Source organism: Oncorhynchus nerka, linkage group LG15 (genome assembly GCF_034236695.1).
Source record: "Oncorhynchus nerka isolate Pitt River linkage group LG15, Oner_Uvic_2.0, whole genome shotgun sequence".
Taxonomy (NCBI): Eukaryota; Metazoa; Chordata; class Actinopteri; order Salmoniformes; family Salmonidae; genus Oncorhynchus; species Oncorhynchus nerka.
In genome coordinates this window covers 57,115,754-57,187,842 of record NC_088410.1, presented here as the reverse complement: position 1 = coordinate 57,187,842, position 72,089 = coordinate 57,115,754, and the positions used below count along the sequence as shown (strand labels likewise).

Genomic DNA, 72,089 nt, shown 5'->3' with positions numbered 1-72,089 from the left:
AATTAATCTTCTCCTTTCCCCCTTCTGACGACCAGGTGGCGAATCGCATCTCTGCATGTCTGGCAGACATATCAGTGTGGATGACGGATCATCACCTCAAGCTGAACCTCGGCAAGACGGAGCTGCTCTTCCTCCCGGGGAAGGACTGCCCGTTCCATGATCTCGCCATCACGGTTGACAACTCCATTGTGTCCTCGTCCCAGAGCGCTAAGAACCTTGGCGTGATCCTGGACAACACCCTGTCGTTCTCAAATAACATCAAGGCGGTGGCCCGTTCCTGTAGGTTCATGCTCTACAACATCCGCAGAGTACGACCCTGCCTCACACAGGAAGCGGCGCAGGTCCTAATCCAGGCACTTGTCATCTCCCGTCTGGATTACTGCAACTCGCTGTTGGCTGGGCTCCCTGCCTGTGCCATTAAACCCCTACAACTCATCCAGAACGCCGCAGCCCGTCTGGTGTTCAACCTTCCCAAGTTCTCTCACGTCACCCCGCTCCTCCGCTCTCTCCACTGGCTTCCAGTTGATGCTCGCATCCGCTACAAGACCATGGTGCTTGCCTACGGAGCTGTGAGGGGAACGGCACCTCAGTACCTCAGGCTCTGATCAGGCCCTACACCCAAACAAGGGCACTGCGTTCATCCACCTCTGGCCTGCTCGCCTCCCTACCACTGAGGAAGTACAGTTCCCGCTCAGCCCAGTCAAAACTGTTCGCTGCTCTGGCCCCCCAATGGTGGAACAAACTCCCTCACGACGCCAGGACAGCGGAGTCAATCACCACCTTCCGGAGACACCTGAAACCCCACCTCTTTAAGGAATACCTAGGATAGGATAAAGTAATCCTTCTCACCCCCCTTAAAAGACCTAGATGCACTATTGTAAAGTGGCTGTTCCACTGGATGTCATAAGGTGAAAGCACCAATTTGTAAGTCGCTCTGGATAAGAGCGTCTGCTAAATGACTTAAATGTAAATGTAAATGTTGTTGCTGCCGGCTTGGGTGCCATGTTTCCAGGTGGGAAAACTCCCTGATGAAATATATAACACAGGCACAGAAAGTAAGTTCATTTGACTAAATACACAAAACATATTTTCATCAGGTCTGAAGCACTATAATTCAATTGTGTAGTTGAAGAAATAAAATATAAATATTGAAGCTGTACATTACTTTCTTCCATCAACTTTTAAATCCATTAGTTTTACATTGGGATTAAATTAAAATTGGTTATTGCTACATTGATGATACTGCATTCTCAGCAGCCATAATGAATCATCTTTGTGGACTCCATATCGTGGGTCGTTATCAGGATGTGAACTCTGCGTTAGCAGTTTTGGGTATTTGGGTATAATTGGACAAATGTGCCTACCTCAAGCAACACATTACAGATTTTAACACACCAGATTGCTGCTAAAGTTACCCACCCACCCGTATATAAAATGTTGTGACAATGACAATCGATACAAACATTTGTAAGTACATAAAAAAGTACAAGCTGGTGCTAGCTAGTAGCTAGGGGAAGTGTGTATTTGGTGTGTATTAAGTGTATTAAGTGTGTATTTGGCCGCAATAAGAATTTCAGTGTGTGTTTGATGGCAGTGAGAAAATGTGCTTCTTAAAAGAAAACGAGATAATTCCAATTATTATAGGTTTGTGCTTAACATGTAACCTTCCTTTAAAAACATGATTTAATCATATTAATTATTTACTTGGTTTAACTGCATTCTGCAAGGAAAAATGTGTCAGGATCACAACTTTTTGGGAAGGGGGGGATTTTGCCCCTGCACTAGTGATGGGTCATTCGTGAAGAGTCAGAGCTGGATCTTGTAGGTGAACGTTGGGAGCCGGGTCCCATATCAGAAGAATATTTAAAACATTAAGATGTTAATAATTAAAAGATTTTAATTAATAGAATTAACAAATTCAAATAACAAAAAAAATTAAAAATAATATAGGCCTAAATGCTCAAGTGCACACATTCGTTCTGACTGTCTACTCAGACTAACAGCCTCAACTGTTGTTCCTGTCAATCAGACACGCAATGTCAACCATTGAACCAATGTGCTTGAGGGAGGCCCGAGCCAACTCATTCACTGTCACACACTTAGCAACCGAGGAGAGGAGGGACAGCTGTGAAAACAACAGCTGGAAAATGAATGTGGATGCATTTTAATAATGTAGACAACGTTAGAGCACAGTGTAGAATTTGCCAAACAAAATTTCATATAATGCCGGTTCTACGCACAACCTACACCGGCATATGCGAACTGTGCACCCAACTGTGAAGCTAGCTGTAGCGGAGCTTTGAGAAATTAGCGGGCCTGCTAGTGATAGTGGTGGAGCCAGCACCTCCACACGTGGAGATGTATCCACTCAGTCAAGTAGGCCTACTCCGCGACCCACAGCAACGCAGACTGCTATGGACCAGTTTATGCCAAACGTCTATGTCTGTAGCAAAACAAGGCCAAATTGATATTGCATTGGCTAAAACGATTGCCACCGATTTCCAGCCATTTTCGATCGTGGAGGACAGAGGTTTTATACATTATTGCAATAGTCTAAATCCAATGTACACAATTCCAAGCAGGAAAACCCTTTCAAAATCACTTATTCCACAACTGTACGAGAGAAGAAACCGCATCAGCCCCTCGAAAGTGAGGCAGCTTGCATTTCTGAATGCAAATCACTCATTAAAGGAAAATATGGTCATCATTGCTGTGTGCTGCTGGTTATAACATGGCAATAAAGAGGAGAGAGAAAATACCAGTTTAATGTTTTAAGTGAGATGCTGCAGTTTTGTACATTGTTATTTATTTTTCTTTGATATGGTGCAATATTCTATTATTATGTTGTTCAGATTGTATTCGTTTTGAATTGTTACATTTATATGCACTTTGTTTATATACATGAACAAAGTTAGTCTTTAAATGCACATGTGTAATAGCATCCTTCTTTTTTTACAATTATTTCAATTTGTGGGATGCTGCTGTTTTGCAAATTGTTATTTATTTTTATTTGATATGGTGCAATATTCCATTATGCTGTTCAGATTGTATTCGTTTTTCATGGTTAGATGTATGTGCACTTTGTTTATATACATTAAAAAGTTTTACTTTAAATGCAAATGTTTAATACCATTATTTTTCATAACAAACCACTGCATTTTTAAATACATTGTGGTTAAGGTAGAGTATGATTTCATTTAATCATTTAATTAGAATTGTTTTAACACCAATCACAGTCAAACTATCGCAAATTGTTTGAGTAGAGAAAATACAAACAGCCGTTTGGGAGCCAAAAGAGCCGGCTCTTTTTTATGAGCTGAGCCGAACGAGCCGGCGTACTGAAAAGAGCCGGAATGACCTGCCCTACTTCGCACACATTTCTTGATGAAAATACCTGCATTCTCAGCCAATCAAATCTGGACTTTAGTTTCCTAAAGCTCGATTGTCCAATGAGAGTTTGGGGCGGGACAACCCGGGGCCTCAAATATTATCCAATTAAATCCTATATTTTAAAACTGGGTTTGTGGTATCCATAGTTCGGTTGATTTAGAAGAGCGAGAGCCCATGTGGGTTCAATGTTGATTTCCGTGGACGAAATGTGTGCCATCTAGTGTAAAGGTTGTAACAGTGCGTCATAGTTAGTCAATCTATATATTCTTATCATGTCGTCTTTCTTTATAAAGAAAAAAGGACCGCAAAAGCTTTTCAAAAAGAACGAGAATTCAGCAGGTTCGAAACGAAAGGTACGGAGCTAACGTTAACTAGCCACACGTAGCCTAGCACTTAGTTTGCGACCTACGTATTACAATGCTATCTAACACGTAGCTTTCGTTTAACCGTTGATGTTTGTTTGTGTTGGTGCATTAGAATGATACAGACACAGGAAACAAACTCAAGAAAAAAACGAAATTAAAAGCAAAATGAAGGGTATGCTAACTTACTCGAGGTGTAGTTGGCTGGCTGGCTATCTAAGTTTGCTAACAAACTGAATTCCTTTTATGCGTGGACAAACCATGAGTTGAATCAATTTCTTTATGTAGCCTTTCACTGCACAGAAAACGGAGGGCCAATGTCGAAGAAGAGTTTGATGAGACCCCACAGGAGAAAAAACTACGATTAGCTAAACTTTACCTCGACCAATTGAGGGATGAGGGTAAGGGAAGAGTTACTGAAAACCTATTATCAATTTCAACAAAGCTCTCCTAAAATGGGTAACGTCAACGTTTTAATGACATTTCATGAATCTGATGCTTGACTGGTTTGTGTTCGTCATGTCTTATCAACAGAAGAAAAGAAGGCAGAGGAAGAGTCCTTTGAGATGGACCTGATTGCTGGAAGACTTCAAGAAGAAGTGGTAAGTGTAACTAACTACATCATTGTGTTGCTTGTATATAGCCCTAGTAAACGTCACATGAGTTTGGTTGCTGCTATTTATCTCATAGATTTCCCCCCCAGCTTGAGCAGAAAGGACAGCTCCAACGGATGGTTGCAAAAGATGTGAGTACCTTTGCTTTGGCGTCTCCCGTAAAAGCGCCCTGTGCATGCCCATCATTCACTCTTTTACTACTTAGAATGAAACTGTATATATTGCATTCTAAGTGGTATACTATAATGGATATTGGAATAAGTGTGCTATGAGTTTTCTATGGCCTAAGTTGTAAATTGTCAGTCCTCTTCATGTGTCCCTATGTTGTCTTGGTCTCCAGCTCCTGCCACCAGATGTGTCAGAGATTCGTCTGTTGAGGGGCCACAAGCTGCCAGTCACCTGTCTGGTCATCTCTCCTGATGACCAACACGTATTTTCCGCTTCCAAAGACTGCTCCATCATCAAATGTGTGTCTGGAGAATATATTTTACTCTCTTCGCCAAAATAATCTGAAATATATTTGTTGTACTGAAATGTTCAAAATCAGTTGCATGTGACCTAGAATGCAACACAGTCAAAGTGAACTTACTCATGCATTCTCCCGTTGTCTTCTCTAACTGCAGGGGATGTTGAGAGTGGTAAGAGACTTCATACGATAGCTGGTGGGAGGAAAGGAACAGAGGATCTCCATGTGGGACATACGGCCCATGTCCTATGTATGTCTATATCATCGGATGGCAAATACCTGGCTACTGGAGACATGAATAGGTTGATCATGATCTGGGAGGCAGCAACATGTAAACACCTGTACAAGTTTACAGGACATAGAGGCCCAGTATCGGTAAAATATACTCCCTTTCACACCTTCCGATATATACATGTTTTCCATCTGCTTTTATTCTTGCTTTCTCATCCTTTAATATTTACCTTCACAAACGGTGCCATCTCCACAGGGCCTATCCTTCAGGAGGGGCACCCATGACTTGTACAGTGCTTCTCATGACCGCTCCATCAAGGTGTGGAACGTGGACGAAAACGCCTATGTGGAAACACTGTAAGTAGCTGAATAGTAATGTCTATGTTTTGGCATGTGGTTTGTGTGTTTTATTGACCATGTGTCTCCCTAGGTTTGGTCACCAGGATGTGATCACAGGGCTGGACAGTGGGAGTAGGGAGCGCTGTGTGACTGCAGGGGGGAGGGACCGCACTGAGGGTGTGGAAGATCGCTGAGGAGTCCCAGCTAGTGTTCCATGGCCATGAGTGAGTCCCCCTGGTCTCCTTCTCTGTGTTAGTCAGTCTCACAACACTGTAGGCCTAGTTTTTGTTGGTGTCTATTATCCTTGTGTGTTAACATACTGGTAATGCTCCCACAAATCCCTGTCTTTGGTCAGTTAGCGTCAACACTTTATTTTTAGAATGTGAAATGTCAGAATAACCGCTTTTTTTCAGCTTTTATTTCTTTCATCACATTCCCAGTGGGTCAGAAGTTTACACACTCAATTCGTATTTGGTAGCATTGCCTTTAAATTATTTAACTTGGGTCAAACATTTCTGGTTGCCTTCCACAACCTTCCTACAATAAATTGGGTGAATTTTGGCCCATTCCTCCTGACAGAGCTGGTGTAACTTAGTCAGGTTTGTAGGCCTCCTTGCTCGCACACGCTTTTTCAGTTCTGCCCACACTTTTCTATAGGATTGAGGTCAGGGCTTTGTGATGGCCACTCCAATAACTTGACTTTATTGTCCTTGGGCCATTTTGCCACAACTTTGGAAGTCATTGTCCATTTGGAAGACTCATTTGCGACCAAGCTTTAACTTCCTGACTGATGTATTGATGTTGCTTCAATATATCCACATACTTTTCCTCCCTCATGATGCCATCTCTTTTGTGAAGTGCACCAGTCCCTCCTGCAGCAAAGCACCCCCACAACATGATGCTGTCACCCCCGTGCTTCACGGTTGGGATGGTGTTCTTCGGCTTGCAAGCCTCCCCCTTTTTCCTCCAAACATAACGATGGTCGTTATGGCCAAATGGTTCTATTTTTGTTTCATCAGACCAGGGGACATTTCTCCAAAAAGTACAATCTTTGACCCCATGTGCAGTTGCAAACCGTAGTCTGCCTTTTTTATGGTGGTTTTGGCACAGTGGCTTCTTCCTTGCTGAGTAGCCTTTCGGGTATGTCGAAATAGGAGTTGTTTTACTGTGGATATAGATACTTGTGGCCTTGTTTCCTCCAGCGTCTTCACAAGGTCCTTTGCTGTTGTTCTGGGATTGATTTGCACTTTCTGCAACAAAGTACGTTCATCTCTAGGAGACAGAACGCGTCTTCTTTCTGAGCGGTATGACTGCTGCGTGGTCCCATGGTGTTTATACTTGCTTACTATTGTTTGTACAGATGAATGTGGTACCTTCAGGCATTTGGAAATTGCTCCCAAGGATGAACCAGACTTGCGGGGGTCTACCATTTTTTTTTCTGAGGTCTTGGCTGATTTATTTTGATTTTCCCATGATGTCAAGCAAAGAGACACTGAGTTTGAAGGTAGGCCTTGAAATACATCCACAGGTACACCTCCAATTGACTCAAATGATGTAAATTAGCTTATCAGAAGATTCTAAAGCCATGACATCATTTTCTGGAATTTTACAAGCTGTTTATAGGCACAGTCAACTTAGTGTATGTAAACTTCTGACCCACTGGAATTGTGATACAGTGAAATAATCTGTCTGTAAACAATTGTTGGAAAAATTATGTCATGCACAAAATAGATGTCCTAACCGACTTGCCAAAGCAATAGTCCATCAACAAGAAATTTGTGGAATGATTGAAAAACACATTGATTAACCTAAGTGTATGTAAACTTCCAACTGCACGGCAGAACTATTGACACGTTGCCTCGGCTGTGAGAGTCCTATTCACCAACCTTACTATACACTGTCTCTTCTATACGCACACCCTGTGAGTTAACAATCAACCCCAAACTTCTACCTCCTTGCTATAATGCATACTGTAAATCTACGTAGTGTGCGTAGGAATATCAGCATGCTCGCATTCATAGCAGACTTGGACATAATTTCGGAATTGACCGCTAGTATTTACTTGTCCAATTGATGATTCTGTAATTGAACAACGGTAGTCTCGTCACTGCAGGTTCCCACAACTCTAAGGTGCAGCTGTGGAAATGCGGTCAGGGGTTCCGTCATCTGGAGCCTCTCTTCAGCGTCCCTGTGGTAAGCAAGTCCCAGCTACACTGCGCCATACCTAATACACCTTGTGTTGTGTAGCATAACAATATGTGGGTAGCACCATTGGCTATAATTCAAACATTAAGCATTGGGCCTATTTATATATGTGTATGAGGAATTGCCTAGTAAGAGTGTTCTGCACTAAAACATCAGTCTTCTCAATACAGCATATTCGTTTTCTTTTCGTGTAGAATGGTTTTGTCAACAGTCTAAAGTTCTCCAGTTCTGGGAAGTTCCTGGTTGCAGGAGTAGGACAGGAGCACAGGTAGGTACTCACTCATGCCTGTCATACAGAGATATTGCCCAGAGCATACTTACTAGCATTATAGACTGACTTGTTGATTGATCATGTAATCAGTGTCTACCCTTTCTTTAAACACACCTGTTTTCAGTATTCTGTATGGAAGTAGTTGCCATGAGGACCGTTGTCCACGTGGTGGCACTGTTATTTCACCCTCAAATCCTTAAGACTGCCTCAGTGGCAGTGATGGCATTACCTACTTTCCTTATTACAAGATTAAATGGCATCTTATGTACCGCATAATTTTACTCATAACTTCATTCATGCATTAGCTCTGTTTTGTCAACCGTCTTTGTTTTTGTTAAAACGGTGGTTGTTTTCAGGCTTGGTCGATGGTGGAGACTGAAAGAAGCGAAGAACGGACTCTACATTATTCCTCTGAAACGACGACAAGAAGAGGTGAATGGGGAGTAGCTGATCTGTGTATGCCTTAGAATATTATATGTATGACATTTGATTTTGTAAATTAAATTCTTTCCAGAAATACTATTTGTATTACTGCTTATCAATTAACTACAGTAAATGGTTTGTTAGAGAACAACTTTCATTCGATTTTAAATCTCATTGAAGTCTTGTGTCGTGTCTGCATCTAATATGGGTCTGTGCTGTTGGTGCCTGTATTCTCTCAGCTACACAGCTTGTGGACTGTAGATCGAAAAATCCCCTGTGATTTGGTTATTTGAAAATGAAATTATTTAACAACTTTTGTGTCACCAGAGGTTGAGTTAATGCAGGATTCTGTGTTCTTCATGCAAAAAAAGATATGCTAGAACACATCTGGCTGCATTTTTGTAATTGCAGATCTAAAATGCTTCAACTTTAGTCAGGGTTTATTACAACTCATGAATGTAAAAGGAGTAGTTTTGTGCTTCAGTTGCACTTCTCCACTTGTATGAAATTTGCTCTCATTGGATCACCAGCGGGTCATTTCCTCGGGTGTTGTTTTTCAAATGCAAGATTATCTACAAGCAAAACATTTATTAATGTAGCTGGCTACATGCTATCATAAACATTAGAAATTGATGGACATTCATGATCATTGGCTTTTCATTGTAAGCCAGTTTACTTGGCTTTCTGTCATCTGACAAACAATTTTCTACCAACTGTTGCAATAATGTATTATGTGTTGAAAACTAGTGGCATGCTCCTTCTCTATTGAATCAAAACACTCTTTACTTTAAATATAAAATGCAGATGAAATGGTTTAAAATGCATATTTCCAATCTTAAGTGAGAAGGTTGAACTCTGGAATATAGGTGGTGCACGGACCATAGCTTTAGTGGCCTAGCCGATAGCCCCCTCTCCTACCATAGGGTGTAAAAAAACATGTCACATGCGACGAATACAACAGGTGTAGCCCTTACTGTAGACTGCTTGCTTACAAGCCCCTAACCAACAATGCAGTTCAAGAAATTGTTAAGAAAATATTGACTAAAAGTGTAAAATAAAGTAACACAATAAAATAGAGGCTATATTCCGGGGGTACTGAGTCAGTGTGCGGGGAGAAAGGTTAGTTGATGTATTTTGTACATGTAGATGGGGGGGGGGGGGGGGGAAGTGACTTATGCATAGCTCAGCAGCATAAAAACAAAAGGTGGGGGTCAATGTAAATAGTCCAGGTGGCCATTTTGATTAATTGTTCAGCAGTGTTGGGGGTAGAAGCTGTTAAGGAGCCTTTTGGACCTGAATCAAATCAAAGTTTATTTGTCACGTGCGCTGAATACAACCTTACAGTGAAATGCTTACATCCAGGCTCAACTAATAGTGTCAAAAAGGTGTGTGTGGGTAAGTAAAGAAATAAAACAGTAAAAATACATTTGAAAATAAGAGTAGCAAGGCTTTATACAGACACCAGTTAGTTAGGCTTTTTGAGGTATGTACATCTAGGTATGGTTAAAGTGACTACATATATATGATTAACCGAGTAGCAGTAGTGTAAAAAGAGGGGCTGGCGGGTGGTGGGACGCAATGCAGATAGCCCGGTTAGCCAATGTGCAGGAGCACTGGTTGGTCGGGCCATTTGAGGTAGTATGTACATGAATGTATAGTTAAAGTGCCTATGCATATAAGATAAACCGAGACTAGCAGCAGTGTAAAAGAGGGGTTGGGGGGGGCACACAATGCAAATAGTCCGGGTAACCATTTGGTTACCTGTTCAGGAGTCGTATGGCTTGGGGGGTAAAACCTGTTGAGAAGCCTTTTTGTCCTAGACTTGGCGCTCTGGTACCGCTTGCCATGCGGTAGTAGAGAGAACAGTCTATGGCTGGGGTCTTCGACAATTTTTAGGGCCTTCCTCTGACATCGCCTGCTGTAGAGGTCCTGGATGGCAGGCAGCTTTGCCCAGTGACGTACTGGGCCGTACCATGCAGTGATGCAACCGGTCAGGATGCTCTCGATGTTGCAGCTGTAGAACCTTTTGAGGATCTCAGGACCCATGCCAAATCTTTTTAGTTTCCTGAGGGGGAATAGGCTTTGTCGTGCCCTCTTCACGACCGTCTTGGTGTGTTTGGAACATTCTAGTTTGTTGTTGATGTGGACTCCAAGGAATTTGATGCTCTCAACCTGCTCCACTACAGCCCCGCCGATGAGAATAGGGACGTACTCGGGGCTCCTTTTCCTGTAGTCCACAATCCATCTCCTTAGTCTAAGTTACGTTGAGTGATAGGTTGTTATTCTGGCACCACCCGGCCAGGTCTCTGACCTCCTCCCTATAGGTTGTCTCGTCGTTGTCGGTGATCAGACCTACCACTGTTGTGTCGTCTGCAAACTTAATGATGGTGTTGGAGTCGTGCCTGGCCATGCAGTCGTGGGTGAACAGGGAGTACAGGAGGGGACTGAGCGCTCACCCCTGAGGAGCTCCAGTGTTGAGGATCAGTGTGGCAGATGTAGAAATATTCTATTTCTATTCAAAAGTGGGGGAATAGGGCTTGAAATGACCTGAAATGTTTTATAAATATAGTAACAATGAAATTATAAAGACTTACTATAAGATATCACTGTATAGTAAAATATGAACATATTTAGTGACAGCCCAAATTTGGCCCCATTTTTATATGGCTGACGACCGAGCATTTTCTGCCAAGCATCCTCTGAGCGATGCAGAGACAACATTTAAATGTCTGCAGACTTGTTACAACTTCAGCCTTACACACAATGTGTTTTCCTCCCTCTGTGACCAAGAGGAATGGTTGTTTCAATTCTACAAAATGATTGTGTTTTTCTTCATGTTTAGAGCTCTAAATGAGATGAAACCACAATTGCTGAAATTGCTAGACTGTTCCCGTTTTAATAGATCTCCCAGGCTCTAGCGCCATTGCTCAGAGGGATCCCAGAAAAGGATGAGCTGTAAAATGTGACACGTCACCTCCCTACGTGAATGTAGGGTGTGAAACCTGACACTTCAAGTCAACTCTGCTGACAGTGGTAGTGCAGTGCAGACATATGGTGTTTTCTGACACTATAAGGCACTGGACACTGACTTTGTACACAAATGTCAGTTGGAACCGGTCCAGAACCTCTCAAAGTCCCCTAAATAGGGGGGGACTTCAATCACTATTTTCAATATAGAGCTAATTAGCAGCGCTATGTTAATTGATTTTGTGGCCTCAAACCAGTGAGTTTATTGACATACATTTTTCCAGATTGCATTGCTAATTTTCTTTGTGATGCAAATACACTATATGACCAAAGGTATGTGGACACCTGCTTGTCAAACATCTCATTCCAAAATCATGGGCATTAATATTGTGCATCCTCTGTGCATCCTTTAGCCATTGGAATATACACACTCGGTGCTGGGTAATAATCAGTGTTTTGCTCAGTATTGATGGTCGATCCAGAATGCTGATACACCTGCAACATTTAAGGAGATTATATTTCTGAGGTATTAAGATGAGGTAGTGGCTCTTTACAGTTCATTGCTGGTGTCTGGAGTTTTGTGAACAAAATAAACACTGACAATTTGTTTTAATAATAAAAAATAACACTTTATTTACATAAATTACAAGAAAGCACAAACTGGTTCACCAAAGTCTACGTTAAAACATTGTCCATGCTGATAGTAGCCTAGTTTTTAATCATCACTTTCACTATGGTTAATCTCATGTCATTCAAAAGTATACTGAACAAAAATATAAACGCAACAATGTCAAAGATTTGACTGAGTTACAGTTCATATGAGGAAATCAGTCAATTGAAATGAATTCATTAGGCCCTAATCTATGGATTTCACATGACAGGGAATACAGATATGCATCTGTTGGTTACAGATACCTTAAAATATGGGCCTCAGGATCTCGTCACTGTATTTTTGTCCATTCAAATGGCCATTGATAAAATGCAATTTTGTTCATTGTTTTAGTTTATGCCAGCACATATAACCCCACTGCCACCATGGGGCACTCTGTTCACAACGACATCAGCGGTTGGACATACTGCCAAATTCTCTAAAATGTTGTTGGAAGTGGTTTATGGTAGAGAAATTAACATTACATTCTCTGACAACAGCTCTGATGCACATTCCTGCAGTCATTATGCCAGTTACATGCTCCCTCAACTTTAAACATCAGTGGCATTGTGTTGTGTGACAAAACTGCACATTTTAGTTGTATTTTATTGTCCCCAGCATAAGGTGCACCTGTGTAATGATCATGCTGTTGAATCAGCTTCTTGATATGCCACACCTGTCAGGTGGATGGATTAGTTTAGCAAAGGAGAAACTCTCACCAACGGGGATGTTAACAAATTTGTGCACCAAATTTAAAATAAATAAGCTTTTTGTGCTTATGGATAATTTCTGGGATCTTTTATTTCAGCTCATTAAACATGGGACCAACACTTTACATGTTGCATTTATATATATTTTTCAGTGTAGTGTAAGAAGCAGGGGGAAAAAATAATTCAATAAGTGTTTTGTGTTAATAATACTAACTAGTAGTTGGTTGAGAAGTAACACGTTTGGATATTGTATTCACATAACTGTATGACACCATGAACCACCTTATTCACAATACGGATTCTCTGTACTGACAGTAAGGCGTACAGCTAGGGTTGCAAAGCTACCGGTAATTGACCAAAGCTACTGGAATCTTCTGGAATTTTGGTAATTAACATAATCTATTTCAATCTATAGCTATGTGTCCATCCAATTGCGACAGATCTTAATGCAAATATTCTAAAATCTCTATAAAAACAATATGCGCATAAAATATGGTCATATTTCCATCAAATTGACTTGTGACTTTTGTGGTTGAATTTCTATTCCCATGTTAAATGGGTTTCCATCTTATTTTCAACTCTTCTGATTTTTTTGTCAGCATATATTTTGCGTTATATAGCGAATGTGTCCACTCTGGTCTTGGCACATGCTCTAGCCAACAGCTGGCAGGTACAATGCAGGGATAGCCTACATGATGAGATTATTATGTACAAGAGCGAGATTATTTTCATTTGTCAAACAGCAGCCAAGCATTGATTATCGTGTCACCAGAATAAGTCCCTCGATATTTATTGGAAAGTAGCATCAAGCTCATGACTGTCCACTTTCACCACCCTGTGACGTTCATAATTTAATTCATCTGTAGCCTAATAAACTGCATGCTTTCCTGAGTTGTAGTAGGAGGACCAAACAACATACCATCGTGTGACTCCCAAGTTTACAATATTTGCGCATAAAGGAGTTTCCATTACAATTCCTCGCATAATTAATTTTACGCACACAAAAAGATTCCACCTTGTCTAGTGTGTTTTGTTGACATTTGAAAAGTTAACAAATGAACCTTTTCCATCAGGACTGTTGTGCAATTCTTTTTCCTACATGTACTTTACACACACACACACACATTTGGGATGGAAAACTGATCTTTGTTAATTTATACTTGAATAACTTTTAAAAATATAAATTAATATATAGTATTCATTTTTTATATCTGTGTGCATATTGTCCATGAGTTTCTAGTGGATAGACCATAAAGTTCAGGAAAATATAGCCTAATTAATGAAAAAAGCATCTAATCAACAATTGTTTTCATTAACTCTTCAAACTATTGACTTATTTCACAACTGCCACCACTTTGATTCCAACACATTTACAACATAGACATTGAAATAGTAAAATAAATGTGTAAAACATAAATAAAGGTTATTTCATGCTGAAACCATCATATTTAACACCAATGGTGTTCACATAGTTGATGGTTTATATTTAGGATAATGTTTTACTGCTTGTCTTTGTATTTTTTATTTTAAAATCAACTTATTGAATTATTTCATAATTACAGACACCTGTGATAATCTGAGGTACTAAAAAGGCCACTCGATTCCAAAAGAAACCTGAAAATGACCAAAATTCTGGTAGTTTACTGGTAAACTTAGAAAGTTTTCAGTAATATACCCTCCCTTTGCAACCCTTCATACAGCAGTGCATTCAACGACAAGTCTATCCTGAAACCAAATAAAATCAATGCAATGTTGTTAAATCTATACCAAAAGGATTTACACTCATACATTACGTAATACTGGTATGTATAGTCATAATTTAGCTTTCACAGTCCTCTGTCTGACTAGAGAGAGCCTCTACTTGTCTCTACTGTAAATGGGACTTGAGATATGGCATGAGCGTTATGTCATCAGCAGCTTTGTTGGATGAGAGGGGGTGATTTCAGATGGCACTGTAGCTTGTGTTTGGAGAACGGAGGAATGACACAAGCAGCTCAACCTTCTTCACAAAGAGGATGTAGTGGAGTCCACCACCTCGCGACCGTTACACACCGTTGTTACCGCTGTTGGCACACAGGCAGAGAGAGGCTGACGCAACAATAATAATACAAAATAGAGAGTAAAGATGTGAAATACAATTTTTTTTAAATAAAATAAAAATAACTTGCTTGTTTTTCACATTGATTAAAGCTAAAATATTTAACTTAGGGATCTGGTTTTAGTACATTTTAGTAGTCTTCTGCATACGCCTATATAGTTGCCAAACGCAACAGACACCTCTACCACTGTGATCATAAATATCAGTAGACCTATGTATGTTTCAGATGATGGCTCACTATTTTTGGAACCCATAACCAAATCTTGTGTGCTTTGGTCAGCAGCATTTATGTCATGAGATGTATGTCATGTTCACCAACAATGACTGAAACGTTCATATTTGCCAGTGATGGCTACCTTTCGACGAGCTGGGGACGGAGGCTGATGTTGTGGTGACCGTGGCCCCGAAGCGGTTGGCAGGCACCCTTAGTGTGGTCACATTCTTCTGGGGCTGGAATAGGATGATGTGGACCTTAGGAGCGAAGAGACAGCCTAGCACCACAGAGCCACTCAGACTGACAGAGATACACATGGTGGTGGTCTGAACCTGTATAGGGAGATAGAGGAGACAGGTTGAATCATCAGTATTCACTGAATATACTGATAGGGCTGGGGTCTTTTAGTCGTTTCCTGACAGAGATGGAGCTCTATTCCAAGACCAGTGACTGTAGTGGTCTTTTGCTATCTGCCATTTCTGCCAACCAGTTGAGCTGTTCTCAGCATCTCTGGTTGACCAAACTGATGGAAATCTCATTCAACTGTGCCCACTAATGACTGGCACTGCTGTCTGTCCTGGCAGAGGCTGGGCCAAGATTCAAAAAACACTTCTTATGCAAAAACTTAAGAAGCTTCTTAAAAAAAGAAGTTCATGTGATAGTTTCTAAGTGAAATTCTTCAACAATATCTTAAGATGTAATGAATTTCTTACGAACTTCTCCAATATCTTCTTAAAATATTTGTTGCTAGGCAACTGTTTTTGCTAGCTATCCAGCTAGCAATGGCAATAATGTATGTTCTTGGGTTTAAAATAATCAATACTGAAATTTTCAGATTAAGTTTCTGAGTGAATTAAACGTTCAATTGCTTTCATGAGCTTGTTCTCGCACTGCCCTGAGTTTAAGACAAGGGTTTAGCTATCTTGGAATTAAGATGACTTTATTTTCAAGAATCTAATTTCTTCTTCACTTTTTGCTTTTAGGAGAAACATAAGAAATAGCGCAAGCATATTTCCAAGAACCTTTTTAAGGAATAGCAACTTTGCTTAACTTTCGTCTTAAGCCTATGGTTAAGGAAAACATGGCAGTTAAGAAGAAATGTCTTCTTTAAAAGGTTCTGTGAATCTGGGTCCTGGGTTGTCATCATGAGCCCATCGTGAATCTGCTCTGACTCCTAACCTGTGATTACTCAGTCTTCCCAACCAATAGGCTGCCTCGTACCACTGCTGTTTCCGCATGCAAAGATCACCAGTTCGCACAACAGTATGGTCTGACTCTGAGCATCAAAGCACATCTATGTAGTAAATTAACAGCATGCACAATCCAGAATAGTATGATGGAAGGCTTTCAGATTTGTTTCTGTTGAATTTGAACTCCATTTCACCCTGATGAAATAACACTATGACAGTGTGACACAGCTTTTGTCCAAGTCACAGTTGAGTGTGAATTTCCAAGAGCTGTCTATGGCCCTTCGCTGACCTCAACAAGCATCAGGTTTGATAATATATATATATGCATGTATGTAAAGATACAGTAGGCATTTAGCTACCTAGGAGCTATTCAATGCATATTTTAACACAAGATCATTTAACGAACCATGGCACTGGACTAGATCAATAGCCTTGAGCTTGTAAGAGAGAGAGAGAGAAGATGACTTAGAAATCAGGAGAGAAAGAGAGAGAGAAAAAAGTCTGCCATTTCACGGTTGATGGAAGTACCGTCTGGAATATTGAATGTCCATGTCCATATGAGACCCCAGGTTCATTGAAATTCAATGAACAACACAGCTTGTCTTTCATGTGAGAACATCTCCAATGTTGAAATGCAGGATGCTGAAGCCCAACTGCTGTCATTATTAATGGCACACAGAGAGCAAAGCGTTCTGTTGCATAGCCAAAACCTCTTCCTAGCTTCATTATTCTGTCTACCACAGCTCCAATATGAACACTCATCATCTATATTCAATATGTACACTCATCCTAATACTGTTCATACAGTCTCTCACTCCTTTCTAGCCTGCTTTCTCACCCCTTCTCTCAAACTTTTCTCTTCCAACTCAGGTGTTTTTTGCTAGTACATAGAACACCATATAGATGATGAGGAGATAGCCTGGGGAGACTCATGATTCTGATGCAAGACCAATATGAGACTCCCTCCCCCTCTCCTTTCTCCTCCCAGAGCCCAGTGGCACACCAACACCAACCGGACAGGCATTAGACTAGACTAGATTCAGCCTTGGGTCCCAGTTATCATACAACCTGGACTGAACTTTTGTGTCAGTTGTATACATATTGTCTCTCTTTATCTTGCTTACATGCCAACAAAGACTGCATAGGTCTGAAACAGGGCGATGAAAGCACCTTTAAGCTATATTTTTATATAGATATAATATATACAGTAAGTCATCTATCCTGTTAGGCTGTATTATGGTGTCATATTGGGCTCGTCATTTGGGTGTTGAGAAGGGGCACACTGGGTCACTGGGTCTGGGTGTTCATTAGTTGATTAGTCGATCAGTTAAGCAGATGGCTATCTGTAGATGACTAAGACAATCTTAGCATCAGGCCCTCAGAAGCCCAACTATTCCCTTGTTTGAACTGATCTCAGCTGAGAACTGGAAAACGAAGCCGTGGCAATATTGTAGAGGAATGCTGGGAACAACCCACTGGGCATGGACATCAGTTTAACATATACTTTTGATTTACATTTGGTTGAGTTCCGCCATGTCATTGGATTTAGGTTAAAAATACGAAGGTCCCTTACGTTGATGACGTTTTTTCAAATCCAATCAGTTTTTCACCTTGATTCAACGTTATCATATAGAATGTTTGGGTTGAAATGACGTTGAAACATTGATTCAACCAGTTTTTGCCCAGTGGGAAGAGTCTTCCTATCTAAATTCCCTGGGGGAAATCTCCTGCACAATTTCATTGTCGATGTTAGAAGGGAGAAAAAAAAGCATTATTTTCAAATCAGAATGTAATGTATATAAATGGCAATACTGGAGTTTTAGATTAGATAAGGAACGCCATTTGGAGAATACGAGGAATACGAGGAATGATCAAAATGATGATGATGATGATCAAAAGGAATTCATGTACAGTATGTCACCTTGATCCATTGGTACATTAAAGACACATTCAAAGACTTATATATTTCTTTAATAATGAAAATATACCCACCTTGTCATTAATATCGTAATGACCCTAGTGTTGATAGGTACAATTACCTCGTTCTACTCCGTCATTTCATTACAATATATTGGAGTTGGGGTTGTAAAATTCCACTAACTTTCTCCAAATTCCCAGATTGTCCAGAAGTCCTGGTTAGAATATTCCCAGAATCAGAAGGGGAATAAGCAGGAAATCTGGAACCCTCCAACCAGGATTTCTGGAAAATCTAGACATTTTGGTAAAGTTACCAGCATTTTACAACCCTAATTGGAGTATATTTTTATCACTCACCCTGTAGTCGCTGGCTGTGACGTAGAAGATGGGTTGGAAGGCCAGCCAGATGATACAGGTGGTGTACATGGTGAACCCAATGAACTTGGCCTCGTTAAAGTTCTCTGGACACTTCCTGGTCTTAAAGGCGTAGACTGTGCAGAGGACGATTAGGACGCAGTTGTAGGCCAGAGCGGCCAGCATGCTGGAGTCCTTGCTGTTGCACTTCAGGGTGACTATATCCCTCCTTTCGGGGCTCACCTCCATATAATTAAATAGAACAGAACCATATTAGGAAATAGAGTAGTGTATACAGTATATTAATATAGAATATTATTATATATTTCTATGCTCATGTGATGGGCAATAATATCACTGTGCTTCATTAACAGTATAGCTTTCTTCCCTGACCCTCACTGGGCTGGAACCAGGGATCATCTGCTCTGCAAACATATATGACCCCCCCACTTGACAAAAGCTAATGAGTTGATAGCTTGTGTGGAAACATTTCAGGCTAGGGAGTGATGTTAGGAATCCAACTCTGTTACACCCACCTCCTTCCTGACGCCAGGCATCTCCACCAGGAGCCAGACCACAGCCACCAGGAGCTGACAGGAGATAAGTCCGCCGCAGATGGCCACCTGGGAGGCTGGGCTGATGAACCGTGGCCGTGTGGCCCCGTCCTTCACCCCGCTGAAGATCCTCGCGATGCGGTTGGTCTTAGTGAGCAGTGCCGAGTAGCACACAGCGAAGGAGGTTCCCAGGCCTAGTCGACGTAGGGTACACACGGCCATCGAGGGCTTGGCGATGTAGATGAAGGTCATGCTGTAGCACATTAGGACTCCGAGTAGGAGGATATAGGACAGCTCCCGGCCGCTGGCTTTGACCACAGGGGTGTCATTGTTCTTGAAGAACAGGCCCACCACGGAAAGGGTACACAACATGCCCAGGCAGGAGATGGTGACGGGCCCAATAGCCCAGGCATCCTAAATCAAATGAAGGTTTATTTAAAGTGTTATTTCACACTTAAATGTCTCAAAACTCAGACACATATTTTAAAAAGAGGAGAAAAATAAGGTAAAACAGTGACAATACCTCCCAGTGGATGTACTCCTCTGGGAGGTCGAAGCAGCCTGTCAGGTTGGCCTGGGGCCACTGTCCGAAGCTGCAGTCTGCACAGGTGAACTCATCCAGCAGGTACTGGTAGGGCTGGCAGGGGAAATAGATCGTTTGTAGATGTTCTGTAGATGTTTAACTAACTATCAACAATATTTCAACTTACTATCCACTTACCCTAGCCCTAAACTTAACCTTCATCCTAACCCCACCCAAAAAAGGTAGTGCATATTCAACCGGCAGAAATGAATGGCGCCGGGCGAAACACACCCTCAAAGAGAGCTGCTGACTATCGGAGGATAAACGATACAATGAAAAAATAACTGAATCTCTCCTTGCTTGTGGATGTATTACCTGGCAGGGGATGCAGATCCAGCAGCACACATCTCCAGGCTGCATGCTCTTCACCTCGTTCTTCCTGCAAGGATCACTGCACTGGGAGGTGGGGGGCACTCCGGCTGGGCCCCTCCATGGCACCTGGCTGGTATTCAGGATCAGGCCCTGGGCCCAGTAACCCACCTGAAGAGGAAAGGAGAGATACTTTATTCTTCTTCCTTTTTCCCATCCCCAGACACACACACAGGGTCAGCCGTGGTTCAGCACTCCTGGATGAAGAGCTACATACCTTCCTATACACGTATTTATCATCCTGTTTGTGATAGTGGAAGATGTTGTAGCGGCCCAGACTGTCCCCGTAGGCGTCAAAACGCACAATGTTCTCCGTGTCGGCAGGTCTGAAGGGAGCTGAGGGGGAAACAGAAATACTGTATATCAATGATGACATTTCAGAAGAAAGAACAACTCTCCATTTTAGTTAGATATTGAGTTTTAATATGAGTCTCTAGTCATTTAGTTTTCTCACAAAAAATCACAATTGAGATGCTATGTCAATGTTTCCTTTATCTTATCCATTTGCTTTTTAATTCATTTATTTAATGCAACATATATTCATGAGGCTTCTTCTCAAAATAGTGCACACTGTTTGCCTACTCTAACTACGCATCTTACTGAGTCCCTATTTGTTACTGATCCCACTGCAAATCAAATCATCACCAAACCCTTTTCAACAGGGACACAACATAAACTGCGAAACCAATCTCACGGTCAATTCAGATCTGCATTTGTTTCAAATTGCCCCAATGTAGCAATATTGATGATTAAATAAAACATTTAATACTCAATTATAATTAGACATCATTCTAGGACTAGCTCAGGTAATAACAGGATTACTATGTGATTCTGAGCTGCTTCCGGTCTGTTCTTACATTCTGTGTTGTCACATTGAAAATAAGAAATGTAAGAATAGATTAAATGTATTATTTCTGATGACATGAATGGTACATTATATATACAAATGTATGTGGACACTCCTTCAAATGACTGGATTTGGCTATTTTAGCCACACCTGTTGCTGACAGGTGTATAAAATCAAGCACACACCCATGCAATCTCCATACATAAACATTGGTAGTAGAATGGCCTTACTGAAGAGCTCAGTTACTATCAACGTGGCAGCGTCATATGATGCCACCTTTCCAACAAGTCAGTTCATCAAATTCCAGCCCTGCTAGAGCTGCCCCAGTCAACTGTAAGCTCTGTTATAGTGAAGTGGAAATGTCTAGGAGCAACAATGGCTCAGCCGCTAAGTGGTAAGCCACACAAGCTCACAGAATGGGACCGCAGAGTGCAGAAGTGCGTAGCAACACTCACTACCGAGTTCCACATTACCACTGGAAGCAACGTCGGCACAAGAACTGTTCGTCGGGAGCTTCATGAAATGGGTTTCCATGGCCCGAGCAGCAGCACACAAGCCTAAGATCACCATGTGCAATGCCAAGCGTCGGCTGGAGTGGGGTAAAGCTAGCCGCCATTGGACTCTGGAGCAGTGGAAATTATTTCTCTGGAGTGATGAATCACACTTCAACATCTGGCAGTCCGACGGACGAATCTGGGTTTGGCGGATGCCAAATCTTAACACTACAGCATACAATGATATTCTAGACTATTCTGTGCTTCCAAATTTGTGGCAAGAGTTTGGGGAAGGCCCTTTCTGGTTTCAGCATGATAATGCCTCTGTGTACAAAGCAAGGTTCCTACAGAAATGGTTTGTCGAGATCGGTGTGGAAGAACTTGACTTCGCTGCACAGAGCCCTGACCTCAATCCCTTCTAACACCTTTGGGATGGATTGAATCGCCAACTGCGAGGCAGGCCTAATCGGCCAACATCAGTACCCTACCTCATTAATGCTCTTGTGGCTGAATGGAAGCAAGTCCCCGCAGCAATGTTTCAACATCTAGTGGAACGCCTTCCCAGAAAAGTGGAGGCTGTTATAGCAGCAAAGGGGGGACCAACTCCATATTAATGGCCATGATTTTGGAATGCGATGTTTGATGAGCAAGTGTCCACATACTTTTGGTCAGGTGGTGTACATATACAGTTTAACAATAAATTACAGTAAGAGCCAAACGTTTGGACACGCCTACTCATTCAAGGGTTTTTCTTTATTTTTATTATTTTCTACATTGTAGAATAATTGTGAATACATCAAACTATGAAATAACACATATGGAATCATGTAGTAACCAAAAAAGTGTTAAACAAATCAAAATATATTTTAGATTCTTCAAAGTAGTCACCCTTTGCCTTGATGACAGCTATGCACAGTCTTGGTATTCTCTCAACCAGATTAGCCTGGAATGCCTTTCCAACTGTCTTGAAAGAGTTTCCACATATGCTGAACTGCTTTTTCTCCACTCTGTGGTCCAACTTATCCCAAACCATCTCAATTAGGTTGAGGTCAGGGGATTGTGGAAGCCAGGTCATCTGATGCAGCAGTCCATCACTCTCCTTCTTGGTCAAATAGCTGTTATACAGCCTGGAATTGTGTTGGGTCATTGTACTGTTGAAAACAAATGATATTCCTACTAAGTACAAACCAGATGAGATGGCGTATCGCTGCAGAATGCTGTGGTAGCCATGCTGGTTAAGTGTGCCTTGAATTCTAAATAAATCACTGACATTGTCACCAGCAAAGCAACCCCACACCATCACACCTCCACCTCCTCTATGCTTCACGGTGGGAACCACACTTGTGGAGATCACCCGTTCACCTACTCTGCGTCTCAAAAAGACACACCGGTTGGAACTAAAAATCTCACATTTGGCATCATCAGATCAAAGGACAGACTGGCCCAAGCAAGTCTCTTATTGGTGTCCTTTAGTAGTGGTTTCTTTGCAGCAATTCGACCATGAAGGCCTGATTCGCAGGGTCTCCTCTGAACAGTTGATGTTGAGATGTGTCTATTACTTGAACTCTGTGAAGCATTTATTTGGGTCGCAATCTGAGGTGAACTTGTCCTCTGCAGCAGAGGTAACTCTGGGTCTTCCTTTCTTGTGGCGGTCCTCATGAGAGCCAATTTCATTATAGAGCTTGATGATTTTTGCAACTGCGCTTGAAGAAACTTGAAAAGTTCTTGAAATTTTCCGTATTGACTGACCTTCATGTCTTAAAGTAATGATGGACTGTCATTTCTCTTTGCTTATTTGAGATGTTCTTGCCATAACATGGACTTGATCTTTTATCAAATAGGGCTATCTTCTGTATACCAATCCTACCTTGTCACAACACAACTGATTGGCTGAAATGCATTTAGAAGGAAATAAATTCCACAAATGAACTTTTAACAAGGCACACCTGTTAATTGAAATGCATTCCAGGTGACTACCTCATGAAGCTGGTTGAGAGAATGCCAAGAGTGTGCCAAGTTGTCATCGAAGCAAACTTTGAAGAATCTCAAATATAAAATATATTTAGATTTGTTTAACACTTTGTTAGTTACTACATGTTTCCATATGTGTTATTTATTCATTTCGATGTCTTCACTATTATTCTACAATGTAGAAAATAGTAAAAATAGAGAAAAACTCTGGAATGAGTAGGTCTGTCCAAACCTTTGACTGGTACTGTATATCTAAACCTGTGCAGTGAATGAAGGGTGCATATAGGCTAACATTGTGATTACAGCCCGTAATCAAGTCACCTGACCTTATATGGCTGTTAAGACCATACACATTTTATTACATTACCCGCAGAATTGGATGCACTGCATATAGCCTCCGGTCCACCCATCATGGAACATTTACTTAAATGTTCTGGGAGTTATATTTCTATTGTTAAGACTGCTTCACTCACCATCGAACTTGGCCTTGAGGATGAAATCCCTATAGAATCTCTTCCCGGTGCCTGGCTTCATGGCATCACAGATCTTGGTTGCATTGAGTGGGCAAACTGCCTGCCTCATATTATGTAGAGCATGAGCCATAGCATACACTGCGTTCACTACAAACATGATCTTGGACTCCTGCTCAAACTTGCCGTCCCGCAGACTGTGTTCGCTACAACCAGGCTCTGTAAGACTACAGTCGAAGCGGTGCTCCCAGAATTCTCTAAACCAGGGGTTCCTTGTGTTAGTGTAGGGGTTCAGCTTGGTGAAGTAGTCGGCAAACTCCCGGATGGGATAGGAGGCCAGCTCGATGGTGAAGGCCCCGTCGGCTGCTGTCTCACTTCCCCTCACAACACTCTCCTGCAAATCATTCACATTTTCTCAGCAATTGGAATGAAAATACACCCTTTATCAAAATCGCAAAACATTACATTTCATGGTAAACAAAGGTAAGATGATGGAAATCATTCTTATAAAGGAATGTATTTCTTAATTGTGAAAGAGTCGATTTTGACTGTTAGGAAATTTTGAACGGAGGCCAAGGCCCTACCTGCGCCCCCCAGCCGTCGCTGGCCACCCAGATGAAGGTGACGTTCATGCGAGCGGCAGCCACAAGCAACTCCCTGGCATCCTCACTGCGTGTGAACAGAATGACCACCTTGGCATTGGACTTCTGCTGCAGCGAGCGGATCACCTGGTCGAAGCTGTAACGGTTCATCGAGCGGCTCACCTGTTGATTATGCACCAGCTTTGAATCATCATGTGCTCGAATAAGACATAGTCTATAACAACAAGGCAGCAAAAGATACAACACTATTCTCAATGGAATCAACCAATGTCAGGATTTAATCTGATCGTGGGATGTCTACAAATCAGCTTTTAAAGCCAATTTCCAATTGAGCTGCAGTGTTTACAGTGAATGGGAATTCTGCCTTTAGAAACCCCATTGTTGTCAACCCGTGATCAAATGTAATTTAATACCATGCAATATTATTGTAGCGAAATCGGTGGGTAACCCAGATTTGGATTCTAACCCGGGTCCAGAGACTCTTAAACCAACACCTTAACCATTACGTCAAGATTTCTGAACCCCTTGACAAGGTCCGTAGGTGTTGGGTAAATATTGCTACAGTATGAAACCTTTGTAATGATGAATTATTTTCACTGTGAAAGTGGAAACAACAACAAACAAACAAACAACAACTGGCTGACCTTGGCCGAGGTGGCGATGCAGATCTGGCGGGCGCGGGCCTCCTGCTGGAAGGCATCGATGCCTGTCTCACCGTAGTCGCCCTCGGATGCCACGGTGGACACGTAGGTCCAGTTGAAGTAACGCAGGATCTCGGCGATGGCCTTGGCCTGGTAGAAGTCTGGCGGCACGGTGCGGGCGAAGTAGTCATAGCGAGACTTGTCACTGAGCTTGGCGCTGGTGGAGGCGTAGCTGATCTGAGGGATCTGGAAGAGGCGCAGGAGGTTGGCCACCTGGGGTGGGAAGTAGGGAGGGAGAGTGATAAACCATGCCAGCTAGTCTCAGACATTTAACATACTGCAATCATCTCCCATCTAATCTAAAATTCTAATCTAATAATAATTGAATGATCTCGCCATTTCCACTACTGGAAGAGGTTGGCCACCTATATAGAGAGAGGGGGGGGGAGGGACGGCGAAACTATGTCAGCTAGTTCCAGACATTTACCACCTACACTTACTGTTGAAAAAGGCCCAAGAGAGCTTTATCCTCATCTAAAATTCAAATGAACTATAATCACCATATTTATCATGTAAATTATTCTCACAGTGTCAATGGCTGCAGCTTGTGTATGCTTGGACGTGACAATACACAGTTCCCGCCTTGGGTTAGGTGATCTCAACCGGCACATAATTTATATATGCAGTTGAATTCGGAAGTTTACATACACTTAGGTTGGAGTCATTAAAACTCATTAAAACCACTCCACAAATTTCTTGTTAACAAACTATAGTTTTGGCAAGTCGGTTTGGACATTTACTTTGTGCATGACACAACAAATTGTTCCAACAATTGTTTACAGACAGATTATTTCACTTATAATTCACTGTATCACAATTCCAGTGGGTCAGAGGTTTACATACACTAAGTTGACTGTGCCTTTAAACAGCTTGGAAAATTCCAGAAAATGTCATGGCTTTAGAATCTTCTGATAGGCTAATTGACGTAATTTGAATCAGTCAGGAAGTCATTTGAGTCAGTCAGTCAGGAAGTTAAAGCTTGGTCGCAAATGTTCTTCCAAATGGACAATGACCCCAAACATACTTCCAAAGTTGCGTCAAAATGGCTTAAGGACAACACAGTCAAGGTATTTTGCCATTACAAAGCCCTGACCTCAATCCTATAGAAAATTTGTGGGTAGAACTGCAAAAGCGTGTGTGAGAAAGGAGGCCTACAAACCTTCCTCTGTCAGGAGGAATGGGCCAAAATTCCCCCAACTTATTGTGGGAAGCTTGTGGAAGGCTACCCAAAACATTTGACCCAAGTTTAACTATTTAAAGGCAATGCTACCAAATACTAATTGTGTGTATGTAAACTTCTGAACCACTGGGAATGTGATGAAAGAAATAAAAGCTGAAATAAATCATTCTCTCTACTATTATTCTGACATTTCACATTCTTAAAATAAAGTGGTGACCTAAGATAGGGAATTTTTACTCCGATAAAATGTCAGGAAATGTGAAAAACTGAGTTTTTAAATGTATTTTGCTAAGGTGTATGTAAACTTCCAACTTCAACTGTATATATCCAAGTGTATACTACCGTTCAAAAGTTTGGGGTCACTTAGAAATGTCCTTGTTTTCCATGAAAACATACATGAAATGAGATGCAAAATCAATAGGAAATATAGTCAAGATGTTGACAAGTTTATAAATAATGATTTTTAATTGAAAAAATATTTGTGTCTTTCAAACTTTGCTTTCGTCAAAGAATTCTCCATTTGCAGAAATGACAGCCTTGCAGACATTTGGCATTCTAGTTGTGAATTTGTTGAGGTAATCTGAAGTGATTTCACCCCATGCTTCCTGAAGCACCTCCCACAAGTTGGATTGGCTTGATGGGCACTTCTTACGTACCATATGGTCAAGCTACTCCCACAACAGCTCAATAGGGTTGACCACTCCATTATAGACAGAATAACAGCTGACTGCTTCTTCCTTAAATAGGTCTTGCATAGTTTGGAGCTGTGCTTTGGGTCATTGTCCTGTTGTAGGAGAAAATTTGCTCCAAATTAAGTGCCGTCCACAGGGTATGGCATGGCGTTGCAAAATGGAATGATAGCCTTCCTTCTTCAAGATCCCTTTTACTCTGTACAAATCTCCCACTTTACCAACACCAAAGCACCCCTCGACCATCACATTTCGTCCACCATGCTTGACAGATGGCGTCAAGCACTCCTCCAGCATCTTTAAAATAATTCCTGTGACTCACGAATGTTCTTCTTTGTGATCCGAACACCTCAAACTTAGATTTTTTTTCTCCCAATCTTCCTCTGTCCAGTGTCTGTGTTCTTTTGCCCGTCTTAATATTTTATTTTTATTGGCTAGTCTGAGATATGTCTTTTTCTTCACAACTCTGCCTAGAAGACCAGCATCCCGGAGACGCCTCTTCATTGTTGACGTTGGGACTGGTGTTGGGTGGGTACTATTTAATGAAGCTGCCAGTTGAAGACTTGTGAGGTGTCTGTTTCTCAAACTAGACACTCTTATGTACTTGTCCTCTTGCTCAGTTATGCACCGGGGCCTCCCACTCCTCTTTCTATTCTGGTTAGGGCCAGTTTGCTCTGTTCTGTGAATGGAGTAGTACACAGCGTTGTACGAGATCTTCAGTTTCATGGCAATTTCTTGCATGGAATAGCCTTCATTTCTCAGAACAAGAATAGACTGACGAGTTTCAGAAGAAAGGCCTTTGTTTCTGGCCATTTTGAGCCTGTAATCGAACCAACAAATGCTGATGCTCCAGAAATTCAACTTGTCTAAAGAAGGCCACTTTTCTTGCTTCTTTAATCAGCACAACAGTTTTCAGCTAATGATCAATTAGCCTTTTAAAATGATAAACTTGGATTAGCTAACACAACGTGCAATTGGAACACAGGAGTGATGGTTGCTGATAATGGGCCTCTGTACGCCTATGTAGATATTCCATAAAATAATCTGCCGTTTCCAGCTATAATAGTCATTTACAACATTAACAATGTCACACTGTATTTCAGATAAATGTTATGTTATTTTAATGGACAAAAAATGAGCTTTTCTTTCAAAAACAAGGGCATTTCTAAGTGACCCCAAACTTCTGAACGGTAGGGTGTATATATATATATATATATATATATATTAAAGGTGCACTATGCACAAATCGCTCCTCCATTTCCTGGTTGCTAATATTCTAAGAGTTCGCCTAATCTTCAGTTTATGTGAAAAAGTAAACAAAAGTAAACAATATTGTATTGTCAGCTGTTTAAAACTGGTGTACAAAACTGAAAGTAAAAGACACATAATCAAACTTCAGAATGGGAAGCATAGAAACAGAGCACATAGAACAGCTATTTCGCTTCTTAGACTTGTTTTCAAAGCAAATGACAGATCTATAACTCTCATTTCTATGTAAATGTGATCAAGTCGCCCAAAAAGTTACAACAACAAAACCATCATTGAGATAAGAACATTAGATGCTTGTTTTGCCATTTGCCCAGCAGCTTAAAGCTGGGCCAGATACAGTCAAGCCCCCAGAAAGACAGACTGAGGTGTGTGTGTGTGCGTATGTGTGTGTTGGAATCTACAGTCAATATTCTGACACCATAAGCTCATTATGCCCCAAATAACTTGAACAAGATCTATTGATCTACAGTGTGGGCGCTAGGGAAAGTGTATTCTGCTGAGAACAACGGGGGACATTACTATGTGTGATGCACCACTCTGAAAGCAGATCATGTTGAATGAGCCTTTGAAATTGTAATCATTGTCACAAGAAGCATGTGTTTGTTTAGTGGTTAACGTATGTCTATGTTGCCCTTTTTTTATTGAGTGCCACATTGTCCACAAGAGAATTGTAGGAAAAATCCTCTTCCTTTCAGCAAGAAAAATGGTGTCGACAGAGAGGGCTGCCATGCTTCTAGCTCTTAGGAAACTTTGCAGTATTTTTTAAATTTTTTATGTGTTATTAGCCCAGATTTTTTTGTGTGTTGTTACATACAGCCGGGAAGAACTATTGGACATCCGAGAAGCAGTAACTCACCAGCATTACCGGCATTACGACCAGGAATAGGACTTTCCTTTTTTGTTCGTACCCCCCAGGGCAATTGAACTGATTCCAGACGCTAATCCAAAACACTGCCGGCGGAGGAGAGGTAGTGGTCTTCTAGTCCGACTAAGGAGGCGCACACACCACCCACAGCTTCCAAGTATATTACTCGCTAATTTTCAGTCTCTGGATAATAAAGTTGACGAGCTCAGGGCGAGGATTTCCTTCCAAAGAGACATCCGGGATTGTATCATACTCTGTTTCACGGAAACATGGCTCTCTCGGGATATACTGTGAGTCCATACAGCCAGTTGGATTCTCAGTTCATCGAGCAGACAGGAAAATTATCTCTCCAGGAAGAAGAAGGGTGGGGGTATATGTTTCATGATTAACTACTCTGGTGAGATTGTGATAACATACTCAAGTCCTTTTGTTCACCCGACCTAGAATAACTCACAATCAAATGCTGACCGTATTACCTCCCAAGTGAATTATCTTCAGTTATAGTCGCAGCCGTGTATATTCCCCCTCAAGGTTAATACCGAGGTTAATACCACGACGGCCCTCAAAGAACTTCACTGGACTTTATGCAAACTGGAAACCACATATCCTGAGGCCGCATTTATTGTAGCTGGGGATTTTTAACAAAGTAAATTTGAGAAAAACGCTGCCGAAGTTCGAATAACACATTGACTGTGGTACTCGCACTGCTAAACACTAGACCACTGCTACTCCAACTTCTGGGATGTCTATCAGGCCCTGCATTTTGCTCCTCCCCTCTTATAGGCAGAAACTCAAACAGGAAGTAGCCATGCTAAGGACTATTCAACGCTGGTCTGACCAATCAGAATCCTCGCTTCAAGATTGTTTTGATCACACGGACTGGGATATGTTCCGGGAAGCCTCACTGATACGGTGACTGAGTTTATCAGGAAGTCTATAGGAGATTTTGTACCCACTGTGACTATTAAAACCTACGCTAACCAGAAACCATGATTAGATGGCAGCATTCGCGCAAAACTGAAACCGTGAACCATCACATTTAACCATGGCAAGATGACTGGGAATATGGCCGATTATTCCAGTGGTGGGCCGTCAGGGCCAGCAAGGCCTTCTCTGCTGGCTGGCAGAATATATATATTTTTGGCATCATCAGAATATATATATTTTTGCTGCTGCTGGCAGAATATATATATTTTTAAAATATATTTTCCCACAAATATGTATTAAATTATTCCCCAGAGTAAGAGTTATACTCTTCATTTCATAGCTTTCCTCTTGGTTGCACTGCTTCCAGCCCCAGGTTGAGATTTGGAGGGCTGGTCTTTATGTTAGATCCTTTATCCAATCATATTCAGGCATCATGTGTTGCCAGGGGTCTAAAATCTGCCCTCAGGCCTTCAGAATCAACAGTGCGGGTGCTTGTAGTTTAACTAGTTGCTCCTACCCTCTACTTTTTTGAACATTTTGTTAAAAATCGCGCAACATTTCAGCGCCCTGCTACTCATGCCAGGAATATAGTACGTTCATATGGTTAGAATGTGTGTATAGGAAACCCTCGGACGTTTTTAAAACTGGTTAAATCACGACTGTGGCTATTACATAACGTGCGTTACATCGGAAAGCGCAGGAAAACCTGATCACAGAAAATGGAAATAAATATCCTTGCGCCACTTCCAGCAATTGTTAACAGTGAGCCGAATTAGATAAGACCGAGCATTCAACTCCCACAGCATCCCCATGTAGTCGAGTATCTTGTGAATTTAATCCTCTTTGATTCTTGGTTGAACCGAAAGAGGGGCACGACGTACCTCCGGTCTCCGCCCAGATCATTCCGGAAGAGCTCTCTCCTGAAATTTTTTCCAAGACGACAGCTAATGATATGTACATCGCCTACGGATGAATTTTATCGCTTATTAACGTTTACTAATACCTAAAGTAGCATTACAAACGTATTTCGAAGTGTTTTGTGAAAGTTTATCGTCTACTTTTTGAATTTTAAAAAATGACGTTACGTTGTGAAATCGCTGTTTTTTCCGTTTATCACACAGTCTACATATAACGATATCTTGGCTTTATATGGCCCGATTTAATCGAAATAAAGACCCAATAGTGTTTATGGGACATCTAGGAGTGCCAACAAAGAAGATGGTGAAAGGTAATGACTGTTTTCTATTTTATTGTGCGGTTTGTGTAACGCCGAAATGCTAATTATTTTGTTTACGTCCCCTGCTGTGCTTTTCTGTTGTAGTGTATTGGTGCATGCTATCAGATAATAGCTTCTCATGCTGTCGCCGAAAAGCATTTTAAAAATCTGACTTGTTGCCTGGATTCACAACGAGTGTAGCTTTAATTTGATACCCTGCATGTGTATTTTAATGAACTTTTGAGTTTTAACTAATACTATTAGCATTTAGCGTAGCGCATTTGCATTTCCAGAGCTCTAGTTGGGACGCAAGCGTCCCAGGTAGAGGTAAGAGGTTAAAGTGAATGGAAATGAAAATTTAGTGTCAACCAATCAGCTTTAGAGTTGGCTATTGTACGCCTGCTGGCTGGCTCCAGTGTTACACAGGAACCAGCTAGCAGGCGTAGTGCGTGCACGTCTTTTGATTGGATTACCAATATTGAGAGGCAAGTCCTATGGGCAGGTCTATGCAGAACCTCAGAACTAGGAAACTGAATTTGATAAACAAATTAATTTGCATACTACTAAGCTGTTTTTTCAACCCACAATGGCGGAAGGAGGAGAAGATATCGATTTGGTCGAGGATATAATTATAACGCCATTCTCAAGACAAACTTTTCAAGAAAAGTTAGACATTGTAAGGAGAGGTTGCCCGACGCCGACGCTACAAAGCCTGTCACAGGCGGGAAAAGGGTTCGTTCGCCACTTTCAAAGTTCCAACTACGAGCGCTATCAATAGCTCACAGGCTCTGAGGAACACTGCAAACTGTACTGCTGGGAATGCCTATTATTTGCAAGTGATCGATTTGGTGTTTGGAGCCACACTGGCTTTGCAAACTTGAGTTGTCTAACCAAGGCAGCAACGAGACACCAAAGTGCGGCTGGCCACTTACAAGCAATGGTGCTTTTGAAACCTTTAGGGGACACCCGAGTGGATCTACAGCTCAACGAACAAGCGCGCAGGGCAACGGAGCTGCACAATGAAAAGGTGAAGAAAAATAGGGAAATATTGAAAAGACTCATTGATTGTGTCATGTTTTTGGGTAAACAGGAACTGTATTTTTTGGGGGGGCCTTAAAGCTCAAAGTTTGTGGACCAGAAATGGATAGAAGAAGAATATTAATATAACTCTGTTGCACTCGACTATGTTCTTGCCTATTAGTTGAACTGTACTGTATTGTACTCTTCCCCTGCAAATCTCTGAATAAAAATGTCAATTTCAAGGTGACGCAACGCCTGGTTATACTGCGTTTCTGTCTAAATGTATAGTGTCTAGAGCCATGGCATCATAATGATGGTAATAAGAGGTGGATTAATTCGGGTGGGACTGTGTAGGACCTCACTGAAGGCCAGGCCCCAGGCCCACGGCACGCCACTGAATTATTCCCTCCGTAAGGAAATCTAACAGGCAAAACTTCAGTATAAGGACAAAGTGGAGTCACAATTCAATGTCCCAGACACAAGACATCTGTGGCAGGGTCTACAGACAATAACAGACTACAAAGGGAAAAACAGCCACATCGTGGACACTGATGTCTTGCTTCCCGGACAAACTAAACACCTTCTTCGCCCGCTTTGAGGATAACACAGTGCCACTGATGCTGCCCGCTACCAATGACTGTGGGCTCTCCTTCTCTGTGGCTGACGTGAGTAAGACATTTAAGTGTGTTAACCCCCGCAAGGCTGCCGGCCCAGACGGCATCCCTAGCATTGTCCTCAGAGCATGCACAGACCAGATGGCTGGAGTGTTTATCTACATATTCAATCTCTCCCTATCCCAGTCTGCTGCCCCCACATTCTTCAAGATGGCCACCATTGTTTCCTGTACCCAAGAAAGCAGAGCTAAGCTAATGGAACTAAATGACTATCGCAAGCATAGCACTCACTTCTGTCATCATGAAGTGCTTTGAGAGGCTAGTCAAGGATCATATCACCTCTATCTTACCTGACACCCTAGACCCACTTCAATTTGCTTACCGTCTTAATAGATCCACAGACGATGCAATCGCCATCGCACTGCACACTGCCTTATCCCATCTGGATAAGAGGAATACCTATGTAAGAATGCTGTTCATTGACTATAGCTCAGCATTCAACACCAGGTGGTGAAGGTAGGAAAAACACCTCCAAATTCACTGATCCTCAACACTGGGGCCCCACAAGGATGCGTGCACAGCCCCCTCCTGTACTTCCTGTTCACTCCATGACTGTGTGGCCACGCACGCCTCCAACTCAATCATCAAGTTTGCAGATGACACAACAGTAGTAGGCTTGATTACTAATAATGATGAGACTACAAGGAGGAAGTGAGAGCCCTGCAAGTGTTTTGCCAGGAAAATAACTTGTCACCCAACGTTCAACAAAACAAAGGAGCTGATCGTGGACAAACCTGTTGGGGCTAGCCCTGAATACTGCCCCTTCTGGAGGAATTCGGCACCCATATAAAACATGATCAATTTTTGTCAAAAGTTGCTAATATATGCAAATAAAAATTATTATCGAATAGGAAACACTCTAAAGCTTCTAAAACCGTTTAAATTTTGTCTCTATGTAAAGCAGAAGTCTCAGGGCATGCATTCTCCCAAAGTCTCTCTTGTAATGAAAAAAGTTGCCACCACTTCAACGTCATCGTATACACACTTCCCAAGCAGTTATAACCATGGAAACAGTTTCTACGTCTTCAGCGTGAAGCCTGCTTTCGATGAGGCGTGTAACTGTGAGAATCGCGCACTCACGAGACGTTCAGCGTGCCCAAACGTCCCGGTGACGCAAAAAAAAAGTTTCACCAATGGGAGCTGGGAAATTTCTCTCTCTTTCCCTCAGGATGGATTGAACAACGTGTGTTTCTCTGTTCGCCCTCACGATTGCTGTAGACCTTTATAACATGTTAAGGCTTAATTATAAACATAGTTTGACAAGTTTACTCGAAATATAATGTATACTTTCAACGTTTTGGTGCGCATCCACTTGAAATTTGCATACATTTAGACCGAAAAGTGGCTAGTTTGAGAACGGAAAGACACAGACTTGAAAACTGAACGCTAACTTGGTGAGTATTAACCCTTCCAGGTCTTCTGATGGAAGAACAGCCATGGTAAGGGAATATTTATGTCTTCATTTTGGGTTTCTGTCGACTCCAAGATAGAGGAGTCAGTATGCTAAATGGGAGCGCCGCCTCCCTATTATAGCCTAGTAAACGCAAAATGTAACGTTAAAAATAATTGTAACATAGCGATTGTATTTAGAAGAAGTTTATCTTGCCATACATATGTAAAACATGCATATTTAGTCAAAGTTTATGATGTGTATTCCTTGTTTGCTGACGTTATCTGCCGGAGCTATTTTATTTCTCCTGACATTGCAGTAGCATTTTTTGAACGATGCATAATTGTAAACAGAGATTTATGGAAATATATTGCATATTATTGAAAAAAAAATGAATGTACTGTGTAACATGTTATATTACTGTCATCTGATGAAGATTTCAAAAGGTTAGTGAAATGATTTTTCTTTTAATCCTGCGTTTGTTGATTGCATATTTTTTCCTACTTGGCTATGCTAATGAGGTATGTATGCAGTGGTGGTTGGACATAAATATGTGCTATGTTTTCGCCGTAAAACATTTTAGAAATCTGAGTTGCTGGGTAGATAAATAACTTCTTTATCTTTCATTTGAGCCATTTTTCAAGCGATTCTGTGGAGGTTAAATATTTTTAGGATTATTTCTTGCGTTCCCTGCGCCACATTACAGCTCAGGGGGGATGGGGGGTGATCCCAAAGGGGATCATGTATCCCCATCACGTTAAGAAAACAGCAGAGGGAGTACCCCCCCTATCGACAATGACGGGACCGCAGTGGAGAAGGTAGAAAGCTTCAAGTTCCTCAGCGTACACATCACTGACAAACTGAAATGTTCCACCCACACAGACTTGGCACCTAAAACCCTCACAAACCTTTACAGATGCACAATTGAGAGCATCCTGTAGGGCTGTATCACTGCCTGGTGTAGCAACTGCACCACCCGCAACAGCAGGGCTCTCCAGAGGGTGGTGCAGTCTACCCAATGCATCACCGGGGGCAAACTACCTGTCCACCAGGACACCTACAGCCCCCGATGTCACAGGAAGGTCAAAAAGACAACAACCACCCAAGCCACTGCCTGTTCACCCCGCTTTCATCCAGAAGGCGAGGTTAGTACAGGTACATCAAAGCTGGGAGCGATAGACTGAAACACAGCTTCTATCTCAAGGCCATCAGACTGTTAAATAGCCATCACTAGCAAATTAGAGGCTGCTGCCCTATTTACATAGACTTGAAATCACTGGCCACTTCAATAGCGGAACTCTAGTCACTTTAATAATGTTTACATATTTTGCATTACTCATCTCATATGTACATACTGTATTCTATCCTATTGTACTGTATCTTAGTCTATGCCGCTCTGACATTGCTCGCCCAAATATTTATATATTCTTAATTTCCATTCCTTTACTTTAGATGTGTGTATTGTTGTGAAATGGTTAGATATTACTGCACTGTTAGAGCTAGAAACACAAGCATTTCGCTACACCTGCAATAACATCTGCTGAAACACTTGTATGTGACATTTTATTTTATGTTGTTCTCCATCTCTCCAGCTTTCCTTGTCCGCCTCAGGGTTTCTGAGTTTGTGCCAATGTGTGTTCTAACACTACTGTAACTAACGAGCACTGTCTCCCAGGCACCTCACGATGCCTAGAGGGTTCAATAGCCCTACCATTCCCTTGGAGCTCATTTAACAGTTCCTCTTCACACTAATCCACATTTAGATTCCCATTCTTTCACCAGCCTTCATTCCCTTCCCAGTTTCCAGCTCATGAGAATTTAAGTAGCCAGATATTAATCTTTAAATAGGGAAATTAATCCAGTATTTGATACGTCATGCACATCCGTACACAAACAATGTTCTGTGGAACATAAAATACAAGTATTTGTATGCTGTGTTTCAGCTGTATGTTTTTCAAGGCAAATATGTGGCCTTTTTCGTTCTCTGATTCTATACAACACTGACACTGATTACTTTTTCAGAGCACACATGTGGCCCCAATTGTGGTTTATGTGGAATGATATGATTGGACATTGTGCTGTCTTCAATCAGATGTACAGTATGAGATGCTAAAGAGCATGATCCTACAGAAGTCTCGACATTTGTGTCTGAAATAGAAAAAATAAGACTTAACTTACAATAGATTCAAAATAAATGTACTGCTTATTGCCTAAACTGTAGACAACATTCCTTCAGTCCCATGGACGGCATCTGGGAGCTTACAGCTGATTGAGCGATTTTGTCCAAGACATATCTGGGTATTTCATTTCAAGGACACTGTTGCATAAATAAACGTCAGGGCATCAAAGTGGACGGACATTGTACACGCTGGAGAGACCAAATAGACCAGTTAGTATGGTGAGTGTAACGCTAACATACTGTGGAGTGCGTCTCCCTAGAGCGTGCCTCTATAAACTGACCATAGAGTTGGATAGAGAGGACGCACTTGCCAGAAAAACCTCAATGGGGCTGCCCATGCTGTCACAGACGTGATCATGGCAAAGATAGGGGATGGGCTATCTTTCTAACTCAATGGAGTTAACTGAAATTAACCCTGATCTTAACCGACTCTGACAGTTCCATTTAAAACACCCTGTAGACCACAGGCCTGGGGGAGAAACAGGCACACTTTGTCCTTAGAGAGGAAATGGAGTAAATATGATCTATTTAGACAGGCGCAATGCAATGATCCCTCTGGACAACAGCGTAAGTCCATTCCATGTCCTCCTTCTAGCTGAATATAGAGCAGGAGCAGAGGGTTGACTGAAATATGAATCCACTGAAAGAACTAAACTTTAACATATCATGATGGCTACCTGGGGTGGCAGGTAGCCTAGTGGTTAGAGCATTGGGCCAGTAACTGAAAGGTTGCTAGATTGAATCCCTGAGCTGACAAGGTAAAAAAATATGTCATTCTGCCCCTGAACAAGGCAGTTAACCCACTGTTTCTAGGCTGTCATTGTAAAAAAATAATTTGTTCTAAACTTACTTGCCTAGTTAAAAAAAGAAAGTACAAAATAAAACACATAATTGAAGTTAATTAGAATAAATTGATCTTGGTGTTCAAATGACAAACTCAATCAATACGTTAGATATTGTAGCCAACATTCATTATACTAATCGGTGGGCTCCCGAGTGGCGCAGCAGTCCAAGGCACTGCATCTCAGCACCAGAGGCATCACTACAGACCCTGGTTCAATTCCAGGCTGTATCAAAACTGGCCCGTGATTGGGAGTCCCATAGGGCATCGCACAATTGGCCCAGCGTAATCCATGTTAGGTTTTGGCCGGGGTAGGCCGTCATTGTAAATAATAATTTGTTCTTAACTGGCTTGCCTAGTAAAATAAAAAAAACACTTGCTTTTATTGGTTCCCTGTCTTTGCAACCATTTGAACCCTTACCTTATGTTCAATTCAGCCTACACCATTTTTGTTCAGAGTAAATGAAGTACAGTAAGTACATCAAGATAAAACATATATGATTTTAACCTCCCAAAATGTATTTTCCAGTAGATGAGAATGTTCTCTTTCATATATGTTTTCCCCCTGAATTGATAGACCCAACTGTTCCAAATTTAGAGCCAAATGTTTGGCTCAGTCTATGTTCATGTCTATGTTCTATGTTCAAGGTTTCAGGCTTGTAACTTCAAAAACAAATAAGAAATATCAGTTTTAGTAGAAAGACAGTCTTGGAAATTTGTGTTTGCGCGCCATGAAGACATTACGCACCTGATCGGTTTCCTATTGAACACACTTCTTTCTAAAATAAATATTACAGTTTGATTACATTTTAGGGTATCTGAGGAGTAAATAGAAATGTATTTTGACTTGTTGAAACAAAATTTAGGGGTAGATTTTCAGATTCCTTTCACTGCAAGTTGAACGAGTGGATTAACTCAAATCGATGGCGCCAACTAAACAGACTTTTTGGGATATAAAGAAGGATCTTATCTAACAAAACGACACTACGTTGTAGCTGGGATCCTCCGGATGACAAATCAGAGGAAGATTTTCAAAAAGTAAGTGAATATTTAATCGTTATATGTGAACATATGAAACCTGTGCCACCGGAAAAATATTTTGATATGGGGCGCCGTCCTCAAACAATTGCATGGCATGTTTTCACTGTAATAGCTACTGTAAATCGGACAGTGCAGTTAGATTAACAAGAATTTAAGCTTTCAGACAATATAAGACACTTATATATGCCTACATTTTAAAAATCACTAATATTTATGATTATTTCTTTGAATTGTGCACCCTCCAGTTTCACCGGAAGATGTCCAACTAGCGGAACACCGATCCTTAAGATGTTTTTAAACTTTCTGTGTTGTATTAACGTATCCTGTATCCTGCTGCTTTAGATTGAACGGTCATATCTCAGTTATTGTTTTCATGTCTACAAAAAATAAGCTATTTTCTTTACTTTCAGAGTGCGAGCTGATCAAGGGGTCGAAAATGTAGATATTGCCAGATGTTCAATGTCTGAGGAACAGGCTGTGGAAGCTTTATTGCTGGCAAAAGTGTCCATAACCAGAGGTAATTAAACTGTTCTTTATTTTTCTCTCTCTTCCTCTCTGCCTGTCTTGTTGTACATGGAACCTGTCTCACATGCACAGTTTGGAGGAAGAAGGATACCTTGACCTGTCGAATTCTATCCACCTCTTCTGTGTGGGATATGTGTTCCTACCTCGTCTGCGGGCAGATTTACAGCATTTCACAGATAGTTGGAATATTCATCCTTTATTAACCTCTTACCTCTACCTGGGACGCTTGCGTCCCAACTAGAGCTCTGGAAATGCAATTGCGCTACGCTAAATGCTAATAGTATTAGTTAAAACTCAAAAGTTCATTAAAATACACATGCAGGGTATCAAATTAAAGCTACACTCGTTGTGAATCCAGGCAACAAGTCAGATTTTTAAAATGCTTTTCGGCGACAGCATGAGAAGCTATTATCTGATAGCATGCACCAATACACTACAACAGAAAAGCACAGCAGGGGACGTAAACAAAATAATTAGCATTTCGGCGTTACACAAACCGCACAATAAAATAGAAAACAGTCATTACCTTTCACCATCTTCTTTGTTGGCACTCCTAGATGTCCCATAAACACTATTGGGTCTTTATTTCGATTAAATCGGGCCATATAAAGCCAAGATATCGTTATATGTAGACTGTGTGATAAACGAAAAAAACAGCGATTTCACAACGTAACGTCATTTTTTAAAATTCAAAAAGTAGACGATAAACTTTCACAAAACACTTCGAAATACGTTTGTAATGCTACTTTAGGTATTAGTAAACGTTAATAAGCGATAAATTCATCCGTAGGCGATGTACATATCATTAGCTGTCGTCTTGGAAAAAATTTCAGGAGAGAGCTCTTCCGGAATGATCTGGGCGGAGACCGGAGGTATGTCGTGCCCCTCTTTCGGTTCAACCAAGAATCAAAGAGGATTAAATTCACAAGATACTCGACTGCATGGGGATGCTGTGGGAGTTGAATGCTCGGTCTTATCTAATTCGGCTCACTGTTAACAGTGCTGGAAGTGGCGCAAGGATATTTATTTCCATTTTCTGTGATCAGGTTTTCCTGCGCTTTCCGATGTAACGCACGTTATGTAATAGCCACAGTCGTGATTTAACCAGTTTTAAAAACGTCCGAGGGTTTCCTATACACACATTCTAACCATATGAACGTACTATATTCCTGGCATGAGTAGCAGGGCGCTGAAATGTTGCGCGATTTTTAACAAAATGTTCAAAAAAGTAGAGGGTAGGAGCAACTAGTTAAGTACAGCGGCGAACCTGACACCTCACCAGCTGCGGCATATAGGAATGCTCCAAATACCTGTGCACATTTTTGCTTTTGCCTTAGCACTACACAGCTGATTCAAATGATCAAGTCATTATCAAGCTTTAAGTGGTATTTATGTCTAATAATGACATTATCTTCTATTGTTTGTCCTCATGTGTCTGTTTTTCAGCATAAAGTACTCTGTAGCCACTTAGTGTGGACACCATGTGAGACCACACACACACAATAACAGTCTCTCTCCTTCACTTCATCCCTCTCCCCCTTCTCCCTAAATCCTCTAGGTTATATCAGCTGTGTTGGTGAACCCCTCCCGCATCTGAACTGGCCGACACAGATGGCACAGCATGATCATAGGTGAGAGGTCACTTGGTCGGGTCAACAGGAAGTATTATTAAAGAGATGCTTTACATTGAAATACATATAGAGATGTAGTAGTCCCAGAGTTAATGATTCAAGGTCAGTTTTGCATTTCACCTCCTGATTATTATGATGACTGACTGTGTTAGAATAAAAAAACAAGGCTTAAAACCTCTTAGAGCTCGGGACTATTTTTTCAACATTTTGTTAAAAATCGCGCAAAATTTTTAAGTCCTGCTACTTATGCCAGGAATATAGTATATGCATATGATTAGTATGTGTTGATAGAAAACACTCTGAAGTGTCTAAAACTGGTTAAACCATGTCTCTGACTATAACAGGACGTGTTTAACATGCGAAACCCCAAGGAAAACTGTTCACCCCCCCCAAAAAAGAAGATCATTCCTCCCAGTTTACAAGTCCTACAGCTTCCACACGATGTCACCAGTCTTGGCAATTTCCTTGAAGTTGTTCCTTGGTCAAACGAAGAAGATATACTTGATTTCATCTGGTATACGACAGGATGTTTTGGAAGACAGAATTATCAACCATCTTTTCAAGACGTGGAGCTATTGAATACACATCGCCCTGCGATCAATTTGATCGATTATTAACGTTTACTAATACCTAAAGTTGGATTACAAAAGTAGTTTGAAGTGTTTTGTCAAAGTTTATAGGCAACTTTGTTAATTTTAAAAAATGACGTTGCGTTATGTAAAAGTAGTTTTTTCCTGGATCAGATGGGCTTCATAAATGGACATTTTGGTTATACATGGACGGATTTAATCGGGAAAAAGACCCAATTGTGATGTTTAAGGGACATATAGGAGTGCCAACAAAGAAGCTCGTCAAAGGTAATTAATGTTTTATATTTTATTTATTTCTCTTGTGTAGCGCCGGCTATGCTAATTCTTTTGTTTACGCCCCCTCCAGGTATTTCGGGGTGTTGCATGCTATCAGATAATAGCTTCTCATGCTTTCGCCGAAAAGCATTTTAAAAATCTGACTTGTTGGCTAGATTCACAACGAGTGTAGCTTTAATTCAGTACCTTGCATGTGTGTTTTAATGAAAGTTTGAGTTTTAGCGAGTACTATTAGCATTTGGCGTTGCGCATTTCCATTTCCTGTTGGCTAGGTGGGACGCAGACGTCTCACTTATCCCTAAGAGGGTATTAATCATGCTCTCTCTCTATCCATCTGTCTCTCATCTGCAGGTATGTTTTTATGTGAGAGAGGAAGCCAGTCCCGTCATCGCCAACTCACCCGCTTTTAAGATAACCTCAGGGCCAACTGGGGGCCCAAGTCTGGTTAGGAGACACCACTAGAGACACTGTAAATGTGATGAACTGAGAGAATATTTGGGTAGCACTGTAATCAGGAGTTGTAAACACTGTTGAAGTGTACAATTGTAATACATACATGCAGACACAGCATCATTCAAAGAATGGAATGGAGTTGGAGTGGAGTACATGATCGTGAATATATTAAATATACAGGCTACAATGTGGGGATCTCATTGGTGGTAATAACTACAGTACATATATATAGGACTTGCATCCTTGGCACAATAAAGTTATTGTATTCTACTCAATCCATAGGCTTCCTTAATGCCATTCAGACTTGATGTCGATACAACAACTATGATAGCTGAGGTTTATAGATTGGTATGAATATTAGTTCAGAACCTAATGTTTTAGGGTCCATACACAGATCGGCTACATACTGTAGCTAGCTACACATACATAGGCATACAGTTATTTTTATCCTCCACTACACAAAAAGCAAGTAAATAGTTAGCCAGCTATGTTACTTCAGCTGCATTGCAAGGCAAGCTTACACAATTGTACATTCAATTTGCAGTAAATGCTTTAGCTAGTTATATTCTTTACATCCACTGTTTTCCAGATGACAGCCTAGTTTGCTGGTTTTCTCAGGAGGTCCTAAAACATTAAACAACACGAATGTCAATGTCATACTCATGTCATTACACCAGCTAGCTAGCTGGCTAATGTTAGCTGGTCAGCTAACCTACTATATAGCGATTTTCATAAATTAGCTTTATGACAGAAAATATGCACAATCGTTTGTCTCTACATTAACCCTTTCACGCGTGTGCTCCAAATATCTCTAACGGTCACCCCAGCGTGAGTTTTTTTATGCACGTGATGTTAGAATGTTCTCTCCATTCCAGAATGTGATTGATACGTAACAGTACATTTGATCCACGCTGCCCTCAAACTTAAGCATGCAGCCTGTTTATATTTATAGGCATTTCAACTTCAATTTCAAAGTATTTTCTAACAAGTTTGTCTTTTCTAAAAACAGTTTGAATTTAGGTGTGTTCCGCCTCCTCATTCATTCACATAAAAACAGTAATTTTTACTTTTGCGGACAATTACATTTTTGGGACATTTCTGACACGGACAAAATTCCCCAAGCACTTCCCAATTGTTTGTGTAGTTCACGGCTGCAGACATTTGCTAATCTCCTGTCAAAACAGGATCTGCACACGTGTTCACATTTTCCATTTTCCATTCCACATTCCTATTGTAGCGTACTGTATGTATGGAGCATAATATATTTGTGTATATTCTTTATAACCGCGGACACGTGAGGTAACGTTATTCATTTTATAACATTTATGGTGTTATAGTCAACCGTGCTTACGTAGCTACATTATTCTATTAGCTCTGTAAAACAATGCTAATTGCATCAGAGAACTATTAGCTTGTGTTGTATTTTGAAACTACCCTGGCCTTATGACTCCTAAGTGGCGCAGTGGTCTATGGCACTGCATCTCAGTGCTAGAGGCGTCACTACACCCTGGTTCAAATCCAACTGGCTGTGATTGGGAGTCCCATAGTGCAGCGCACAGTTGTCCGAGTTTGGCCGGTGTAGGCCATCATTGTAAATAATAATTTGTTCTTAAATTACTTGCCTAGTTAAATAAATAAAAAATGTGACCATGGTTTGTTTATTTGGTCTATTCAGCATAACTCTGTTCTGTCCTGCCTTGCCGCCTTGTGGAGCTCAAAATTTAGTTTCTTACTGTTATAACTCAAATCTGTGATTTTGTCAATGCAATAAACCATTTTTTATAGCAGTGTTTATTATGTTACTTCTTTGTAGTATTGTTTTATTGCTATATCCTTATAGTGTATTCTAATGAATAATTCCTCTTTATTCTGTGCTTTCAGAAACCACAAACATTATTTGCCAATATCATAACTGGAGCTGGACATCTTTGGAGCTGAAGAATGAGGACAGCTTTTGTATGCTAACGTACACTCCTTAACAGTTCAAATCCTGTCTTCACGTCACACATGACAAAGAACTTGACTCCAAACCTGTGCCTTTTGGAGGGAATATATTGACGGAACGCCAGCCTACCTTTCCATAACATCAGGGACTCATCAATGCATAGGTCCTTGTATGGCACAAAGACCCGACCAAAGGCTGATGTCAGGCAGATAAGAACATTTCTTATTTTGTATAACGGGTCATTTAGGATGGCAGTAGCATTGTTGATGAAATGTAGGCATGGCAGCAGAACTAGGAAGCGGCCTTGGGAAAAGAGGGTGGCAAAGAAGGGAGTTGCAAACATAGGATCTGTGCTCCAGTATTCTCTTAGGGAGTTCTTCTTTACTATCCCCATGAGAAGGACTGTCACCAGGAAGGTATACATTTCACTAATTGTGGTTGTCACCCATTTAGCGAGTTTCCCCCTCACTCCTGGCTCTCTCTTCTCCTGTAGCTCAAAGGCATAGCGATTGGTCTCCTCTACTATGTTTCCCACCAGCTCCTCTGTCAGAAACAACTTGAATCACTCTGCCTCAGTTGGAAATGGCAAGGGGCGTTGCACTCCAGACTGGGACTCATCAAAGCAAACAGCAGAGCCAGGAGGGGTGAAATGACTTGTGGCCTTCCAGCTACTATAGAACTCCTGTACTTCATCCACTGTCAGTCTGCCTCCATCACCACCAGCATCTTCAAAGGGACCTGGTACTTCGTCAGTGGACAAGGGAAATTCAGATTCAGGGTTCTCAATGACTACAAGGTTGGGGGGCAGCTCCTCACTGTCAGAATCTGATTCCTGACTTTCATACTCAGACTCATTGTTAATAAAACTCTCCAGAATTTCCACATTTGTGAGTTGTCTCCTTTTGAAAGACATTGCTAATGCTACAGCTTAGCTCACTAGCTACATACATAAACAACAACACTGAATGGTGCAGAGTGGGAGGTTACGTGGTTGACTGCCGGCACGGGCCACTTGTATCAATAAATCACGATCAGAAAATGTTTTGTGTGGCAATTATTTGTGTATTTACGGTTTTATTCACATGTTTTCAATTCTAGGTGACAAATCATGCATTCCGATTCTTGCACAGATTGTAATGGGCACGTATTATGTGTGTAATATACTTTTTTGAAGGTTGTACTGATTATGATGAGCTAAGCTAATTCCAGCTGTGTAGCCATGTTTGTTGACATACAATGCATTCTGGGTTTCACGTCTGTTTGACCAAAGATGTTATAACAAAACTAGGTGAGTAAGAGTTCACTCATTTTTTGAGGACTTCTGGAAATTAATGGTGGGTTGTGAACGACAGTAGATGACATACGCCTTCAACATGCATACTATAAACAGACCAAACTCATCTCATCTTCTCCTATTATCTTCGGTTTCTGTGAGGAAAAAATGCATGGCTGCGCGCTGAAACTAATCGTCGGATTACTTTCGATTTCTATAAAGTGTTTTACCTAGTTATTTCGATCAATGGTGAGCTCACCCGTGATGTGATTAATTATACATAGTAATTGCTATTAGCTAATTCATATTGTAGTTTATGTCAGCCGAGAGTTAGAAAATATGACTGCTTGTGTTGGGTCAATATTTCCTCAGCGCTAGGACAAATGTAGCCTACATTTTTCCGGTTAGAATGATTGTGTTATGCTATATATACTTCTGTGAATATCTGAACATTGCATCCCAAAATAAACTGCTGACATTCTGGACATAACTTTGTAAGGACTGTGTTTGTGTAAATAGTTTCTGAAAAAAGTGTGGCCAGCTCAAACGCTGATTGTTGCGTCATTCTAAACGAGCATTCTAAATGAGTGTTCTAATCACACGGGTGTGATCATACGCTTCAGGGACCACTGTAGAACAATCACACCCGTGTGATGGTACGTGTGAAAGGGTTAACTAACATATTCCTCTCAATTGTATATTTTTAGCTTGACTCGTTATGACATTATAACTACTTACAATTGCTTCCCCCATGTTCCCCCAGGCCCTCTCCTATTCTCGCTATACACCAAGTCACTTGGCTCTGTCATAACCTCACATGTTCTCTCCTATCATTGCTATGCAGACGACACACAATTAATCTTCTCCTTTCCCCCTTCTGATGACCAGGTGGCGAATCGCATCTCTGCATGTCTGGCAGACATATCAGTGTGGATGACGGATCACCACCTCAAGCTGAACCTCGGCAAGACGGAGCTGCTCTTCCTCCCGGGGAAGGACTGCCCGTTCCATGATCTCGCCATCACGGTTGACAACTCCATTGTGTCCTCCTCCCAGAGCGCTAAGAACCTTGGCGTGATCCTGGACAACACCCTGTCGTTCTCAACTAACATCAAGGCGGTGGCCCGTTCTTGTAGGTTCATGCTCTACAACATCCGCAGAGTACGACCCTGCCTCACACAGGAAGCGGCGCAGGTCCTAATCCAGGCACTTGTCATCTCCCGTCTGGATTACTGCAACTCGCTGTTGGCTGGGCTCCCTGCCTGTGCCATTAAACCCCTACAACTCATCCAGAACGCCGCAGCCCGTCTGGTGTTCAACCTTCCCAAGTTCTCTCACGTCACCCCGCTCCTCCGCTCTCTCCACTGGCTTCCAGTTGAAGCTCGCATCCGCTACAAGACCATGGTGCTTGCCTACGGAGCTGTGAGGGGAACGGCACCTCAGTACCTCCAGGCTCTGATCAGGCCCTACACCCAAACAAGGGCACTGCGTTCATCCACCTCTGGCCTGCTCGCCTCCCTACCACTGAGGAAGTACAGTTCCCGCGCAGCCCAGTCAAAACTGTTCGCTGCTCTGGCCCCCCAATGGTGGAACAAACTCCCTCACGACGCCAGGACAGCGGAGTCAATCACCACCTTCCGGAGACACCTGAAACCCCACCTCTTTCAGGAATACCTAGGATAGGATAAAGTAATCCTTCTCACCCCCCTTAAAAGATTTAGATGCACTATTGTAAAGTGGCTGTTCCACTGGATGTCTTAAGGTGAACGCACCAATTTGTAAGTCGCTCTGGATAAGAGCGTCTGCTAAATGACTTAAATGTAAATGTAAATGTTTTGTCAGCCATCTTTACTGAAGGAAGTCACCAGGGATGGGTGGCTCGCATCAATCTCATCATTGGAACCACTCAATATGATTGGTCATATAAAAACCTTGGTACCCAAATGCATAATGAGTGCTCTAACTCCCCCTTGTGGTGGTCTGGAGCAATGAAGCCGTGACACTGGGTACCTCTGAGTCTTTTAAAGGAGGAACCACTGTAGACCAAGGTCAAGGTCAAATTGCGGAGGTCAAATTGTGGTTCAAATTTACTTCAGATCTGTGCTGCTCAGTCTTTGAGAATCATAGAGAAATTATACGAATATCTATGTGACCAGCATGGTTGCACCATTCATGTGCACAAAGCATCTGGTTTGTAGGACAAACCGTAAAAAAATTATATAGACCAAGGTCAAATTGGGGGTCAAATTGACAAAAACATAATGGATGTATGTATGTTACTGTTCCGGTACAGGGTCAAATTTTTTAAATATATTTTTCAACCTCTACGGGATCATTGCCCCTCCAGCGGGATGGTTGAGCTAATGTGCGCAAATGTGATTAGCATGACGTTGTAAGTAACAAAAACATTTCCCAGGACATAGACATAGATATTTTATAGGCAGAAAGCTTACATTCTTGTTAATCTAACTGCACTGTCCAATTTAAAGTAGCTTTTACAGTGAAGAAATACCATGCTATTGTTTGAGGAGAGTGCACAACAAAACTTTTATCACGGCAACTGGTTTTATACATTCACTCCTGAAGGTAAATAATGTACTTTCATTCAGTAATCTTCCACTGATTTGTCATCCTGAGGGTCCCAGGGATAAAATGTAGTATAGTTTGTTTGATAAAATCCATTATAGTTTTCAACTGGATCAGTCTGAAACTGTGCACATATAATGCTGCCATCTATTGGCCAAATTCTAAATTGCTCCTAAACTACAATATTATATTATGGGCTTTCTCTTGCAATTCAAAGATGATGTAACAAAAAATAAATGAAAAAAACATGTTTTTTTGTTTGTATTATCTTTTATAAGATCTAATGTGTTATATTCTCCTAGATTAATTTCACATTTCCAAAATGTCAATGTGCTTCCTTTCAATTGTATTCAATTGTATCAAGAATATTCATATCTTTGCATCAGGTCCTGAGCTACAGGTATGTCATTATAGGCGAAAATTGAAAAAAAGGGTTCGTTCGGTCCTTAAGAAGTTTTAAATGCTGTGTTTTACAAGTTTGAGACTCATACTTAGGAAATTAGATGAAGGGTCATGGTGGGTTAAGCACAAGAGTGTACTAGGCTGCATGAACCAACAATGACATCGAAAGCTCTCATTGCTGGCCATTTTTATACATTATTTGACTTTATATAGCTGACTAGCCTGAGCCAGGCGGTCACACATGCATGGGTCCCACATCCTCCAGCACTCTCAGACCTACAGTGAAGTGTCATTTAACTGTCACCAGATACCACCCCCCAAAAAATATCTTACAGAAAACCTATCAGCATACCACTGGAGTGTGTGACAGTAACTGTCTGTACACTCTCTCCATCTCTCCCTTGCTCCATCTCTCTCTCTCTCTCTCCCTTGCTCCATCTCTCTCTCTCCCTCTCTCCCTTGCTCCATCTCTCTCTCTCTCTTTCTTGCTCCATCTCTCTCTCCCTCTCTCCCTTGCTCCATCTCTCTCTCTCTCCCTTGCTCCATCTCTCTCTCTCTCTCTCTCCCTTGCTCCATCTCTCTCTCTCCCTCTCTCCCTTGCTCCATCTCTCTCTCTCTCTCTCCCTTGCTCCATCTCTCTCTCTCCCTCTCTCCCTTGCTCCATCTCTCTCTCTCCCTCTCTCCCTTGCTCCATCTCTCTCTCTCTCTTTCTTGCTCCATCTCTCTCTCCCTCTCTCCCTTGCTCCATCTCTCTCTCTCCCCTTGCTCCATCTCTCTCTCTCTCTCCCTTGCTCCATCTCATCTCTCTCTCTCTCTCTCTCTCTCTCTCCCTTGCTCCATCTCTATCTCTCCCTCTCTCCCTTGCTCCATCTCTCTCTCTCTCCCTTGCTCCATCTCTCTCTCTCTCTCCCTTGCTCCATCTCTCTCTCTCCCTCTCTCCCTTGCTCCATCTCTCTCTCTCTCCCTTGCTCCATCTCTCTCTCTCTCTCCCTTGCTCCATCTCTCTCTCTCCCTCTCTCCCTTGCTCCATCTCTCTCTCCCTCTCTCCCTTGCTCCATCTCTCTCTCTCTCTCTCCCTTGCTCCATCTCTCTCTCTCCCTCTCTCCCTTGCTCCATCTCTCTCTCTCTCTTTCTTGCTCCATCTCTCTCTCTCCCTCTCTCTCTTGCTCCATCTCTCTCTCTCTGTTTAATTCACACTTTCTCCCTCTCTTTGCAAGGTACGACTACAAACAACTCCGCTGCATTAGACCCTTATCGGGTACTTCAATTAAATATTTTTCCAAAAGTCAAACCATCACCTGCTTAACCTTTAATTGACAGAATGTTGTCATTCAATTTGTACTTAAACTCTGCTAATATGATTCCGATAGACTTTATTATTCAGAAAGGGTTTAAAATGCTAGCTGAGTGAGTAGCTCCCCCCTCATTGCTGTTTTAACTCCGGTCAGGTCCAGAGTGAGTTGAGCCTTGAGACAGTATAGTAATGCAGGCATTACAGCAAGACTAAGGAATATTGTATTTGAGGTTACAGAATTGTTTATGTAAGAGTGGAATCATAGCAGTCCTTTAACAGTAAGAGTTCCAGTTATGAATTGATTCCCTATACATACATGAGACTACATGGACAGAATGCATCTATACATGTATCTATTGATCCATCACTGTTTGAGATTTAAGAGTTCCAGTTATAGGTGCATGCCTGTTTCTATATACTGTACAAAGAAGATTCCAGTTCTAGTTAACCCCCTAGAGTCGATGTCCGCACCACCGCATAAATCTAATTAGCATAATAAAACAATGCCTATAAAAATTCATCAGTTTAAACTAGAGATATCTGTTTTGCATTGGATGCGTCTCAATCGACCGCATCTGCCGATGTCGCACTTCCGCATCTGCAGTGAACGGTAACAGAGCTAGAGCGGTGTTTGTCAGACCATGAGACATCTGCAGTGAACGGTAACAGAGCTAGAGCGGTGTTTGTCAGACCATGAGACATCTGCAGTGAACGGTAACAGAGCTAGAGCGGTGTTTGTCAGACCATGAGACATCTGCAGTGAACGGTAACAGAGCTAGAGCGGTGTTTGTCAGAGACATCTGCATGAGACATCTGCAGTGAATGGTAACAGAGCTAGAGCGGTGTTTGTCAGACCATGAGACATCTGCAGTGAACGGTAACAGAGCTAGAGCGGTGTTTGTCAGACCATGAGACATCTGCAGTGAACGGTAACAGAGCTAGAGCAGTGTTTGTCAGACCATGAGACATCTGCAGTGAACGGTAACAGAGCTAGAGCGGTGTTTGTCAGACCATGAGACATCTGCAGTGAACGGTAACAGAGCTAGAGCGGTGTTTGTCAGACCATGAGACATCTGCAGTGAACGGTAACAGAGCTAGAGCGGTTTGTTGAGACATCTGTGAACGGTAACAGAGCCAGTGTTTGTCAGACATCTGCAGTGAACGGTAACAGAGCTAGAGCGGTGTTTGTCAGACCATGAGACATCTGCAGTGAACGGTAACAGAGCTAGAGCAGTGTTTGTCAGACCATGAGACATCTGCAGTGAACGGTAACAGAGCTAGAGCGGTGTTTGTCAGACCATGAGACATCTGCAGTGAACGGTAACAGAGCTAGAGCGGTGTTTGTCAGACCATGAGACATCTGCAGTGAACGGTAACAGAGCTAGAGCGGTGTTTGTCAGACCATGAGACATCTGCAGTGAACGGTAACAGAGCTAGAGCGGTGTTTGTCAGACCATGAGACCTCCCAAAAATTGGTCTCCTCACAAAGTTGTCTCTAGTGTCCAAACGGTTTATGACCCCTCTAAAGAACGATGAGACTCTCACAAACACAATGGTGTTCTCCGTTTTTGCTCTACAACCCTCACAAGCAAAGTGGGACTCCTCTGAAGTCGGTACAGCCGATCTGCCAACCAGAAACAGCAGGGATTCAAACTTTAGAACCTAGTTCCTACATTTGAATATAAAAATTGATTTTATCAAACAAAACGATGCTACATTCTATCTCTGTGACCCTCAGGATGACAAATCAGAGCAAGATTACTGAATGTTAGTACATTATTTACCTTCAGAGGTGAATGTATCAAACCAGTTGCTGTGATAAAAGTGTTTTGGTGTTGTGCACTATCCTCAAATAATAGCATGGTATTTTTATGCTGTAATAGCTACAGTAAATTGGACAGTGCAGTTAGATTAACAAGCTTAAGCTTTCTGCCCATATAAGACATGTCTATGTCTTGGGACATAGACATAGATTCCCCCCTGGCTTAGACATAGACTCCCCCCCGGCTTAGACAAGTATAAATACAGGATGGAGAGGAAGGAGGGAAGAAAGCTGAGATACAGATCCACTACAGATGACGTGTAGAAGCGAGCAAATCAAGCCCTTATCTTTTAGCCTCTCCTCTCCATACGCTCACGCCCTGATCTGTTTCACCTGTTCCTGTGATTGTCTCCACCCCCTCCAGGTGTCGCTTATTTTCCCCAGTGTATTTATCCCTGTGTTTCCTGTCTCTCTGTGCCAGTTCATCTTGTATGTTAGTCAAGTCAACCAGCGTGTTTTTCCTGTACTCCTTTTGCTGTTCTCTTTTTGCTAGTCTTCCCGGTTTTGACCCCTGCCTGACTCTGGACTACTTTCCCGCCTGCCTGATCATCCTGCCTGCCCTGACCTTGATTCTGCCTGCCCTTCAGTACCTTTTGGATTCTGAACTGGTTTTCACCATTTTGCCTGTCCACAACTATTATCTTGCCTTACAATATGTATTATTCCAATAGGTTAAGACTCCAACCATCTGCCTCCTGTGTCTGCATTTGGGTCTTGCCTTGTGTAATGATACATACAGCTTTCTACCATGGGAAAACACAACCTCAACTCAACTGTGTACTGTCAGTCAATGTCAGATATGACAATCATTTGATTGATAAGGAGATTATGTGAAACTTGTAGATTGTCATAGAGAGAGAAAGATTCAGAAAAATAAAAAAAGTAACAATCTCTATGGCCAATATCGGCTGTGTACCCATTGTCTAAGGCCATGGTGCTCAGCTTTGCCTGGTTCATCATGTTCATCATGTTCAAAACCACCCTATTATACAGTGCCGTCAGAAAATATTCAGACCCCTTGACTTGTTCCACGGCGTTATTCTAAAATTCATTAAATTGTTTTTTTTTTTGCCTCATCAATCTACACACAAGATTGTATGACAAAGCAAAATACAGGTTTTTAGAAATGTTTGTTAATTTACATATGGATTCAGACCCTTTACGCAGTACTTTGTTGGAGCAACTTTGGCAGCGATTACAGCATCGAGTCTTCTTGGGTATGATTTACAATTAAATTTTTAATTTTACCTTTATTTTACTAGGCAAGTCAGTTAAGAACAAATTCTTATTTTCAATTACGGCCTAGGAACAGTGGGTTAACTGCCTGTTCAGGGGCAGAACGACAGATTTGTACCTTGTCAGCTCAGGGATTCGAACTTGCAACCTTTCGGTTACTAGTCCAACACTCTAACCACTAGGCTACCCTGCCGCCCCAAGCTTGGCACACCTGTATTTAGGGAGTTTCTCCCATTCTTCTCTGCAGATCCTCTCAAGCTCTGTCAGGTTTGATGGGGAGCGATGCTGCACAGCTATATTCAGGTCTCTCCAGAGATGTTCGATCAGGTTCAAGTCCAGGCTCTGAATGGGCCACTCAAGGACATTCAGAGTGTGTCCCGAAGCCACTCCTGAGTTGTCTTGGCTGTGTGCTTAAGGTCGTTATCCTGTTGGAAGGTGAACCTTCGCCTCAGTCTGAGGTCCTGAGCGCACTGCAGCAGGTTTTCATCATGAATCTCTCTGTACTTTGCTCCATTCATCTTTGCCTCGATCCTGACTAGTCTCCCAGTCTCTGCCGCTGAAAAACATCCCCACAATATGATGCTGCCACCACCATGCTCCACTGTAGGGATGATGCCAGGTTTCCTCCAGATGTGAAACTTGGCATTCAGGCCAAAGAGTTGCATCTTGGTTTCATCAGACCAGAGAATCTTGTTTCTCATTCACACTAGTCACCTCTCTAACCGGCATCTGCTCTCCAATTTGGTGGCAACAAATCATTGATACAACAAAGGTACACCCCATGGCTACTCTTCAGGTAGTATAAGCTCCCGGTAGAAAAAGGGCCAATGTTTGGAGCCACTTTACTCATTGTCTTGATTCAAACAAGACCGAATGCAACGTTTCCACTGAGAAGTTTTGTTTATTACTGCATTTTCACGCACAAGTTGACGGAAAAATACACCAACAAGAGACATCTGAAAGCGCATCATTCCAATATATACGCTCAGGTAATAACAGATTGATAATGCTGGCTAGTTAGCTTGCTGCAACCTAACAGACCACTACTTATGACAGAACGTTGATTACAATATACCTACAGTATGTCAAGCGGCAGGGCTCCAGACTGCATCCATTTAGTCACATTTTGCGATCCTTTGACTTGGCTCTGCAAGTTACATTTTTAATTGGCCACTTGATGTGTGCTCTGGGAGAGAGAAAAAAGCCTTCTAATTGTATAATGTTTCTATATCCAATTATGGGAAATACATAGCTTTGGAAGCAACTACAGTTGGTCTCAGCCTTCTGTGGGTATACTTTTTATTTGTCATCTTAATATTGAGCTCAATAGAAACTATTCAACAACTGAGATTTAAAATTGCTTTAAATGTTGACTTTGGGCATGAAAAACGGTCCCTTTCCGCCACTTTCTACATTTTGTAACATAAATGGGGTTTGCCTTTGGTGGTTCTTCGATATATCATTCTGGTCATGCGCACTGTGACCAACATTTAGTTTGTTAGCTAGTTTGTTAGCTAAGCTAGCTACTTTAGCTAGCCAGTAACTCTTCCAGTATGTGTTGACATCATTTTAAAGGATTTGTTATTGGACCGAAGCTGCAGAGATCCATAAGCAATGACACTTCTGTAACCAAATATCGTATTCATCCCTTTTTTTTACGCATTCAAATACCTGGTATGATGGTGCATTGATCAGTTATACAGTTTAAAGCTGTTCTTTTTGCGTTTTTACCCAAAGTCGTCTGTTAATTATGATACGAAACGTACGAAATGGTCAATTGCGCATCAGCCATTGCAAGTGCATAGGGTAGCAGGCTCCAACAGCAAAGTATTTTTTAGCAAATAACATTTACTGTTAGATTAATACATGATTACTAGCAGTGGGTATTATATTTAGTGTTAGCAATCTAGCAAATGTGTTTTGAGTTTTCACTTCCTCATGGTGGTGAATTAGCCCCCAAATAAATGTGCCTATGATATTAGTGCACATAAAGATGTAGGAAAATTAATCTAAATTCAACAACACATTTCAGAAAATTCTGGAGTCCTATTTTGACATTAAAATATAACCCTAATAATACCCTATTGTCAACCTACAATTCATGGCAATCACAGGATTAGGTTGTACATCAAAATATGTTGAATCATGCATTCCTGCTTGGACAGATGAAACAACTTATTTATTGAATAGCTTACCATCTCAGTAGTCTATTACACAGTGTCAGGCACTGTGGATGACTTTATAAGGTGATTATTTTTATTTTTTTATATTGTGTGGTGCCGCAGAAACAAATTGCTGCAACCAAATCATGAGCTGGTGCCACCAACTGAAAAAGTTAGTGGCACCAGTGTCACTAGGGGAAAATGTTAGTCTGGAGCCCTGTCAAGGGGTGTGATTTTTATCTGCTGCAGAGTAATGTGTTCTTCTACCAATTTGGCTGTTGGGAAGAGAATCACGCGATAGTATGTTATGCCGAAACATATGCTGGTAAGACAAGGCTATGTATGTTTGTGCACATGGAAGTCAGTGATTTATGTTTACGATAGATTAATTAGGCAATAAAAATTATACTAAAATGAGACTGAACTAAAAGGGCATTAAGTTGACTAAAATGACCAACTGTTTTTGTCATTTTGACAATAACTAGACTAAATCATTATTTCAAAATGTGACAAAAACTTAGTGACCTATTAGTTAAAATAACTAAGATTAGACTAAATGTAAAAAGAGTGGCAAAATTAACACCGGCACGCACACACACACACACACACAATCAGACGCAGCCTGTGAGATGTTATTGGATCGGCTGACAGTGCTCTTTACCAGGAAGTCACCCACAGCCAAATCAACCACATGTTAATGACCTCTTAAAATTTCCTCCACACCAACAACAATGCAAGAATCAGAGTGAGTGACCACAAAAACACCCCAACACACATACATTCACACAGAAACACATTGTTCTGCATCATTTGTTTGCAGAGCCTGTGTAATGCTATTTTCTCCCCATTCTCCCGCATTGCATTTGTAAGAAAGTCTGAAACGACTCCAGGTATTTTTTATTTCATCATAGTTGATATCAGAGGATATAAGCTTGACATGCATATTTATGCATATAATTACATTCAAAATTCAGTGTGGAACACCCAGAGGTTCTGAACAAAAAAATGAACATTTATTTAATGTCACCTTGTGAGAGAGAAGGAAAGAAAGAAAATAACAGTTCTCTGGGAAATGGGAGGAATACAAGGTTTGTGTGTGTGTGTATGCGTGCGTGCGAGTTTGTGTGAGCGCACGTGGATATATGTAGATTGTCTGGCATTAACAACTCCTGTCTCTGTGTGGTACGCATGGGCTTCTTGAATCCCACTTCTTTCAACCTCCACTGTTTCCCTCACTTCTAAACGACATTCTGCCGCACTAATTAGCGTGCCTCACCGCAGTTGGCAAAAATGTACAGTTTTAAAATCACAGGTTCAGGTAGGAGAAGGTGGGAGGAGGTGAGGAGGGAGGGAGCAAGGGAGGGAGAGAGGGAGATGGCAATGATACCGCACATGAAAAACACCAAAGGAGAAATATTTTTTACCCTGCATTGCAATCTCTGTGTGATGCTCAGCTCAGTTCGAAACACAAACACACACAGTGAGAGATTCATCCACCTTCCTAGCCACTCTGACACATAATCAACACTTATACAATACTATAGCACACTCTAAACCTAGGGCTCGATTCAATCCGTATAGAGCTGAAGATCAGCGCTGTAGTGCGATAGAAATTGAAAGGTCATTTCAGATTTCGCTGACATATGCAGCGTTTACCGTGAATGCATTCTCTGCAAATGCAGAAACATTGTATTTGAATGTCAATCAGGCTACGACACGGAACTTTAGCACTACGGAGTGATTCGAGCCTCTACACTCCAACATCTACCTCATAATTACTATTATCCACCCTGAGATAACAACACCCCAAATCACAGTGGACCTCCTTCCTCAAACAACTCATATTGCCTCAAGTTATGAGAGTTCTAAAATAGATTTTAGTAATGTGATTGGGTGTGCCGAGTCTCTTTTTCTAATTTGCTGAATTTATGGATTGATATCTAACACCTGCTCTAAGACATTGAATGTTCACGTGCAATAGGTTCCTATTTTGATCTACAGCACACCATGCAGATATGGGGCTGGTATATCTGAGGTTAATTTAAGGTGGAAAATAGAGAGACTTTCTAGAATATTCACATCGAGTGAGGTGTTGTTTTGTGAGGAGTTCACACAAAGCCTTCTGTCTGAATACAAAGCACGACCACAGAATGCTCGGACTGGTAAACAAACAGACCATCTTAGTAGACATCTCTGTCAAGTAGAAGGAATGTGCTGAACATGTAGAAATACAAGTCTGACCACAATAAGCATCACGCGTACAATTCTATGTCTAGTTGTGGTGGGTAAACAGTAGCAGCATAGCTAATATAAAGAGAATATTTTTTGATACACTATGAAATGTATAGGGTATATCCTTATCATTTGCACCATGCATAAGTAAATTCCACACGGATTCAATTTCTACTTGTGGTGGTTGTTAAGCAACAGCACAATTTATAAAGCCTAAAGAGCATCATTTCCAGTATGCAATTAAACTTGTCAGCTACCTATCATCTGTCACCTGAACTAAGTGTAATTTAGTCATCAGTGATGCTTTGCCCCCAGCCTCATCCCAGATGGCGATAAAGCGTTTTCACATCAATGAGAGAAAAAACAGCTCATCTAAACGGGGAGGATGCCGTCCCATGTGCTCTCCGTCGGAGTTTCCTGTTATAGCCTATGGATGAGTCCCAAATGGCACCGTGCGGAGGCTGTGAATGACTGGTCCTGACGCCCATGCATACATGCACCACCAGATGGCCAGCACATCACACAACCCCCTCACAGGCAGCCCTTGGCCCCAGTGACGGGCATCTAGACTGGGGCAGTGTCGTTGCGTCTTTCCCCCACCACAGTCAGGTGGAGAGGTCCGTTGCCAAGATTCTCAGTTTCTCTGTGGCCCTGTTGCACCCCACAGATGGGAAAAGCAAAGCAGCTCCTCTGAAGGATGCAGACAGCATCAAAGAATTGAATAGATGAGTGTTATATTGTATCTCTAAGGCCATAGCTCTCCAGTGGCGTCATTCCACCGGCCCTGGTGGTGCCCATCCTCTAATACAGTAAACTCTGCTTTTAAGTCTGAAGCACAGTGGGACAGAGTACGTCAGCATAAAAACACACACACACACACACACACACACACACAATTCTGCCTCTGAGACACAGTGGGACTGAGTGCGTAAGCAGCCGCCCTCCTTCCGACAAACCTCACCACAGGGTCCTCAGTCCTCACTACTCACAAAGGAGTGAGTCAATGGAGGGGACCTGAAACTATAGGTCACTGCCAACAGAACCTTGAACCCCTATGGCATTATGACAGTACAGTTATCATGTATTCTAATTGGAACCAACAGGACCCTAAAAGGCTTCTACCCCCAAGCCATAAGATTGCTAAATACTTAGTGCGGGTAGCTATTTGCTTAACTATTTAACTATCTGCATTGACTGTTTTTGCGTTAACTTTTTTGGATCAGTGGGTTAACTGGTCTAGGATCAGTGGGTTAACTGGTCTAGGATCAGTGGGTTAACTGGTCTAGGATCAGTGGGTTAACTGGTCTAGGATCAGTGGGTTAACTGGTCTTTATTTATTTTATTATCCTGTTGACTAGTCACTCTATTCCCATCTATATGTATCTACCTCAACTATTCGTACCCCTGCACTTCAACTCGGTACCGGTACCCCATGTATATAGCCAAGTTATTGTTACTCATTGTGTATTTATTATTACTTTGACATATTATTACTTTTCTATTATTTCTCTATTTTCTTTCTCTCTGCATTGTTGGGTAAGGCCCGTAAGTAAGCATTTTTCTGTTAGTCTACACCTGTTATTTACGAAGCATGTGAAAGCACCAATTTGTAAGTCGCTCTGGATAAGAGCGTCTGCTAAATGACTTAAATGTAAATGTAAATGTGACAAATAAACATTTTCCAAACCTTTGTGTGTGACAGTCCTGTAAAGTATCCCTGCCTGGCTCTTTTTCCCAATCACGGTGAAGTATCCAGTCGCTTTCAGCTTTCCTGTCACTGACTGTCATTGAACACAAAAGGGGCCACAGATGGCCACGCAGATCCATAAAGCTCTACTCTCTCAGTAGGGAGGCCTTGTGTTTGCTGCGGTCTCAACTGACTCAACCGAAGTGTATAATACAATCCCTGCTGTGTTGTCTGGTGTTTCTCTACCAGACAGAGAGCTACAGGCGTACTGTTTTCATTTGATCACTATGTGGCAGGACATGCAAATTGTAGTGTATTTGAGGTTTAAAAAGCCTTCTAAAGATTGTAATTTCCACTTTAAAATGCCAGAGTTGATTTATCTTAACAAAAAATGTACAATAATGTACATTCATTATAACCCACATAAAAATTCACATTTCCTGTTGCTGCGAAATACTTTTTGTGCTGTGAGAAACTGGTCAAATTAATATAGAATATCTGTATAGACCTTCCCCAGAAATGTATTTCATGCAAGCTCTGAACAAAAGCATTAATTAGACCTTAAAAGTTCAATCGACTTCAATACAGAATGCAGATCCACTGGAAACATGCTTACTGAATGATCCAAAGGAACAGTCATTTTACTCTGTTTGTATTATTTATGGTGGGATGACAACATAAACGATCCTTTTCCCGGGATTCTTTAAGAAGGGAACAGATCTCTCTCTGTTAGATCCCACCTCTATAGACAATATAGTTCAATCGTCCTAGCTACAATCCCCTTGATCAACGATTGATTGACTCAATATCCCCAGTCTTCGTCAGGCATAAACTGTACAATGCAATTTATTAACTTCATGACTTAATGAGCAGAAGCTTAATCATCAAGCATCCACAAGCTACTGTGCCTCACATCTGACAGAGAGCCATCTATCAAGGGATTTGTTATAACACAGAGTTGCTATAAGATGTGTGTTCTGTTCCTTCATCAGTTTGATCACTTTAACTCACTTGCTAAGAAGCATGGCAAAAGGGAATACTGCACTTGATAAATCATTCCAGAATTGACGCATCGATGTGAGCTATGTCTGTGTCTCCTATGGCCCCTGGTCAAAGGTAGTGCACTACATTGGGAAAAGGGTACAATTTTAGATGCAAACTATATTTCACTGAGGATTGGCACTTAATTAACAAAGTTACAGTTCATATGATGTGTGATAATATTCTGATCTTATTCACATCCTTACATGTCTTGAATAAGATGGTGCTAATGGATTCTGAAGCTGACATGCTGTAACACTCCATGATGACATGTTCTGTCTGTGGGATCACTTCATCATCAGCAATACACACCCATAAATACACACAGACACACACACACACTGTACACTTCTCTATCAGGTCCATCGTTGACATGATCCTTACCTAACAACATCACTCCCAGTGTAATGTCCAGTCTCTGAATTATTCAATTATTCACACAGGCCTCCTCTCCTTTACGCCTAGTGCATCATGGGTAATTACAGTTAGCCCTGGGAGTGGAGAACAGGTGTTTATTAAAAGTAGCTATGTATAGGACGTAGGGGCTTCTCTTCATAGGTTTCAAGAAAGGTCAAAGTTCTCCGTGTGGCATACGGAAGTTATTGCACTGACAAAGTGACAGAGGTCTCTGTGAACAAACGCCGTAGAGGAGCAGAGCTTCAAACAGCTAATGTGGGCAGCTACTGCAAGCCTCCCAGGTGGATAATTATTCCAGCCCGACCAAAGCCAAATGAAATGTACAGAACTGGAACTAGAGGCAAGTGGAGGTAGGTGGAGATGGGATGCAACCTGTTTCCGGTAACTGTTGTCTTCTCTTTTTTTTTAAAGTGTTTTTCCCCCTGTATATTACACTTCCTATCCAACATGACACCATCTTAAAGACACAGTGTAGACACTTACAGACATAGCAACCCACTCATAAACATAAACACACACACATGTACACACACGAAGACACACAAACACAGTATTTGGAGTACTGACTCATGAAACAGGAATACGACATCTTCTCTGCTGGGACCAATTAGTTACAGAGAGCTTTGAATCGTCAGCAAAAGCCGAGAACTGAATTTAATCTCACTCAATCTTAGCTCCATCTCTTTCTGCCTCTCGTTAAACCTTAATACTGATATCACGTTAACAGCACACCTCTACCAGCACGTCTCATATCTATCTACCAGCACGTCTCACATCTATCTACCAGCACGTCTCACATCTATCTACCAGCACGTCTCACATCTATCTACCAGCACGTCTCACATCTATCTACCAGCACGTCTCACATCTAACTACCAGCACGTCTCACATCTATCTACCAGCAGGTATATGCAGGCATAGGCACAGAAAAAAGACTAATTCAACACCTGATACCTAATGTGCAAAGTGAATAATACTGTGTGGCTCATAGCTAAAAAGACTGCATAGCTGCATCCTCCAAGGCTCGCTTCGGAACCTGCGATGACTGAAAGAAACTGACCAAAACTAAGTTGTCCTATTTGACGGTGGGTAATGGTAGCCTACCTTAACCTCAACTGTTTGTCATGTGTAATATATTAGACATAATCAAATATCACATTGTATGAGGATTCATTAGTATTATTTGATTTGATTTTTATTACACATGGAGGGGTGGGGGCTTAGACTCCTATGGGTGGGGTGTGAGATGACGAGGTGTAAAGGTACCTGTATGGACCATAGACGGTATAGAAATAACTGGACACAGTCATAACCAGTTAATGAATGGATTTCTATGAGAAACGTACCTGGATGGAAACGTCACTGTAGGAGCCTCCGATGACTCCAGAAATGGCCAGAGGGACATCATCCTGGATGGGGTTGGATCCGTCTGGACAGATGAACCCCGGCTCGTGCACCTTAGTGAGGGAGGCTCGTACAAACTCCAGGCTCTGCTCCAGAGCGTAGGTGTCCTTAGAGCAGGTGTCCAGGATGTGGGCTCCCAGCCTGAGGCCTGGCAGCAACCTCTCGTCTGCGTTGATCTCGTCCAGCGCTAAAAGCATCGCCTCCAGTCTCTGGATCCCTCTCTGCTCGTTGATCTTCCCACAGTCCTCCACCCCCTCACCCTTCTCGTGCACCGGGAACAGTCCGCCGATCACCAGGTCCCCGTCGATGGTGATCTCCCTCTTGGTGGAAGGGGGGAATCTGTTGTTAGGGCTGGCCAGGGCCTCAGAGATGAGCAGGTCAAAGAGGAGCAGGTGAAGGGACCACCAAGGGGCAGCCCTGGCCCAGAGCCCAGGGCAGAGGAGGCCGGTGGTGGGCATGGTGAGGTAGTCTAGCTGGGGTCAGTGTAGTGGGTCGTGGGTAAGTGGGTGTAGGAGTGAGACACAGAAGGGTCTTACAGGGGCTGAGGCTGGGTGAGGTGGATCACTCTAGAGCCTACTCTTGACACTCATCTCATCTTGGTTATTCACTGCAAGTGGAGGAGAGGAAAATGAATAATATATCATTGTTCATGTTACATTTCCAGTAATGTTATGGTACTTCAGTTATAAAAGTGACTGATACAAATTTGTAATTAAAATAGCATTTTTGCCCCCTCCAAAATAAAAGCACAGAATTTATTCCAAACAATCCAAATTGAGGTTCACAGATGCTATTTGCTCCTACTCATGGCAGGAAGGTGTGAAAATCCAGACTTTCCTCACTACCTCCAGTCTAGTTTAAAGGGAAACTTCACAATTGTGTCAAGGCTCTTTATCCACTTCCCCAGAGTCAGAAGAATTTGTGGATACCATTTTTATCTCCGTGTCCAGTATGAAGGAAGTTAGAGTTAGTTGTGCTTACGCTATGGCTGGATGTCTATGGAAACTACCTCTAACTTCCTTCATACTGGACACAGAGACATACAAATGGTATACACAAGTTCATCTGTCTCTGGGGATGTGGCCTCGTTGCCAAAATCCAAAAGTATCCCTTTAAGGTGTAAAGGGAATAGATGTCTTCATTTTTCCCATACATCTTTGAACAACCTCTACATGTTGATTTAACAGCCCTTCTATAAGAGCTCTCAATCTTAAAGACTGGCTGCAGGTGGTTGTGACTCTCGGCAAATTCCTCAAGATGCACTTCACCCCAGCAACTTATCTTGTGCCACATAACCAGACTGTCAGCCATCTCAACAGATGAGTGAGTATGTCGCCCGTCCTCAGAAAGCCACTGTGTATGTGTGTGTGTGTGTGTGTGTCTGTGTGTATTTGTGACTCGTTTCAGGAAGCTAGGCATATGTCGCACGTCACTACTTCACAGAAGAGGCATTTGAACGTAATTTATTTATCAAAATGTGTTTTTTGGCAGAAATGGCTTCTGGAACATGTGAACTTTCATCTGCCTTAATAAAAAATGAGGATGTCATCTGTAAATACTAATAAAATTGTTAAATTACGAGCTTAGTTGGTTTACCCACGAAAAAAGACAGGGAACCTTCCCGCTAGCCATGATTGGCTGAGATAATGGATGGGCTGAACGTGCAGATAGATGAATTCAGATTGGTCTGCCATTTAGCATGCTTCTGTCTATAATGTGAGCTCCGCAGTATGTGTAGATAATCCTTCCTACCACTACTTTTTTTTAAAGATATAATGTTATCCATCGAGAACTGCAAAAGTGTTGCTACTCCTCTCAACAACATTGCTGCCCTGAGTTTAGCAGGCACTATCGACCAAGATTAGTGGGAAAAAGTTTTGATGGACTACTTTCTGCACACAGTCAATGTGAACCGGAGTGACTTGACATAACGCAGGCCAAACAAGCTGTACAAACAAAACCGAGTTAAATGGGTTCCAGTCTGCCATAAAGCATTCATCCATGTACACGGGTAATTATATGTTTCTAATTTTGTCAGAAAGTCATTTTCATTGCAAGTTAAAAGTGTACTGTTCGCTGGCAAGCGAACGTTAGTTTGCTGGTTCGCTAGCTAATCCATTTGAATTGCTAGGTATAGCATAACGTTAGCTAGCTAGCTCACATTGAACCTAGTTGGTTAGCTTTAACTACCTTTAGATACATACTAGATCATTTCATAAATGGTGGCTAGCTATGACAATCAGTTTTGTATTGCTAGTAGTATGGGTTGGGAGTATGGTTCATTGTTTAGCTAGCTACATGTCTTAAGAAAAGACTCCACTTTGCCAGATGATTACATGACCCATCAAGTTAGCCAGGTGTGTCTGTGGGTGATTACGGCCATATATTGTATTTCATGAACATGTGTATGTGTCTAGACAATAGTGACCCAACCACTTAGCTAAATGTGGCTGGGGGGGTGGTTATCGCATTTCTTTCACGACCCATCAATTTAGACAAGTGTGTCTGGTAGGGGTGTGCTGATATGGCCATACTCATATTCGTAATCGTATCTGTAAATTGACACATGACAGTTGGATAGGCTGATACATGTGATCAGAAAAAAACTGAAGGGTTTTAATATGCCTAAATAGTTATTGGTAATTTATCTCCCTGCATGTTCTCACTGCAAAAAAAAGATGCCGATTAAGAGCAGCTCGCGAAGGTGTCAGTGTGTATGTGTGTCTGTGTCCTCATTTTGTTGCAGGCAACCAAGTTTGCTGTCACTCAGTTAGAATGTGCATTAGCATTTCAGCTTTTTTCCCTATCCTTGCCCAACTTATTAGATATTATGCACATTGACAGCTTGATAGCAAATGTCCTCGCAATGTGATTTATCATAGTAGCAGGCAGTAACAATCTAAATGATCAGACCGAAAACATTCAAAGAAAAGTGATCCTGAAATTATGAGGAGAAATATATCTTCACTCTATCCAATCAGAGCAGTAGTATCAACAGCAGCAGTATCAAGTATCAAGCCAGTTGAGTTATTTCAACCACGCAAACGAGTGACTTAAAGACAGTACAGTATGGGTTCCGAAACTCTCTGACTAACACATGAGAAACATCCTTGCTGGCACCCGAAAAAATACTAGGATCATAACTGTATCCAGAAAATTGCCCATATCCGTTATTATACTTGTTTTGTCCGACTACTCGGCACACCCCTAGTGTCTTGGTAAGCATCATCTAATAATTATAAAATATTTATCTGGAAACGTTCTATTTTTTATATTGTTACTATGCAAATATAGAAGTAACCATTTCACTGTGACAAATAATTGTGATTTTATTTGTGTGTTTACCAGAGATGGTAATGTGAAGAACAACACAACCTGCAGCAAGGTCAGATTAGGATATAGGCCAAGGGCTAGATAAAGTGTATTTTAACCTGGAGTTTTTCTTATTGTAGGCTAGTACTTTCACAATTTTTAGTTTTGAAATGTTTGGTTGTTTACTACACCAGCTTACTCATTCTGTTTAGCACATGGCATCACATGTGAATCCTTAAAGAGATGGGTGGGGCTAAGGCTTAAGAGGGGTGTAAACGATGCTGAATATATGTAGACAAAGAAGAGCTCTCCAGGAGGTGTACCAAAACATCCAAGGGCCATTTTCTCAAAAGTTCATTAACTTTCAAAGCAGAATTACTGTCCAATTGTTCCTCAACTGCAGTGTATGACATATCATTTGTAGCTCTGATACTCTACTTTTATCCAATGTAAAAAACACAATTTCAAGTGTTGCTACATAAGACCGAATCAAGGTGGTTGGTCACGTTCCACTCCTCTGCCTGGATTTCCCAGCACCCCAGTCTACTGCCCTCTAGACATTTAAATACCTATATTCTCCAATTTTTTCCTAATTCATCATCTCTTTTTCTCTGCCTTCTCTCTCTCCCACAGCCACACAGACTCTACCTCTGAGTTTCTCTCCCACCCTTCCTCTTTCTACCATTTTGCGCATAATGAAAAAATAATAATAAATGACAATGCTTCAGTTAAAGTACAACTGGTTCATGTGGTTCCTGTTAGCCTGATAGCCTTGTCTGCATCCTAAATGGAACCATATTCCCTATAGTGCACTACTTTTGAACATGACCCTTATGGCTTGTGGCAAAAGAAGTGGACTAGGGAATATGGTGCCATTTCGGATGCACAACTTAATCTGTCAAGTATAATGCTCCCTGAGTTTGTTAACCTTTCCATGTGTTTGTGCTCTTCATCGAAACATGATAGAAAGTCCAATTCCAGGCAGTCCAATCTATCATCTGTGTGCATGTCACGTGTCACTTGTTGATAGATATCACATTCCTAAAGTTAGCATTTTCCACCTTGGCAAGTTTATTGACTGTATTTGTAACAATAGCAGTGGGAAAGACTTCCACATAAAACATGAATAAAAGGGCAGCACATGTTTCATACTAGTGTAGAAAGTGATGTACTGTTATTGTCTCCTCGCCATGAGAGGGCGTAATCACTCTGAAATACTTGACCTGGGAAAAGATTATTGGGGTTCATGCACGTTCCCGGGTGGTCTTTTGAACTAACGGGTAAAAACGGGCAACTTCTACTAAAACATTGATTAATGTGCACTGTCCCTGTAAAGAATAAAATAAATTCAAAACTATGCAACCAAACAGACTTACGAAAGGACTATACAATTACAAGTGAGTGGAATAACAAACGGACGAAACAGCTAAAATGTGAGAGGAATTAAATTTGATATCTGATTCAAGATATATCAATAATTCAAGAATGTCAGACTCGGAGGAGGATAGGAGAGGCGAGAGGAAAGGCGAGAGCTTGCTGCTGTTAACAAAGTGATATATTATAAAGTGGATCTTCTCCAACCATTTCAGGGTGATGGAAAGGACAAGGAGAGTTTTTACTCTAAGGATTTCTTTGAGGGGTGAATTAGCTGTCAAAGCTTGTGCTGACACAACAGACAATGATTTAGCCACAATCCTTCCAACCAAACTGGATTTCTCTGCCACAAGCAACTCAATTTTCTATGGGGAAACTATTGGAAAGTTTGATGTTTTTGGTAGAAAGCAATACTTAGCTCTTTTTCAGAGTTAACGCTAGGCCCAGACTCCCATGAGAAACATTCAACGTTTATGCAGCTGAAATCACACGTCTAACTCAGGAAGCTTTTCCAGGCTACAATGATGCTGCCATCCAAATGGAACATTTTAGACATTTTGTAGCTGGATTGGATCTGGTGCTTCAGGCTAAGTGCCATGAACATGGGGCTGCTACTCTGGAACAGACACTTGTAATTGTTAGCCAGAGAGTACAGGATGAAGTTACTTTTAGCTCCCCAAGTCTAATGGTTAACATGCCTGCCACATCTAACCCCTCATTCCAGGCTTCACATGGTGAAACCACACCCACCGCTTCATGTGATGAAGCTTCATGTGATTAGCTTCACGTGATGGCTAATCAAAATTAATAGAGGCCCTTACAACCGACATCAAAGCACTGCAAAGTGATTTTTCAGGACTACGTGAAGAACAACAGGTGATGAAACTGGTTTTGTCAATGCAACAACAGAGGCAGGATGACCCACAACAGGATTCAAGAGGCCGTCCCAGTCAACGGTAGCTCGCCTACTCCAGACTACAGCTCGTCTCATCAGAGGAAACGCTCACCTAGTCGCCCTAGGTACACAGTGCAACGTTACTCACACCAACCATAAGGGCAACGTGATAGCGATGGTGGACAGCATGATGGCTGTGGTAGACCTTCCCAAGACTACAGACAGTACTCTACAGACATAACAATGTCGGACGTCATGAACGGGGCTACAGCAGCTCTGGCTACAACAGACCTCAGACACCCATCAGTATGTATCTACAGACAGGGATAGGGACACAGTCACTACGACCACAAGAACAACATTAGGAGATGGCCCAAAAAGGAGGGCATCCGTTTGATAATTCACACACTCAAGACCAGGGAAATTAGTACTAGTTGGTACTGTGGGTCAAGTGCCAGGTCATCCCTCAAACAAGGCTCAACTATCCATTGGTTACTGACAGGTTCCCATGGTTTCTACAGACAGGGACAAGACAGCCTTTAACACAGGGAGTGGGGTCTACCAGTTTAAAGTCATGCCGGTGGGCTTGTCCAACACACCGCCGACGTTACAACACCTCATGGAACTTGTCTTCTGTGGTTGTCACTGGAACCAGTGCCTCATTTACCTGGATGACGTCATTGTGTTCAGCAGGAACTGTAAAGAACACATGTTTTCCAGAGATTCAGGTCAGCAGGTTTGAAGCTGAAGCCGTCAAAACGCACCTTTGCTCAGAGCCAAGTGACAATTCTAGGTCATGTTGTGTCTGCCCAGGGCTTGAGACCAGATCCCAGAAATGTGGAGCATGTCAAAAATGTACCTCTCCCATCCTTTCCCACAGAAGTCAGGGCATTTGTGGGTTTGTGCACTTACCACATGCGGTTTGGAACTTTGCCCAAATCGCAGCCCCACTGCACAAACTCACACTCAAGGACGTTCCTTTTGAGCAGTCAAGGGAGGCAGATGAGGTTTTCAAATACTTGAGACAGACCCTCTCAGTGCCACCTATCATGTCATTCCCTGACTTTTCCCGAGCCCTTCCTCATTCACTGTGATGCATCCGAGATGGCAGTTGGTGCTGTTTTCAGTCAAGTGCAGAATGGCAGAGAATCAGTGATCGCCTATGCTAGTCACATGTTCAACCCATCTGAGAGAAACTGGTCCACATATGACAAGGAACTCTACGCTATAGCGTGGTCCATCTGATATTTCATACACTATCTGGGAGGCAATCCGTTCAAGGTCGTAACTGATCACATACCACACGTGTGGCTCAGGATGATCCCATTGGACAATGAACCTATAGGGCAGAGAGCACGATGGACACTGGAACTCAATGTTTACAACTACGTGGTCAAGAAGAAACATGCCAATGGCAGTGAGTTGTCATGCTGCCCAGCCCGTCTGACATCTCCTCAAAGTCCCCATCACAGTACGCCTCCTCTAACATCCAGACTATTGTTGGCCTTTGCTGATGCCAACTCCCAGTTACAGCTGGCTTGGAGGAAAAAAACAGAAGGAGCAATACGACAAGGGAACTTTTTTCAAACCATTTTAAGTTGGGGATCTGGTTTTCATGACCGATCCAGCAAAGCTGTACTGCAAACTATCCCTATGTTGGAAGGGCCCATCCAAAATCCTACATCTGTTCGACACAGATGGACAGCCTGGTGTAACATGCAGGGTACTGGATTTGAAATCACCTCAAACTACCCCGAAAGTTATCCATCACAATAGACTGAAACCACTCTATGGTGATGTTGCAGAGAATGGCCACTATCTCATGGGCATGGTTTGAGACAGGCAGCCCCACTGTCAGCTACTCCTGAGACTCCAAGCACTCCACCAGGGTCCCCCCAGGGCACCAGACTTTCCCTTTGTCCCCTGATGCTCCTGCCTGTCTCCTTTGAATCAGGCTGCAACCCCTGTGGGCATTGCTCAGGATAGTCCCTCACCAGGAGCGGACATAATCACTCTATGTAATACTTGACCTCGGAAAAGGTTATTGGTATTCATTCACGTTCCCAGGTGGTCTTTTGAACTATCCTTTGTATGACTTGTTCTATGTGAAGCTAGCAGTTGGATATTAAATATGAATCTTCTAAGAGAGGTTGTTTGGCTAATATCTATATTGACGCCTTAAACTACAATCTAACATGAAAACTCCATGAGATCCTACAGTAAACTCCATGAGACATAAGATGGGAGACTGGACACACGCAAGGCATGGGAGATCGGGGAGGAAGTCTGGCCACCCTTCATCTATCCGAGAAGATGCAATCCAGCTATCAAACAGCGTTGCCCCGCTTGAGACGGAGCTACCAGCCCCGGGAGTCAGCATGTATCCTGGGTGTATACCAACAGGCCGCCCAGTGGCATCCTCTCCAACGGCCACCATAGTTCAGCAGGTCACTTACCCATTGGATTCCATCACGACCACCATCAATGTAGGCAGCCCTATGGTGAGAGATTTTGGCCTGCCTACGATCTGTGGACCGACCAAGGTCCGCTGTCACCCAGGAGCCCATGTCCATGACATCAACTCCCTTCTGCCCACGGTTCTGGCCAACTACTCCATTGACACCATCATCACTCACGTAGGTTATAACGACTTTCATTTTAGGCGATCATTTTACACTAGCACAAGGAAGATAATAATTATCTCTTGCCCCCTCCCGTGCTATCAAAGGTGTCCGTAACGTTTCAGCCGACTCTTTGCCCTGAACAAGTACCTGAAGAAACTTTGTAACAACAGGAATCTCTTTCTGTGACAACTTTCATTTCAATCACTCACGTGGGTATATGCTCCTAAAAACCAATGAGGAGATGGGAGAGGCGGGACTTGCAGCGCATCAAGCGTCACAAATAGAACCAAGTTATATTTTAGAGCCTGGCTACGCAGACGCTCGTTGACGTGTGCGAGCAGTGTGGATGCAATGATTGAATAACATGTACAGTTGAAGTCGGAAGTTTACATACACTTAGGTTGGAGTCATTAAAACTTGTTTTTCAACCACTCCACAAATGTATTGTTAACAAACTATAGTTTTGGCAAGTCGGTTAGGACATATACTTTGTGCATGACATAAGTAACCTTCCCATCAATTGTTAACAGACAGATTATTTCACTTATAACTCATTGTATCACAATTCCAGTTGGTCAGAAGTTTACATACATACACACACAGGGTAATACCAAACACATTATTAAGAAACACTATCCTACCTCTGAAGTTGCTACATATTTTATGTATGAACAATTCTCCACCACCTATTCTGCCTTCCTCTTGTGATGATTTAGTTGATAACATTAATAGAAAATGAAGGGCAACCATTGATGCCATAGCTCCATTACGTTTGAAAAGGGCCACATCCAAACAGAGAGACCCTTGGATGAGTGAGGAAATTAATCAATTAAAGAGAAATTACAGAAAGGCAGAGCGGAAATTGAGAAAGTCAAAGTTGCAGGTCCATTATGATATTCTGAGAGAGCAACTTGGCATATATAACAAGGCAATTAGAAATGCCAGACGGGCTCATTTTTCTAACTTGATCACTATTAATCAGAATAATTTGAGAGTGCTCTTCTCGACCATTGATGGCCTGATAAATCCTACCACCTCAAACCTATTTGAACTTCCCTCCACATCTAAATGTGATGACTTTGCGGCATATTTAAGAGATAAGATAATCAACATTAGGCTGGGTATCAGTCAAGCAAAAACTGATGAGAAGTTTGATGATTTGTTCCCTAGCCTACCACGCAAAGGCACTACAGATGTATTTTCCCTGGTTGACACAGACATGCTCAGGAAAGTGATATTACAACTTAAGACTTCTACTGGCCTTCTTGATCCTATCCCCACCACCTTCTTCAAAACAGTTTTTAATAGCATATCTAAAGAAGGCAGCCTTAGTTAAAGTGGGAGATTATCTTAGAGCCAACCGAGATGCCAAACAGCTCTCTGTCCTTGTTGTACTCTTGGATTTAAGTGCTGCATTCGACACAGACTGGAGAGGTGGATTAGTTTTGGTCTGGTACTGTTCAGTTTATATATGTTACAAGGGGTAACATATATAAACTGAACAGTACCGGACCCAAAATCAAACCTTGTGGAACGCCACATGTGATATGTATTTTCTCTGCGTTATGTTCACCGTATACGGTGACAGAGAAATCTTGACCAAATAAATAGGTCCTAAACCAATTTAGATCTGAACAGCACTATCAGAAAGCACAGCAAGGATTTTCACTGCTACACAGACGATACACAACTTTATATTTAAGTGTCACCAGAGAATATTTGGGATAAATGATTAGACTGTATTAGTGATTTAAATACTTGCGTGGCTTGCAACTTCCTCCAACTATATCAAGACAAGTCCAAGGTACTTTGTTGTTGGTGCCAAAGCACAGAGCGCAAATCTGGCCGCACATATTAATTCATGGGCAATAAGACAAAACACCTAGGTGTGAGTTTTACATTCAGAACACAATTTCGAATCACACATTAGGAATGTGACAAAAATCTTCTTCTTTTTTTACCACCTGAGGAACATTGCCAAAGTGTGCAGTTTCTTTCTCAGGCTAGGACAGAGAGACTCATCCATGCTTTTATTACAAGCAGGCTTGACTACTGTAATGCTCTCCTGACTGTTCTACCCAAGAAAGCCATTGGTCAACTGCAAAACATACAGAATTCTGCAGCACGGGTACCAAGATTCTTCAATTGGTTTTAAACCAATCCACGATTGTGCACAATACATGTCAGACATGCTTTTAGGTTATGTACACAGTAGGTCCCTCAGCTCCTCTGGCACTGGCCTTTTAACTATCCAAAACCTAGGATCAAGAGGCTTGGAGAGGCAGCCTTTAGTTATTATCCCCCCAGCATCTGGAATAGCCTGCCAGAGAACCTGAGGGGGGCCAAAACTGTGGACATATTTAAAAGAGATCTTAAATTGAATCTTTTTAGCTTTTCTTAGGGTGCTTTTTAGTCGTCCAGTTTGTGTCATTCTTTTGTTTTTTATCTTATGTTTGTTGTGTTGTAAATATTTCTGCTTTGTTTTTTTACATATTTTTTCCTGAGGCACATTTTGTTGCATCCCATGTCTGAAATGTGCTGTATAAATAAAGCTTGATTTGATGATTTGATAAGATACATTTAATCTTACGACACATTTGACTTCTCTGAAACATGAAACACTCAC

General features: G+C 41.8%; 1 protein-coding gene and 1 pseudogene across 1 annotated transcript; one reads left to right on the top strand and one right to left on the bottom strand.

Moving 5' to 3' along the window:
• The first annotated feature begins 3,531 nt into the window (after positions 1-3,531).
• Positions 3,532-8,397, top strand: LOC115143800 (U3 small nucleolar RNA-interacting protein 2-like; annotated as a pseudogene).
• Positions 8,398-14,419: 6,022 nt separating this feature from the next.
• Positions 14,420-61,716, bottom strand: LOC115142951 (metabotropic glutamate receptor 2-like). The gene is made up of 11 exons (XM_029682845.2): positions 61,201-61,716; positions 24,935-25,204; positions 24,273-24,452; positions 23,692-24,082; positions 20,124-20,242; positions 19,853-20,017; positions 19,478-19,591; positions 18,937-19,368; positions 18,404-18,643; positions 15,082-15,271; positions 14,420-14,690 (listed from the first exon to the last, which is right to left on the bottom strand). Exons 1-11 carry the CDS (start codon positions 61,714-61,716, stop codon positions 14,632-14,634), a joined length of 2,676 nt encoding a protein of 891 aa, XP_029538705.1. The 3' UTR covers positions 14,420-14,631.
• Between the last annotated feature and the right edge of the window lie 10,373 nt (positions 61,717-72,089).

Coding starts and splice junctions, on each gene's coding strand:
- LOC115142951 (XM_029682845.2), bottom strand. CDS start 61,716: ATGCCCACCACCGGCCTCCTCTGCCCTGGGCTCTGGGCCAGGGCTGCC. Junction 24,453..24,934: donor GCATCGCCACCTCGGCCAAG/GTCAGCCAGTTG, acceptor CATAATCAACAG/GTGAGCCGCTCGATGAACCG. Junction 19,369..19,477: donor AGGAGTACATCCACTGGGAG/GTATTGTCACTG, acceptor CATTTGATTTAG/GATGCCTGGGCTATTGGGCC.